The 60948-nt window shown below is 33.1% G+C and overlaps 8 protein-coding genes across 23 annotated transcripts; 4 read left to right on the plus strand and 4 right to left on the minus strand.

Annotated features, from left to right (window-relative positions):
- The first annotated feature begins 3417 nt into the window (after positions 1–3417).
- On the plus strand, positions 3418–7351 carry LOC113855836. The gene is made up of 7 exons (XM_027487465.1): positions 3418–3909; positions 4194–4296; positions 4391–5346; positions 5499–5601; positions 5750–6387; positions 7066–7164; positions 7237–7351. The coding sequence occupies exons 1-7, from the start codon at positions 3418–3420 to the stop codon at positions 7303–7305; spliced, it is 2460 nt and encodes an 819-aa protein (XP_027343266.1). The 3' UTR covers positions 7306–7351.
- Positions 7352–10514: 3163 nt separating this feature from the next.
- LOC113853758 (xyloglucan endotransglucosylase/hydrolase 2) lies at positions 10515–12549 on the minus strand. Its single transcript, XM_027484352.1, has 3 exons — positions 12265–12549; positions 11259–11452; positions 10515–10893 (listed from the first exon to the last, which is right to left on the minus strand). Exons 1-3 carry the CDS (start codon positions 12547–12549, stop codon positions 10515–10517), a joined length of 858 nt encoding a protein of 285 aa, XP_027340153.1.
- A 5067-nt stretch (positions 12550–17616) lies between these two features.
- On the minus strand, positions 17617–24181 carry LOC113854627 (protein TIC 22-like, chloroplastic). 7 transcript variants are annotated; one of them, XR_003502785.1, is made up of 9 exons: positions 23716–24179; positions 23565–23639; positions 22615–22671; positions 20006–20065; positions 19830–19910; positions 19720–19755; positions 19426–19546; positions 18117–19201; positions 17617–18034 (listed from the first exon to the last, which is right to left on the minus strand). XR_003502785.1 is itself a non-coding variant. In XM_027485752.1 (7 exons), the coding sequence occupies exons 1-7, from the start codon at positions 24076–24078 to the stop codon at positions 19466–19468; spliced, it is 753 nt and encodes a 250-aa protein (XP_027341553.1). In that variant the 5' UTR covers positions 24079–24181; the 3' UTR covers positions 19146–19465. The 7 variants fall into 7 exon arrangements, 4 of the variants coding, with proteins under 4 accessions (XP_027341553.1, XP_027341554.1, XP_027341552.1 ...); XR_003502786.1 differs by having other exon boundaries at positions 17713–18217; positions 19110–19201; XR_003502784.1 differs by lacking the exon at positions 17617–18034 and having other exon boundaries at positions 18840–19080; positions 19158–19546.
- Positions 24182–28424: 4243 nt separating this feature from the next.
- LOC113854859 lies at positions 28425–34971 on the plus strand. 3 transcript variants are annotated; one of them, XM_027486137.1, is made up of 5 exons: positions 28425–28742; positions 28986–29186; positions 29353–29607; positions 31108–33204; positions 33892–34971. In XM_027486137.1, exons 1-5 carry the CDS (start codon positions 28700–28702, stop codon positions 34569–34571), a joined length of 3276 nt encoding a protein of 1091 aa, XP_027341938.1. In that variant the 5' UTR covers positions 28425–28699; the 3' UTR covers positions 34572–34971. The 3 variants fall into 3 exon arrangements, with proteins under 3 accessions (XP_027341938.1, XP_027341937.1, XP_027341939.1); XM_027486138.1 differs by having other exon boundaries at positions 28502–28742; positions 31114–33204; positions 33892–34949; XM_027486136.1 differs by having other exon boundaries at positions 28488–29186; positions 33892–34949.
- A 2153-nt stretch (positions 34972–37124) lies between these two features.
- LOC113856489 (transcription termination factor MTERF5, chloroplastic) lies at positions 37125–39189 on the plus strand. Its single transcript, XM_027488320.1, has one exon. The coding sequence runs from the start codon at positions 37272–37274 to the stop codon at positions 38451–38453; it is 1182 nt and encodes a 393-aa protein (XP_027344121.1). The 5' UTR covers positions 37125–37271; the 3' UTR covers positions 38454–39189.
- A 3089-nt stretch (positions 39190–42278) lies between these two features.
- Positions 42279–48853, minus strand: LOC113853814 (protein transport protein SEC23-like). 3 transcript variants are annotated; one of them, XM_027484463.1, is made up of 13 exons: positions 47917–48776; positions 47650–47823; positions 46923–47084; positions 46464–46599; positions 45655–45661; positions 45394–45469; positions 45073–45245; positions 44871–44961; positions 44480–44557; positions 43795–43956; positions 43429–43692; positions 43133–43237; positions 42490–42951 (listed from the first exon to the last, which is right to left on the minus strand). In XM_027484463.1, exons 1-13 carry the CDS (start codon positions 48661–48663, stop codon positions 42805–42807), a joined length of 2322 nt encoding a protein of 773 aa, XP_027340264.1. In that variant the 5' UTR covers positions 48664–48776; the 3' UTR covers positions 42490–42804. The 3 variants fall into 3 exon arrangements, with proteins under 3 accessions (XP_027340262.1, XP_027340264.1, XP_027340263.1); XM_027484461.1 differs by lacking the exon at positions 45655–45661 and having other exon boundaries at positions 42279–42951; positions 44880–44961; positions 46457–46599; positions 47917–48853; XM_027484462.1 differs by lacking the exon at positions 45655–45661 and having other exon boundaries at positions 44877–44961; positions 46457–46599.
- Positions 48854–49959: 1106 nt separating this feature from the next.
- Positions 49960–52734, plus strand: LOC113855837 (70 kDa peptidyl-prolyl isomerase-like). Its single transcript, XM_027487466.1, has 11 exons — positions 49960–50236; positions 50405–50665; positions 50772–50846; positions 50935–51015; positions 51098–51292; positions 51404–51490; positions 51589–51764; positions 51844–51966; positions 52078–52224; positions 52347–52474; positions 52593–52734. The coding sequence occupies exons 1-11, from the start codon at positions 49960–49962 to the stop codon at positions 52732–52734; spliced, it is 1692 nt and encodes a 563-aa protein (XP_027343267.1).
- A 402-nt stretch (positions 52735–53136) lies between these two features.
- On the minus strand, positions 53137–60592 carry LOC113853810 (pentatricopeptide repeat-containing protein At5g27270). 6 transcript variants are annotated; one of them, XR_003502703.1, is made up of 9 exons: positions 60010–60577; positions 57939–59352; positions 57552–57863; positions 56286–56390; positions 56115–56202; positions 55896–56017; positions 55479–55607; positions 54062–55084; positions 53137–53376 (listed from the first exon to the last, which is right to left on the minus strand). XR_003502703.1 is itself a non-coding variant. In XM_027484453.1 (8 exons), exons 1-8 carry the CDS (start codon positions 60535–60537, stop codon positions 54521–54523), a joined length of 3198 nt encoding a protein of 1065 aa, XP_027340254.1. In that variant the 5' UTR covers positions 60538–60562; the 3' UTR covers positions 53826–54520. The 6 variants fall into 6 exon arrangements, 4 of the variants coding, with proteins under 4 accessions (XP_027340254.1, XP_027340257.1, XP_027340256.1 ...); XR_003502702.1 differs by having other exon boundaries at positions 53172–53376; positions 55543–55607; positions 60010–60592; XM_027484453.1 differs by lacking the exon at positions 53137–53376 and having other exon boundaries at positions 53826–55084; positions 55543–55607; positions 60010–60562.
- Positions 60593–60948: the final 356 nt, after the last annotated feature.

Here is a 60948-nt window from a genome sequence, read left to right on the forward strand (position 1 = left end):
TTTTAAATTTATATTTCTATTTTTTTATATTTTAAAAAAATCTCATTCTAAAAATTAATATTTTAAAAAATTATTTTTTAAAAATTGACATCAAACTTTTTTTATTCATTTAATAATTAATATAAAAATTATTTAATAAACTAAAAAAAACCTAAAAATTGAAGAACTTACAAAATCAAAGTTATAAGAATTTTAGAGTTTAAAAAAAATTCTCTAATTCTTCTCCTCCAAAATAATTAATTTCCAAACAACAATTAAATCCTTTTAACTCATTCATTCTTCTTCCCTTTTCTCTTAAACATAACTCTCAAATAAACCTAAAATTTCTAACGTGAATTATTATATTAAAATTAATTGATGGACCTTGTTATCCTACACGTTGAGTGTCTCATAAAACTCACCTAACATAACTCGGTTTGCTCATTTTTTAAAGAATAAAATTGAATAAATTCTAAAATATCTATTCTTCTTCAACTTCCTCAAATTACAATTTGAAAAACCTATAATCTTTAAAGTGCAATTGACAATAAAACTTTATAATTTTCAAAATTCATTTGCTAAAAGGTTGGTTAATGCTTCAGATGTTTCTCAGTCTATACTGTTTAAAAGTAATACCACGTTAAGTGACGATTTCACCTTTGACATCACCAAGGGATAAGCACTAATAATTGCTCCCATTATCAACTTAAAAGTATCAAAATAGACAAAAAGATATTTACAAAATAGCTCTAATAACAACATGATTTCGCACATGACTTGGTAAATGTTTTTCTGGTTTGGTAGGTGGCCATGAAGGTGTTGGGGTGAAGTGCATGACCCCTTTGCTTGTGCAATGGATGGTTAACTATATAGTCATTGCAGAACTGAAAAAGACATTGCCTGGGCTCGTTGGGGATTCAGAAGTCATCGGGGGTGGTCTCAACCAAACTAAGCGGCTTCTCAGCATAGTTTACTGTTTAACTTTAGCCTCTCAGCAAAAATTGGTATTTGACTTGTGGGTGAAGGTTTTAAATAACTAAACAAATGGTCCATTTGAATGGGAATTCACCATAAGAACTTGCACGTTGATAAATAGATAGACATTAATGAATATTGCCATAAATAAAAATTGTTTGTCAAAATTTTAAAATAACAATGATTTTTTTTATGAACATTAATAAGAACAACACTTTTTATATTAGTTGTTTTAAAAAATAATATAGAATATGTACATTTTTTTACATAAGTTAGTCGATGCAAAATATTCTTACTTGTTACATTGTTTTTATTTGTATCAATTTGCCAACAAATATCAACATTCATTTTTAATTGATGTAAAAAAATTTATTTTATGGGTAAAAATAATAATATTTTAGCTTTTAAATCCCTAAAATTTATTGTTTTTAATAATAAATTAAACATTGAGTTTAGACACCTTTCAAATTAAATTTATAAATTTTGAATGTCTCTTACAAATTATTTCTATAAAAAGGTTTAAATTTAAAGTTTAATTTCTCGTACCTTAAAATTAAAATTTTAAATATAGTTTACGTACAAAATTATTATACCAAATTAGTAAAGGATGAGAAAAAATTTTCGTACAAACTTGTCTCCAATGGCTTACATAATCTGAAATTCAACACAATATATTATTCAATAATAACATAATTCAGCGATTTAAAAAAATAGTAATGAAAAAGGTTATAAAAAATAAAAAATAAGTTAAAAATTTAAAATATCACATAATTAATACTTAATAAATATATAATCATGTTAATTAATTTAAAAATTTAAAAATATATAAATTTAATTGTAATTTTTAAATTATGAGGACTTAATTAAAAATTTATAAAAATTATAAAGATTAACAAATTAATTTAATTTATACAAATTTAATTAATGTCATTTATAAAATAATTAATAAATTTGATATATATATATATATATATATATATATATATAGTATTTTAAATATTTTAATAAGCAAGAGAATTCTTAGATTGCGTATATCCCGAGAAATTAAACTAGTATAAAGAAGCGAAAAAATGAAGTGCAGATCCCAAAAGAGCCCAAGTTTCCCGCCAAAAGGAACGCCTTGTTCCCGCCATAAAGAACCGCACATATATATATAACCATAGCGCCAAGTTTTACAGTTTGAGAGCGCAGCGACAATGGACTCGCGCAAACGTAAACACCCTTCTGCAACACTCACCCGCAGCAGATCACAACGCTTTCTTCACCTGAACCGCTACGGTCTCGCTCCGAGAATGGAGAAACCCTACACCGAACTCGTTCCCTTTCTTGGTAACGGCAACGGTTACAAGAAAACGAAGCGTGATGATGACGACCATCCTCGCATTCTCACTAAGGACCTTCGTGCCAGGCGAGTTTATTCACCTCCACAATCCAATGCCTCCGAATTCATCATTAGTGCGTTTCCCAAGGGGAGTACCGGCGATTCAGGTTGCACGGATCGGCAAATCGCTGAGTTAGGGTTTGGATCGTCACCGAGCGCGGGAAACAGTGATGCGAAGATCCAAGCTGCTGAGAGTCCTGATTTGGGGATTTCTAGCAAGGCTGGGAGTTTGGACCGGGGAACGTCTGATGCGTCAGGCGAGAGCATCAAATTGCTAGGTCGGAAGCGATGTGATGGAACAAGAGGTGGAGATTGTTCCGAGATAATTGATGATTTGGATGGAGAACTCGAGTTGACGACGACAACATCTGATGGTGAGATATGCTGTAATTTGAAGGTTAACGGATATAAGGTGAAGCGTGAAAACAAGGTTCGTGTCATTGACATGCCTTCAGCTGGAGATTCCGAGGAAAACGCAGGAGAGGGTTTCCCCCTGAAAGATGGGGAGAGGAATGATTCTGCTCTTAAGAGGAAATCTGTAAGGGCTTGTCACGCTTTTAATTTTTCTTTTCTGTATATTCGTGGATTAGGCATTTTGTCCTTAATTGTTTGCTCTAACTAGGGCGAATTGAGTAATTAGGTTGGATGAATTGTTGTAGAATTATAGTCTAGCGTTTGTTTGGTAATTGTTGTTGCTTTGATAGCATGGTTGTAGTATCGATGCCACTGTAAAGTTGACTGGGGTCTTTATGTAGGTACACGCGCCACGTTTCCAAGGGAAATTGTTCAAAGCCCCAGGTTCAGTCAATTACGGAAGGCTGTTTCCATTTCTAACGGATATCATGAGAGATGATTCTGGTAATATTTGCAGCTAATTCCTTATTCTCTACTAATTTGCATTAGATGATAATTAATTAGCATGTGATGAAGGAGTTAACTGGCCTAATAATTTTACAGGTACACCAAAATTGGGTTTTTGCCGAAAGGATGAGAAGGGTATCGATGGACAGGACTTCCAACTTCCTTTGCCATCTCAAAGTCAGGAGGCTTCTAAACAAGGACTTAAGACTGACAGTTGCTCCATGCGTGGTACTAATGGGTCAAAACTGACATCTTCCCACATCTTACTTGAATCACCAATGCAATTAGATTCTAAAGAAGTGACTAATGAGTGTTTGTCCATGCCACCTGTAGATGACCAATGCTTGAGTGAATCGAAGGCCGATGCCACTGCAGATTTTTGTGGTGTTAAAGATGTTGGAAGTGCTTTGCACAATAGTGACTTTATGCAATGTTTTAGCCCCGTTGATAATCTTGATTATGGAAAGTCTAGTAATCATAGTGGTTGTACCTCACAGCAGTTTGGTGTTTTGAACGAAGAATGTATGCTGACAACTCCTCCTGATGCTGAGATATATGGTAATTCAAAGGTGAATGTAGATCAATTAGAGAGCACGCCCCACGATGTGAATAATTGCAAGCCCATGGAATTGACCAAAAATACTCGGGAAAAAGCTGGTGAAGGGTTTTGTCTGAAAGCTGATAAGGGGAAAGATTCTCTTAATAGACAATCTGTAAGACTCTTCATTGTTTCAAATCTTGGTTTTCTATCAATTTGGGTTGGACATCTAGTTACCGGTTTTTACTAAACTAAAATTATGATTGTATTATCTAATCCAACTAGCTCTCAAAAACCTTGATGTTGAAAGATTTTACTAGGAGACTGTATATTGAGATTAAACTTTTGATGTTGTAGTTAGTGAGCTTTCTAGCCCCTTTTGTGTCTGTTTTAGGTAGTCTTGCCAATGTTGCTTTAAATTTAGTGGCAGTTCAGATATAATTTGGGACGTCTATGCAGGTGCGTGGACAACATTTGCACAGGAAACTTTTCAAAGCCCCAGGTTCAGTCAGCTATAAAAGGTTGCTCCCATTTTTAATGGATCTTACCAAAGATGATTCTGGTAACTACATTTGTGTTTTCAACCATTTTAATAAAAGAAATTGCATCAGACGTTAGTTAGATATGTATACTGAAGGAACTAATTGATTTTATAGGTACATCAAAATTTGGTCATCAGACCAATCATCAAAAAGATGAGGTGGGCATGAGTGCAAAGAGCTTTCAACTTCCTTTCTCATCTAAAAGTGAAGAAGCTTCGATAGATGAACCTAAGACAGACAGTAGTCCCATGCATGGAACAGTTGAGTCTAATGCAGTGGCAAACAATATATTAGTTAATTCTTCTAATGAGTTATGTCATGGCAGCCAGCCAAAATTGACGCCTTCTGAAGACTTACCTGAATTGCCTATGCAAATGGATGCAAAAGAAGCGGTTATTGAGGGTTTATCTGCCCCCGCTGTCAAAAAAGCTATTGAGAAATTTGTGATTGGTTCTAAAGATGGACGCTTGAGTGAATCCAAGTTTGACACATGTTCAGTAATGGTGGATAATTTTCATTGTGCTAAGAATGTTGCAAATGGTGAGCATAATGATGGCTTTAAGCAAGTACAAAATAGGATATCCGGACAACACAGAAGTGAGTCACCACCCAAAAATCAAAATATCCTTGATATCAACGGCGATGTCTCTGACCATACATTTGAACATCATGCAAGCCAAGAAAAAAAAATCACTATCAATTATGATCAAAGAAAGCAGTTTGTGAATCTGGAGGAGCGGGAATCTGTTCGAAGATCTTCTCCTGATTGTCAATGTCTTACTCTATTGAATCCTAAAATGCTAGATGCTGAGGAGAATGGAACTGGCAGTCACGCAATTAGCAGAAGTGATGATTCTGTGGTTCTAAATCATGTCCAGGTTTCAAATGAAGAACCTACATCACCATATGGGAAGAATATCCCAGAAAGTTCTGACATGGCTGGATACGGTGGTGATGAAACAGGAAATGTTCTAAATGCCATAGTTTTTGGTTCGAGGATGACTTCAAATGGCAGCGATGACAAAAATGCTAGTGATATCGAATATGGTTCTGAATCCAAGACTACGTCGGTGAGGACCGTAAAATTTTTACTGCTGATTTCCTTGAAACTTGCATGAATAAAATTATGATTCTACATTTCTCCTCCTCTCTCATTGATTTAACTAATACAATTACGAAATATATTTATTTGAAATATGCTTGATCATGTGGTTGAAAACAGGTTCTAAATGGCTGTTCGCGGGTTAAATTGTTGAAGCATTCTGGATCTTTCAACTACAAAAGATTACTTCCATTTCTCTTGAATATCGTGAAAGATAATTCTTGTAAGTATTATTGGATCAGTAAATGATCATTGCCAATACTTTCAGAAATTATTGGATCAAACACCTCTTCTGCCAATTTCAGCTTCAAACCTGCGAATAACTCCTACAAGTGATTCAAATGGCTGTGTTTTTATGAAACATTGTGCAGGTAATTCTGGTACCCAGCAGCAAACAGGGTTGCGTGCTTGTGATTTAAACAATGATAGTTCAAGTCCAAAATCTCAAATTCCTGAATTTCATTCATCTCATGGTTCATGCAAAGCGATTCAACTGCAAGATGAACAGGTTGTATTAAGTGGACAATGCCAGTCAGACAGCTATACTGATCCATCGATTTCTGTTCATGGAATGGATTTACCGATCACACTATCAGCAACTGTAATTAATGATGTTATCACCAGAGAAGAAAAGACTACACGTGCCTCGTCCAAGTCATCAGTTATCTCCGAAGTAAAAGGAAATAGTTCATTCCTGATATCTTCTAATGAGAAGCCAACTGAAACACGTGAATGTTGTCAGAGCTTGTCTCAACTTAGAGTCCCTGCCGTTAGTTTCAAAAAAGGAATTTTAAAAAGAAATCCAAGAGGATGCAGAGGCATTTGCGCGTGTTTGAACTGTGTTTCTTTTCGCCTTCACGCAGAAAGAGCATTTGAATTTTCTAGAAATCAGCTACTAGATGCCGAAGAGGTTGCTCGTGACCTTATGAAGGAACTATCTGATTTACGAAACATGTTAAAAAGATCTATGGATAGTGTCAAGAACAGCCCTGTCTTTTGTGGAAGCCAGGTGAGTGATACCAGATCTTAGCTCGTATCTACTGTGTTGGGTTGAAATTGACATGACTAATACTTACATTATACTTGTTCTGCTTTTCTTTCTTCTGCGTTCATTTCATTATTCTTAACGATGCCTATAAATGGCTACTTTTTATCCCCCGGCAATGTTATGAAATTGATGCTTTCAATTTAATAATCATTTCATCCCGCAAGTTTTTATGACTGGAAATCGTGTTTATCTATTAAGTAGTTGTATCAAGATTTGTAAAATTTAATCAAAAGGGAACTATGCACAAAATTTTATATTCTACGATTTGTAAAAGTAACAATTTAAAATGAAAATATTTATTCTTGACAAGTTTATACAATATTTTGCTTTAAGCCTTGGGAAGAAAGTTGTCAGTCAAGTTTTGGCCCTATACTATCATCTGGAACTTGCCTTTGTATTGGTAAATTCTCAGTAACCTTGCGTTCTTTTTTATTGCATTTGGAAAATATAGCTTCCTTCTCGCTACTCTTTGTTTTCTTTTTGTTGGAACATAATTTTTTTTAACTTAATCTAGTTCACCATTGAACTTATAATTCCAGCCATTTTACGCATCTGTATATGCAAAATAGTGACCGTTTAGCCTAAAGTAATGGGCAAATACTTACCAAACTAAGGCCTTTTCATCCCCATATATTTTAGGTGAAAGAAGCCTGCAGCAAAGCGTTTGCAGCAGAACAACTTGCAAAGGACCGTCTTATTCAGATGAATGACGATCTTAACATCCATTGCCGAATAACGGTATGTGCGTAGTTGTACTCAAGATTGGTTCCTTCAATTGAACAACAATTTTATTTCAGCTTGTTTGTACAGAGCTTGCAGCGACCAAGGGTTACGTTTGCAGATCACGTCGAAGAAAAAGTCATTCAACCTGGCGGATAATTGTGCATCTTAAACCAGCTGCTTCGAAGCAATTGTTCTAATGGACACGTCACTCGTCTTAGTGTCAAATATTCATGTTTATTGGATTGGTTTTGTTACATTTTAAGAGAAAAAATTGAATCAATAGAAAAAATAATATTTATATGAAAATATTACGCACTTTATCTTTATATATATATTGGATAGAATTTATTGACATTAAGGGTAAAGACTTGTATTAAATTTTAACGGTATAATTTAACATTTAAAAAGTTATTTTTTTTATTATTATTTTTACATACTTTTCAAGTAATTTTTTTAACTGTTAGATAATAATAATAATAATAATAATAATAATAATAATAATAATTTTAGAGTAAATTCAAAAAAATTATTATAAACATATAAAGTTAAATATGAATATTTTTGTTGTAACTTATTTGTTGTAAAACTCAATAGTTATGATAATCATTGAGGATGAAGAGAGACTTAGTTTACTTTTTTTTAAAGGTAAAAATATCATAAATTCTTTGATAAGAAATAAAGTAAAAATTAGCATTAATAAATAAAATTATTTTTTAAGGCATAAAACAAAAAAAATCTTAACTTACCTCATAATTAGTCGGTTCTTAAAAAGCATAATATATAATGATAAGTATGCAAGATGTGTCACATCATATTATTTTACATTTGGCTGTGGATATTTTAAATGTTGTTCAAGTGGGCTTTTCTTTTTTCAGTGAAACGGTAAAAAGGCCTGGTAGACATACATTTCATATATTACGTGAAGAGGCTGCAAAGGGGTCAAAATGCCATTTGCGAAGGATTTCTTAATTATACTATCATACAACAATGTTCTTTGAGAACGATTCTTGAAAGGCATTATGGATGACGTTTTAATTACTTGTGAGTATCTAGAATAATGTATGCTCATTGTTATATAATTCACTTGAACAAATTTTTACTCTATTATTGATTTATCATAAAATGTTGAATTCCTTGTATCATGAATAATTCCTTTCACTCCATCGTGTTTATTTAATTTCAGATTTTTTTAGAGTCTCATTCTCTCTCCTTTTAAAGAGAAGGAATCGCAAAGTGCAATCATTGACACAATAATATCAAATACAAACAAAAATGTTAGACTAATTTGTTTGGCTGAGGGGACAGCATTAGCACAAGATATGATGATCGCTTTTCTCGTAAGATAAAACATACTCACCCCTGATTTATGTTGCCTAAATTCTTATAACGTTGACTAAAAGGCAAGAGGAGGATTAGGTTATTCCCATAGCTTCTCCAGCCATATGCATGCATTTATCTTACCCTAAAATTAAGGGAGCCCGCATCAAGCATTTATTTATTTTTTCATTTTTTACGGCGATTTTTAGTCATATGTTGATATAATTTGGATTTGGATTTGAATTTTTTTAGCACATGATACGTTATGTTTCCTCTTGTTTTATTTACATTTTTTTTCTATAAATCATAGATATTCTCATAATACTTAAATTAGATAAAATTATTATAGGAAAAAAAATCTATTTTTTAAAATATTTAATGCAACTGCATTATTAATGATTTAATCTTTAGATCACATAGTGAATTAGAGTAATTCTATGTTAATTAATACATGTGTTTAATGATCATCTTATTTAATAATTTTTTTGTCGTTCTCTTTTTATAAAAAAATTAATTAATTTAAGAAATTAAAATTGATCAATCTCATACTTCTACAAAATTTAAAATTATATCAAACAATGCAAAATTTCTAATGGAGAGCTGTTCAAGAAGATTTGAAATATGAAACAGGGATGGTGAAAAAAGTCCAAAATTACAATTGGAGGAAAAATTCTCTTTGGACCCATCTTATTAATACATTAACCGATAAATGCGACAAAAGGGAATATATGTATAACGCAAATGTAAATAGTTCAAATATAGGCCACCCATTTGAATTCCATCTTTTTAGATCTCTTACTAATAATGCACATACATTGTTTTTGGGTGCATCATGTTGATTTTTCGATACCTCATTCTGAATCCTCAATTTTACTGTTTGCTTATTTTGAATTTGGTTAATTTATAATTTTTTTGTTTTCTATGTTTAAATAAAATTTTAATTTAGTCTTTAACTTTTTTTAATCCTTTAATTTTAGTTTAAGTTTTACTTCAATTCTTTAGTTTTTAAATTTAATTTAGTCTTCTAAGTTATTATTTCAAGATAAAATAATACTTTAACCTTGTTTGGTCTTTTAAGTTAACTAAATTTATTAAATAACATTTTTATAAGAAAATTGTTCTTATTTTATATTTTTTTGCATTTTATGATTTCGTCATCATCCAAGACTTTCAAATATTACTAAAAACTTTTTTAATTGTTCGTAAATTATTTCTAAACAGAAACTCATTTATACTTTTTCTCCATTGCAAATACATAATGATCACTTTCAACTCATTGCCATTTATCAAATATCATAAATTTATAAATTTTTATTGTTTACCTTTTTTATTATAAGCTTATGTGTATTAAATACCATAACATCCTCTGAACCAAAATGAAGACGATTAAATTTCATTAAAAAAGATTAGAGTAAATTTTATGTTAAATTTAAAGGATCAAATTGAATAAAAAAATTTGAAGGATCAAATCAAAATATTTTACTTAAACATAGAAGAGAAAAGTATAATTTATCCTTTTAAATTTAAATCATTTTAAATTATCAATTTACATTAAAATGTTATTCTTTATTAAGAAATAGGATAATTATATTTCCGGCGCAAAACAAAGAAGGGCCTAATCTTGTTTCTTGCAGTTATCATACTAATTTTGAATGATTAAGGTCTACGTTTCTATATGGTCTTTGTGATAATTGATTGTTAATTTTTATATTTATTTTTCCTTATATGTATTTTTTTCTCCTTTTTTCCCTTCTAATCTCTCTTTTATACATTTTGTACCCCAAAATAGTGTGAATTTTTTTTTCCGATCAATTACTGACATTTTCGATGACCAAGTATGAATTGCAGCCCATACTCGTAGGAAAATTGGTACAAAGAATTTGATTTATTATTATGAGTCATGACCCCTTAATATACATTAGCAAATATAAAATAGAAACTTAAGAAAAAAAAGACAGAAGTCATTAAAGAATAAAAGACATAACATAACATATATTATACAAAGATCTTGGAAATCCAACTCAAAATATGATCATTTTCTTAATTTCTTAGAACCTTGAGCGCCTGCACTCAGCAGGAAGACCTTGTGGGAATCGCTTAAGATCATTGCAGTAGTTATAGATCATGAAATACCTCTGAACCCATCTCAGTCTTCTTCTGCCATAAGCATCAAGTTCATTTGCACCCCATTCAGCACCAGAATTTGAAATGGAAGACTTGGATGAGTACTCAGTGGCTTTGAAATTACGGTAGTATGCTGTAAAAGGTGCTTTGGACCAATCAGTTTTCACCAATCCACCTCTGGTGGCCCAGTCATCAGCATTCCACAGGCTAGAATATATTCTCATGGGCTGGTTCTTTGGAAAAGGAACACCAAGAGATTCAGCATTCTTGAATACCCTAATGGGTATGTTGTCAACCGAGAATCTGCAGTTAACCCAATTGATCGACGATTGTTAATGGTTATTGATGAAAAGTATAGAAAACAACAATATTCTTCTGTCTCATGAAAAACTCTATCAAGCGAGTGTCGTTCCTAAGTTAACATGCATTACTCATAACTTATATTTTAAAAAAATTAATCAATAATAAAAAATGTCATAAAGAGTTAATCTTCTTGATTTATTTTATACGTCACTTTAAAACTTTCTAGTATTTTAATTTAAAACTTTATTTATTGTTTTAAAATATTAAAAGTATTAATTATTTTTTAATAATATCTTAGTTTATTAAAAGTAGCAAGAGATGTAAACAAAACATGTTTCCTTTGATGTTTATTTATTATCACTTACATGATGTGCTGGGGGTTCCAAATGATAGAGTAAGTGTGGAAGTTTCTGGTGGGGTCGAACCAGAGGTAGAACTGTTGTTCTCTGTTACCTTTGCCTTGGGTGAAGATGTTTGTGTGGAGAATGTAAGGGTCCCCACTTAGGTTTCCCAAAAACTCAAAATCAATCTCATCGTGTGTTGGCCCTTGGGATGACAACTGCACCGCAGCAAATGGAAATAATTGATATGGCCTTTGTGTTATGTGGTAGAAGCACAAGGCAACACACAAAATAAAAGGAATATAACTTTGTGGAATAGTGAGTTTTGCTTGATAATAAGAATTTTTAATTTGGTGCATGCAATGCATAGTAGGAGTTTAACAACTTTAAATTCACAAAGACCCTTTTGATTTTTTCTTATCAATTAAAAATTAGACAATCATCCATTTTGATAAAAGTGATTTTATATGAAGATTTTTGTTTTGGACAAAGCTAATTAATGCATACGTCAATATTTGAAAGCACCGTTGAGTGAATAAATAAAGCATTAGTTGTTGAAAAATAAAATTCTGTAGTCTAACTTGTTTTTGTGGGTTTGCTACAATAGCACTTCTCGTGAATGTACAGTTGAGTTTGACAAAGGTTGATGTTTAAAGTGTAAAAGCGGTCAATAATGGTCGTATTTGAAGACAGGATAAATCATGTCCCTTCATGAAGAATCAATGCTGAAGTTACGTAAAAGAAAAGACACAGACACACATACAAAATTCTACAGTATTATACTGTATTAGCTGGTATGTGAGGAAGGATAATCAAAATTAACGAGCATAGCTTTTAATGGTAATTAAAAACAAGGGTAATGACTATACCCAAAAAAAAAAGAGAAAAAAGATGATCATGATGATATTTGCACACCATAAATTTTATACCATTTATACTATATATTAATATATGTTTTTATTTAAGCAAAAAGTAGTATAATGTGATGAAAATAATGTAGAAACATCATTATCGTTAAAATAGAACATACATAGTAAGCAGTGACAGTGCCAGCAGAGTTGCCGGCAACAAGCTTGAGCTGCATATCAATCCTGCCAAATAGGTACTCTTTCTTTGATTGGAAGCCAGAGCCAGAGACTTGGTCAAGTGATAGAGAGAGAAGCTGACCCTTATTGAATATCTTAGCACGGTTACCACCCCATGTTAGTTCAAAGTCTTGGTAAAAGCTACCAGCACAGGTAGCCACCATAGTGCTAGCCACTATACCAATTAGCATAAGTACATAAAACCCATTATGAGTGGAAGTAGAAGCCATTTTAGAAAGAGAGAGAGAGAGAGAGAGAAATTGTGCTTCTTGTGATGTGAGGAATGTGTTTAAAAGAAGTGGATATATATATGTGTGTGTGTGTGAGAGAGAGAGAGAGAGAGATGAAGGGGTAATTGGGTATGGGAGAGTGGTGGGACGCGTGAAGGGGCAATAACTTGGGGTTGGAGGGGTCAAAAGCTGGTGCCAGCTTAGCAAATTTTGAAAGCTGGAAGCTTTTTTGTTTGGGTATTGGTTAAAAAACTTAAATGGATTTTTTGAGTTACGTTTTTTGTGTTTGTGCACAGGATACAATTTAGTATGAGCAATGATTGTGTTCCTGATATTGTTCAAATAAAAAATAATAATTGTATCCCTAACATATAGGGGTAGACCCCATTTTTGTATGATTTGGAACAAAAATTCTTTAAAAAAAAGAGAAAATTGGGTGATGGATGCCAACTGGGTGTAATATGGAAGGAGAATAAAGCCATGGAGGTATTTAAACTTCATAGGACCACCAATCATGAATTATGGATCCAATTAGACGATGCCATGTGGCACGGTTCATTCCTGAGTCATTGCCATTGCCCTTGTACTATTGCCACTCCCCTTATTCTTAATAATTTTCATCTGTGACATTTAGATATTATTTGATGTTGGGGTTAAAATTTAAAAGTATAGTCACGAGACTGCCAATGATATGGCATAGTTATCCACTTGGCTATGCTGATAACTTCTGCTTGCTTTATCTCTGGCTGTTACACAGCTTTGAGTTTCATTTTGTCTTTTCCAATGGTGACAACAACAACTTTGGATATGAATGACAGAACAAGTAAAAAATTTCAAACCAATATGCATTTATTTCTCACGAGTACGGTGCATAAGCAATTATTTATAAATCTACTTGTATGAAGGTTATTAATGAGAAAAATTAGTAGTGCATGAACTAGCTTCCTGCCTACACCCACCTTCAATTTTACAATAGCCAAATGGTTCCAGCATTGAATAAGGATGTTCTCCAAAATCAACCTTGGAAAGAGGGTGAGTATATCCATAATTACTCCCTTACCAAAGAGTATGGCAGTGATCACTTCATCACTAAAGCACTGCTACCTGTTACAAATTATTATTATTATTTAGGAAATTTGAAACAAGAGTTAATAAATAATAAATTTTTTTTTTAAGAAATGTGAATGTATTTCTTTATTTTTCAACAAACATTTTATAATTTTGATTTGTTAACCATAAACTATGAATTCGTGCGAATCATCATTGAAAAGTAGTCTTCCATCCATCCAATGTTAATTAACCATCACTAACTAGTTATTGAAAGAGAAGTGCAAATTTATTGGTTATAAGGAAATGGTCAGTGGGAATCAACTTATGGCAACCAGCTAGCAGAATCTCCAACCTTTCCTTGCAAAAAGTCACTAAAATGATGGTGCCTTATTTAAAAAGTTTTTAAATTAATGAGTGTGAGAATGTGTATAGATGGACCTGATTTTTATGTGAATATATAGATTGTTGAGAATTCAATTAATGCACATTCATTTCTTTCTACTGATTTCTTTATTATCAAACATAAAGCATATGTTTTCTTTTGCAAACAAAATAATAGCATATCAGTACAAATCGACTGCATATGGTTGATGCTTTCGGCAATTATGTTATGCTTCCTTTTAGATAAAGAAATTTGTGGGGTTGAAGATGCCTATAGAGTAGATTTGAGAAAGCCAAGAGCACAGGTGTTGCAAGTGTCTTGAAAGTTCAAATGAAACAAAAGAGTAAATAACGAGATGAATGTGAGTATAGAATTCATAGACAGTGAAATTGCTCAATGCAACTAAATTGGTTGCTCACTATTGTTGATGGTTGATATTGTCACAAATATAGATCCATCAATTAATCAAAACTACTTATTCCTCATCAAATCATAGCCTTCATGAAAAGCAAGGGAAAGATCATAAAAAAAGTGTGAATTCATCCCCTTAGCTGAATGATGAAACTCCCTCACAATCTTTTTTTAGCATATGCTTTTGGTGAAGATTAAAGTAGGCATATGCCTTTCATCAGTGACAATAATTAATTAGAATAATTGTGGAATTAAATATCATGGACGTATCATAATAGTATTTAGTTTGTAACCACAATATTCCCTTTGAAGAAGGACACATTCCAGAACTAATTGAGCCATTGCAATCATTGTTGCTGTTTTTGAATTTTGAGCTAAGAGTCTCCATAATGGAAGATGCTTTAATCCGTAGTTTCATGTTGATCGTAGAACAGCAGAGACTGGGCTGGCAGACACGGTGAGTTGAACGTTTCAAAACCAGAAACGGTGGGAAATCTCTACATATGCAATGTTTAATTCATAGTTTCATACCGCATGAAGCTTCAGTTAAATTAGGGAAATACTAAAATACAAAAATTGATGGAATAAAAAGTTGCATATTTTTTTTATATAAATTATTTTATTAAAAAAATATTAATATTATAGTTAAATATGTAATATTAAATTATATATTTAGTTTTTATACTCAACATTTGTTTACGAAATAGTCTCTTTACTATAAAAAGTTATATTTTAATTTTCATTTAAGTGCTTTATTACATAGTCTCTATTATTTACATTTCAGTTCCCACTGATAAAGCTGTTAACAATAATGTTATAATGTCAAAAGACTAAAACTTAACATAATATTTATATAAAGACTAAAATATAAATTTTCTTAAATATATGAATTAATTTGTAAATAAATGTTAACTATAGAAATTAAATATATATTTTAACTAAAAAAAGTAAATTTGTTTGGAAAAAATTAAAAATAAGCCACTAGATAAAATAATCATGAATAGTTTAAGATCATATATGTTTATTGATAGAATTTATTTATTTGATATATATATATATTAATAAAATAATAATAATTATGGTTAATAAAATATTAATAATTATTCACACATTATAAAAATATTTTAATATGGTTAAAAAAATATCTAAGTATATATAGTCTTTTTGAGTTGATAAAAAATGACAAAAAAAGAAGAAGAAGGTATGTCTAGATATTTTTTATCTAATTGACAGAGTAAGTAACAAAAAAAGCTAACTAATGACATTTTGAGTCAATATAATAAGAATTGCTTACTAATATCATAATAAAAATTTAACAAATTCATCTATGTAATGAAGTTGATCTTCTAAAATTTTGAGTAATATTGTATTTTTTATATCTTAAAATATAATAAATATTTTATTTTTATATTAAAAATATTTTTTAAAGATATTATATTAAAATATAGACTTAATTAACTGTTTGATCTTTAAAAAAGTTGCACAAATACTTAATTAGAATACTTAAAACTAAACTGTACTACTTTCTTGAAGGCCAAATGCTTAATTAAGACAAAAAAATATATTATATATAAATTAACATAATTATATTTATAAAATTATTAAAAAAATATTAACATTGATATCTTATTCATTCTTCTAAAATTATGATAAAAGATAATATACAATGAAGTAAAATTCTTCATTAGTCACGAATAAAATGTTATGAAGATAAAATTATGTTATAATACATGTATATTTCAATTCAATGTGGTGTGTTATATTCTTTTAAAATTATAATTGATTAAAATATATATTTAGTTCTTATATTTGATATGTTTATGAATTATTCTTTATAATTAAATTTTAGTTTTTATACTTAAAAAAAAACTTGTGTGTTAGTTATTATACTTAAAACAATTAACATTTTAATATTTACACAAATATTTTATTGTGGTTGCGGTTTGATCCTTCCATTGTTAATATGGTTTAGTGGCACAAACTAAACATAAACGATAAATATCAAAATGTAACAAAACATTAATATAAAGATTAAAACATAATTTTTTTAATTATAGAAACTAATTTATAGATGTGTCAAATGTATAATTTAATCAAATAAAATTTTTATTGGGTTTTATATTTAATTACATGTCAAAATAATAAATTAGATACATTACTTTATCTCCAATGGATGTTTAAAAAAATATTTAAGAAAAGGTTGTTTTACTATAAGTAAACAATATAAAATAAAATATAAAAGCATAAAAACTTTAAATTTTAAATTTTTAAAAGTTAACAAATAAAGTATTATTTTATTGTTGATTTATAAGTATTTTATGACATTTAATATTGATAAAAGAAATTTAAACTTTGGTTTTAAAAAATACATAAATTAAATCCCTGTCTAATTAATTCAATAACTATTAAAGATATTTAAGAAAATTATACTATTGCCAACTCAAGCATAGGGCTAATAAACCCTTTACTATTTTGATCCTTGCACTTTCATTCGCCCTTAATATTTAGATCAACCGACACATAGGCATTTTACACCAACTTCTCTCTCAATGTCTGAAGTCTCATTTGCCCTCATGATAATTTTGTTCAGAACAATGTTAAGTAAAAAAGTACTCTGGTTTAAGAGCTTATTACTCTAAGCCTTTATTCATTGCAGAATGATCTAATAGGTTCTACCTCAATGATTAAGTCCACGTTTGAAGAAATAATTGTCTATATTTTGTAAAGCCTACTTATTAGATTGTAAAAATATTTTTTAAAAAATAAATTAAATATACATAAAACATGCATTTAAATTAACTTATTTTATATTAGAAACATGTAATAAACAAAATTTTATTGGAATAGCTTTTAGAAAATAAGTTATCTAAGTTAATTCGGATAGTAAATGGGTGGTTTGTTTAAGAGTTATATGCTTAATTTCAGTGACGAAAGTAATAAATGGTAGAAAACGAAAATCGACAAAAACAGTATAATCAAAATCCACTTTGATTTTCATAACCACTATTGTTTATTATTATTTTTTAATTTAACTTTAGACTAATCATAAAAGAATGTGTGGCTACATCAAAATTTATATAGAAAAACTTTGCGCCAAATAGAAGATCTCTTTCAGTAATGTATTAAACTTGAATTTTTTGTGCAAAAAAGTATTTAAAAATTTAGTCCAACTTTCCATAAAAGATATTTGCTTTTTTAAAAAATAAAAAGAGACGTTATTTAGGACACAGAGAAAAAATGTTTTTAATATATGCCAATATATATACAGCACATACAGTGATAATAAAGGGTACGAAATGAGAAGTTGAATCGCTCAAATCAAAAACCATGCATGCATGTTGTTGCTATTATTAATATTAATGGGTGGATGCATGCATGTCATAATTGTATTAGTAATTGATGAGCAAATTTTTGTTTGATCTGAATAGAAAGAGACCTCTACACAGGATATTGCAACCAAACCAAATGAAAATCCATCAATCATGCAAGCGCAGCGTCACGTCGTGCATGGCTGAGGTGGGTCCAAGATATGAATGAATGGTACTATGTAAATGTAAGAGGTAATCCTTTGGGATGGATGGGGACTCTCTCTCTCTCTCCAGTTCTTCTCACATCAAACGCGTGATTTCAATGATTTTTCCCCTTAATATGTAATCAGAACGTTAATAATCATAAAAAACAAAACTAATTTAATGTTATTTTCCTCCATTAATGGTGGACTAACCTAGCTCGTCTTTTCGCCATTGACTTGTAGCCCACTTCCCTGTTCCGTAAGGCTATTGTCGATTTGAAGTTATTGATGGTACCAAGGAAGATTGTGTTTTCCTGAAATTTTAGGGTAAAATATCTTTTTTCCTGCAGCAAACAATTCCACGACAACTGTACTCTATAGGAATTCCCTTGACAGTTTTGAATTAATAAAATATCGTTTCTAATTGTGCTTTGCGGTTAAGTTACACTAGAGAAGTTCAAAATTACAATGAGACAGACCACTTGAAAGATTAAGCGAAATAGCAGAAACTTGACCGAAAATTAAATGAGACCACATTCAGACAAAATACGGTAAAAGATTTTCAATATTTGCCATTTAGTAAACTACGTTTTACCTTCCTAAAATATGACCTTTTCTTAACGTATCCCTTTAAGTTATCAATTTAAAACTTCAACATTTTTTTTTCAAATGTTAATCTTAATCGTTGATTTTAATTGATTAAAAAGTAACTTTTTCTAGAAAAAATTATATTACATCAAGTATAATTTTTTTTATCTTTTTCAATAAAAATATTTTTTTAGATAGTTAAAATTAACTCAAAATTAACAAAGTCACTTTTAATGAAAATATTACTTTTTATTTAAATCAGACATATCATATGGCATGTTCGCACCAAGAGACCTCAGCACAACAACTTTTTTAATCACTTGGCCTTTGAAATTAGTCGTGTCTCGAAGTTAATTTCCATTTAATTGAAAAGAGATCATTTCACTATGAACCAAATTAAAGATGTGACAATATTTCCTTCTCATGAGTCAAGTTGAGAAGGGTAACATCTGGCAAAAGAATTCTTAGCAGAACTACCTGCAACCTTTGCACTAAAAAGTGAAGTCACAATGTGGGAAATTCAACAGGGTTTGTTCATTGTCAAACGCAATCTAATGTTGAGAGTTCAAACTTGGTGAAGAACAATTTTCTGAAATAAACAAGGTCAGAGATAATTACCATGTGAGATCTTACCGCTGCCCCAAATTCAATCAATAGCAAACTCACCATCACTTGATGCATCTCAGAGTGGTTCGTGACAATTCAGATTTCTGTAGTGTACATATGCTTGACATTACACAAATTTCATGAACCGATAAAGACTGTGAAGTCCACTCAAACCTATTTCATAATAAAAAGCAAAGCAAGAAATGCAACATCTAATCCTCCCAATAAAATTTAATATTGCAGACAGTAACGAGTTTGGAGTCAGAAGTTTGTCATATGCACAAAATCTAAATTAACGTTTGCCATGTGCTGTGGATTAAGCTAATACCAGAAGAATAAAAGTTGACATGAATGATCATCATCCCGCCCTATTGCTGATTGGCGTCAGCTGAAACATCAAATCCAGGAGGTATAAAAATAACATCATCCCAGTTCGATGTAGAACTTTCCTGCAAAATTATTTTATAGTCAATTTCTATTTCCAAAATAGATTCATTGCATGTAAAAGGAATATAGAAATAGAAAACAACCCCTTCCCCCAAAAGAAGAGGAATAACAAACACAAAGGATTAATGAATCTGTTCCCTTCTATTTCATCTTCTGCCGTAACTTTGACACTCACCTTCATTTCTTTTATTACATCCTCTAGAGTGGCAACCTGAAAATAAATAAAGGTAAGTTCACTAACACAACAGGTCATATACATTTGAGGGGAGCCGCTGCAGTCTATACCTGGATATCCCCCTGTCTAAAAGCAGGATTTAATTTGTTCTGCTCGCGGGCTGTCAATTGAAGTGTATTTTCTAGGTCCTCCTGCGAAAAATTCAAAGGTGAGAACCGAAAATAATCTAATCTTTGTTTGCAACTACCTAAACTCAGGTAGATAAAAGCAGGCAAACTAACAACACCTTTCTGAAGAAAAGTGGACGATATCTCTTATCCTGGTTCTTCAGTAATAGACTCCTGGACTGAAAATCACCAATACAGCAATTCAAAATACTAGTTAAGGGATTCAAGCATGAAAATAAATGAGTTAACATAACATCAATAGAAATGAAGTGAATTACAAATTATGATAACATTATAAGAATCAATATTCCAAATAGAGTATTGGTGCGTAGTACAAAATCTTTTGCCGAATATTGAACAAATGATCCTGGCCATTGTGATTTCTATTAATTCCTAATTTTTGTTATTTTTTGACTTAATATTTAACTGTTGATATATACCCCCTTCATTTCCTTCCGTTTCATACCCATTTTTTTAGTACTTTTATATAGCATTACTCTTCCGAATAAATTTGTAGAGTAGTGGAACACGTTTCAATCATTTTTCTTCATAATGCAATATAATAAAATAAGGCTGTAATTGGATAACTACTTATTTAATCATTAATTTAATAATTTTTTAAACAATGATTTATATCATAAATTTAATGATGAAACTTTTTAAGATAAGCTGTAAATAATTTATTTTGATAAGTTATACAAAAAAACTTAATTCAAATGAGTTGGAAATAACTTATGGGAATCATAAGATGATTTTCATAAGCTCTTCCAAATAGATCCCAAATCCATTAAAAAAAATATGGTTCCTCAAAACAAGGACGCACGGATACTTCAAAATAGAAACTTATGTCAAATATGTATTTGTATTAGAAACTTCCAATACTTATAGTTACATTTTTACATTTTTAGTATTTTTTTACTTTTTTATTTTATTTTATACCAATACAGATGAGAATGCCACAATAATTATATACAGTGTAGTATTTTGCTATGGCTCAATTTGAGTGAACTTATGCAAAAGTACTTCTTGAAGAAAAAAATAAGATACAAATAAAATCTTTTTCATAAATTAAAATCAACTTATGCACTACATGTTTTGTAGAAGTTAATTGAGAAAACTTATGAAAAAAAATTCTATTTGTTTTATCTATATTATTTCTTCCTACAAGTACTTTTGGAATAGTGGCGTGTAGCGGACAACCCTCAAAATTTATAGTGGAATCACGCATAACAGGATTAACATTATTTTAAATTTTTTTATATGGATATAAAATATATACATATGCAGATAATTAAGTATGTAATGCTAAAAAAATGTGCATAAATAGCATATGAATAATTATCATCAAAAGACATTAAGAGAAGAAAGAAAATACATTTTTGGGGAGAACATAACATAGGCAGGACCATAGAATTATAAATAGAGAGAAGAAAGGAATTCGATTTTGCCAGAGAGGTCATCCAAGATGAGTGACTTTGCTGGATTGGAGATTGTTGGAAAGCAGAACAGAGACAAAGATTAGAGGAGGGAATGTCCAACAGGGAAGGGGAGAAGTGCCAAAAAAGTGGGGTTTCGTCATGTGTCTCCGGTTGCAAAGCAGCACAACAATAGAGATGTCTCGGAAGGGGTGTCGAAGAGAGAAAGGAAGAAGAAAAACATAGGGAAAAGTGAGGTTAAGTCTAAAAATTGAGAAGACTATTTGACCCTCAAAAAACCTAAAGATTATGCATCACAAGGGCAAAAAGAAAAAAATCAGCTTATTTCTAAAAGATTAAAAATCTTTTTTACCCTTTAAAAAACATAAAATTCCTTTGTTTTGAGGGTAGAAAAGGAAAGTTAATATATTTCCCTATGGCACTATTGCGCTGTGAAAGGCCATGATGGTCATGATAGCTGTGATAGAAGAAACACTCCGCTTGCCAGATTTGTAGCGGCCAAACGCACCACTTCTATCACATGCTGTTGACAACTATGACAAAAACATACCCGAACTGAGCCTTCTCTACAATGACTCACTCTAACTTTTAAAACACTGATTATCTCTATTGATCAAAGATTCGAGTCTTTATATTCATTGTGTTGTATGCCTATAATTTTTTAACTTTGTTACATCTGCATATCCATGTTTTATAGTATCGATGCTCCGAGTCAAATTCATGCTTTCTAGCCTCTAAAATGAGTTTATCTCTATGAGAAAATAAGCATATATTCACCCTTGATTTAACTTAAAGTACCTCATCAAATAAATAGAACTTAAGGTGTAAATGGATGTACACTCACCAGTCTTATCTCAGCATAAAGGGGCAAGGAAAGGAGGTTTAGCAAAGTTTAGGTTCACATCTTATACTTGAAAGCAAAGATGCCAGAATGAACTAAGAGATTTGCAGACAGATGGTTAGTGATGGGTGCAAAGCATCCGTGATTGCAAAGTCCCAGGTTGGAAGAAAGGAACTGTGGTTTATGAATTTGCGAAACAAGAAGCAGGAGTGCAGGCATGCACTAACCTTACAAAGGTGGGATGATGTTATTTTAAGAAGAGTATATACTATGAGAGGACTGAAAAAAATATTGTCACTAGGTGAGAACCTTGTTTATTGGTTCCTTAAAATTTATGTAATATTAAAATGTTACAAAGCATTACTTGAATCCCCTATTATCAGATAGGTCACAACATACAAACCAAGACACAGATGACATATATCAAGACTTAAAAAGCTCAGAGAAGAACCTGGAAAACTGGAACACCAGAAAAGCCACTGGAAGGAAGACCAGAATTTTCCCTCTCCTGTAAAGCACAAGCATACATAATCATTACGATGTAACTCAATGACAAGTAGCGAGCTACAAACGTTGTAGAGTCAAATTTCCAAACTTACAAATAAACAATTTTTCAGCATGCATGACCAATTTCTAAAAAGTTGTATCAAATAAGCCAGTTGGACCAACATAATGGAAAAATGATTAGTACACCAGAGCAGTCAATCTCTAATTCTGGTAATTGGTGAGAACAAATCCAAATTCATAGTAAAATGTTGTTAAGAAGATTTCTATCCACAAAATAATTTTGTCCCAAATAAAGACTTGTTATCATATATTGCACAAAAAGGATTAAAAAGGAAACTAACTCAGAGAGAATCTTCTTCCACCATCCTCCATATGAAAGCATTATAATCAATCAGAAATACAAGACTACACAGTGGACGTAGGCTAAATGAATCAATAAAAACACCAAAGAGGGAACAATAAGATCTATTTATCTGTTGGAGGTGGAAAGCAAAAAAGTTAAGTGAAGTGATTCAAGTTATCACGTTTGAAACGTCAACACCATAAATTAATAGTTTGATTGGTTGTTTGCCATGTATCCAAGACACTTCACAGAAGTGGTCGATATTTGGATCCTTATTTTGCCTTCCATTCTAAAAATCATATAGTATATCAACAACTAACAGCAGCATTCGTTTTGTTCAATCTTCAACCTCGAGGCAATTTCGAAAGAGAAATATAAACCATAAAAGAATCTCAACAACTAGGTTCGGTTTACATAATGGAGGTAAAATAGCATCATCCTTTAGGCTTTACTCAATCAGAAATTTGTAGGGTTTTAACTTTAATAGTAAGAGCGTGTCTAGACACAAGCCAACAGAAACGAGTAAGGAAAGGGCATTGATTATGACTCACTCGAAGGGCATTCTTTACTTGAGAGAACTCGGGAATCAATCTAAAGGCAACGCCATTCACCTTGAGTTGAAATACCTGCAGAATTAACGTAACGTAAACAAACGATGAAAAGATAAAGCGAAAGCGGTGAACGAGAAGGAAGAAAGAGGACCTTGTTCAAGGCAACAGGAACGACTTTGGAACCCTGACGCGCTTGGGGATCGATAAGAGTAACCTGTTGAAGAAGAGCCTCAGCGTCGTCTTTGTTGAAGCAGAAGAGGCCAAGGTTCTTGCTGGTGGAAGCACCCGAAACCAACAAGAACTCATCGGAAGCATTGCTCAGCGCGTAAACGGGTATGCCCTCCAACCGTTCCTCGATTGCCTCCACCGACATGGGCCGGGCCCCCGCCGTTTGCGCTATGCGGGCCCAGGGTGGGCTTGGCTTGTGAAGGGATGGGTGGGGATGGGTGAGGTTTTGAAGCAGCGTAGAGAAGCCCCGCTGAATGTCCGCTAAAGCTTTGTGGAAGTTGTTCATGTTTCTGTGTAGAGACGAACCCAACACTCAACTCGCGATTGCGCAGAGACCTTCACCTCACCGGTGAGTGGTGAATGCTGAATCTTCCCCGCTTTGTTTGCAAGGAAATGGAATATGATAATTTATTCTATTTATAAGCAACCGAGTAGAATGGGCTTATTTAATTAATTAATTAATAATAATAATTATTATTCAATTACATGATATTTAAATAATGAAATGAAATAGTAATTTTGTTTTGTCTTTTTCTGTTTTATATAATATTAATTATTTTAAATATGACCTTGATACCTAAACAAATAAAATAAGGAGATATAAATGCATTTGCACGCGCTAAAGTTTTTATATGATACCAACAATTTTTTGTAGATCGAATCAGTGCTATTAAATTCAAATGAATTTTTAAATGAAAATATATTATATCAAAATTTTAATGAATTAAAAAAATATTTTTATCAATAATAAATGTTTTATTATATGTTAATATTATATTTCTAGTCTATATGAAAAAATAGAAAATGTATGTGTAGTTTTTTTTAAAATAATGTGTATTATTTTATAAGAATAATAAATTAAATAAAAAGGTAAATATAATTTTTTCAAACAAAATATTATTTTTAGGCATAATAAGTACAGCTAATTTTAGGAGGTGTTTCAGTAATTATTTCTTTCTCGTAACTAGTTTTATTTCTTTCATGTAAAGCACGAGTGATATTAAATAAAATATTTTGAATTAAAAAATGAAAAAATGTTAAACTATTTTAAAATTTAATATTTTTTTATAATTTTTAAAAATAATCAGTTGTAAATAATGATAAACATTTTATAATGCTAAAAAAGTACAGAGATTAATTTTAAATTATACAAATTTTAAAAATTAAAAATATGTGCTTAATATAAAAATATTTTTCATGATAAAAATGATTTTTAAAAATACTATCATTTAAAAATTTATATTTATAAATTAAATATATAGTCAACTCATAATTAAATACAGAAGTTAAACATCTCCCTCGGGCTGGTGTAGGACGCTTTAGGCAAGGATTACAAATTTAAAAAGTGGTGCCATAATGAAGAGAAGAAGAAAAAAGGCCCAAAATACTCAGCCCACTGCCAAAACCCATCAAGCAAAGCTAAATAGTTTTTTTGGGCTGCCTTTGTTGAATAATGTGCCTTGTTTAGGGATTTATGCCGATTGACAAAAAGAAAAAAAATAGTGGATTATGATTTTTTCATTGTAAATAAATGTAAATTATTTAAATTTAAGTTATTAAATATTTAATTAAAAAATAAGGTTAAAATTAAAATTATATTTTATTATTTTGATAAATTAAGCTCAAATTTTATAAGTTTAACGCTAATAACTCTTAAATATTCAGGCACGCTAATATAAATATAACATTATTTATTATATTTTTTTATTTTATATTTTCTATGGTTATTATTTTACACACATGCTTAATTTTAATATTTTAAAGTTATATTTTACACAAGTGACTGTAATTTTTTTAAATGTTATTTTTATTATTTTTTAAAGTTTTAAATATTTTTATGTAGATAAAATTATAATTTATTAGTGTTCTACTTTGCAATATAAAAATATTTATTAAATATTAAATTAATTAAAAATTATTCAAAGGTTGTGAAAATAAAAAACAAAATATTCAAGTTATAAAATTTTTAATCCAACATTTTAGATTATTAAGCCTTAAATTTGAGTCATTTAAATAATTAAGTCCATTTTAATTTTTTTACCAGTTCAGTTTAAATTTTAAGTAATAAGCTCGTGTATATCCTTTCATCTCTCTTTCTTTTTATTGCTTATTTTTTTAATGTAAGTTTAAGAATATATAATAGATTTCAAGATTGTTAACTTTTACTTGAATTTAGTATAAAATTAATAAGTTTGAGACATTAATTCATAAGTTTGTTAAATTTTATATTTTTTCTAAATGGAAAAATAAACATGTGACAAACGTTATAGAAAAAAGTGGCAACATGTAATTCAATCCAACCGACATCCATCAATGTCCAACCCACAGTTTTAATAACATTTAACTTAAAAAAAAATTTTAGTGAAAAATTAAAATCAACCACGTAACACACAAATTTAATTAAATTGTCTTTCATAAGTCTCCTCTTGAACGAAGAGGTTTTAAAATTTTAAAAATAAAATTAACTCTTGAATTTATTTTAACAATATGATTTAGAATAATATTAATAATTTATAGACACACTTTAAATTAACTATCTATAACTTTTATAGTATCATAAGAGTTGTGTTTTAAAAAATAACTGAATGTAACAAGAAAAAAAAACTTAACGTAATGACAAATCATGATAAGGAATATCATCAATATTTAATACTGAACTGTGCCTTGAGTAATACTATATCGTATAAACTAAGAAATAAGCAATCAATTTAAAACTTCAATTAACATTTTAAAAATGGTTGTGAATGTTTATTATTTTAAGGTGCAACATTAGATTATAAAATTATTATATTTTTATTAAATCTCAAATTTAGTTTGATTTTTAAAATTCTAACACACTGATGTCATATTAATAGATGAATAGATAACTAATAAAGTTTGTCTTGTATAAATTTAAATAAGAAATATAAAACTTTTTTTTCATTATTAATAATGGACGTGTTATTATAATAAATAGAACAAATGAAATAAATAGTTCTTTCAAAACTGAGAAAAGTGGGAAACTTATTTTAATCAGCAGATATAATATTTATCGAAATGATGTGCTAAAATTTAAACATGCAATTATCTTAAAATGAATATAAAAAATCACAAAGAAAAGCATTGATGGTTAAAAGTGTATTTTATTGTATTTTTAGGATGATATTTGAATGCATTTGTAACTTTGTTAGTAATAAGACAAGTGTCCATCCCCTAATAATTTGATCATCTCACGCAATTAAAGCACCAATATTTGTTGTTATGTGACATTATAGTTCTTTATTATCTTCTAAGGCACGCTGCTCCGACACTAACCACCTAAACTAAAATTTCTTAGATCAGCCAGTGAGGCAAATATGATTCTATCCACACCATCTTCCTGATGCTGAGGGTCCTACTGCACCACTTAACTCACCAAATTATTGTCACCCTCACCCTCCATTCCTAGGTTGGAATCTCTTTAACTTTACGCACCAATATATTGCCTCCTTAAAGAGATTAAACAATTTATTATCATTTTCCTTTTTTAAGATATATTGAAGTATTCAACTGTCCTTAGAAAAAAACTTTTTATTTTTTGTACAATGAATATTATTTATAATTAGTTTTGAGGATTAATATTATCATTAATGTTGTCACTGTTTAAACAAAAACTTTACATTTAAAAAAGCACGACAATGACCTGTGAACTGCGTATCAATCCAAACTGAACTATATGCAGTAGTAGTATATTGTTTGTTTGATAACTGGACGAATGAGTGGTCAACAGCAGAAACGGACGAAGCCAAACCCAACGTAGAAAATAATTGATTAATGCTCCACAACAGCAATCATATGTTGGAGTTGGGAGCAACGTCCCCTGCATAAATACAAAAATTACACTGCCCACAAAACATTACTTACAGGGAATAGCGAAGCGGATTTTCCCTAACCTTAATTAATCTTCACAGTTTATTAGTAATTAAAAATATACAAGTATGATAAATAGTTTCAATAGATAGATAAACAGTAACAAATTTTTTTCTTAATTTTACTGTTTTGGTCGATATAATCGTGCCTGGTATAAAGTATTCCATGTTGCCATTTTGCACGAGCACACAATAACTCCTGTTACCTAATGGGATTGCGAGTTTATCCTCAAAGAAAGAACAAAAGAAGTGATAGACAGTGAATGAAACATTAACTACTTGACCTAACTGAAACGCAAGTGTAATGACCAGTGTTTCTCAGATACAAACAAAAATAATAGAAAATAGAAACGGGTGCAGCGTACGCGGGGGACATACTTTGTCACAGTAGCACGTAGGATCCCTTTGCCTTTGGACGCTTACATGCTTTGACCGTACGTACATGTCAAGACGTGACACATCACAAACATTTTACTTCAACCATCAATCTTATTGGCTGTCATTCTACTCACCCTCACAGCCGTGTAACTATTTCTCTATCCGCAGCGGTGGAAGGGTCATCACGGGCACAAGGCACGTGCAACGCATGTGGCCAAACCCCTACATAATAGCGTTGTACGTTAACGACAGTTATACCCTCAATAACCCGGGAAAGACTCAAATACCCTTTTCACACGTACAAGTGTTTGAAGCGGACGAGAGCAAAATAGAGATGGAAAAAGCAGCAGCGTGTTCCATGAACAGTATCCTAAGTTGTCACATGGGTTAGGGCCCTTTTGTTTTGTTTTGTGTTGTGTTGTTCCAAACCAGTGAACCACTCCACTTCTGCTCTCATACCCTCTTCTCGTGTTCTTTCTCTACAGCTTCCGTGTTTTTTTCTCACTCTAACATCAACCCTTTCTTCTGCTTCTGTTCCACTTAAGTTTTGGTTTTTCTTGCACCCCCCATTCTTCTTCTTGCTTTGATTTTTCACTTCTTGGGTTTTTCTTGCTCTCTTTCGTTGACTTTTTAGTCTTGGAAATGGATAACCAAGATCAAAGAAGAACTCAAGCTCACACTGCAGGTTTCTTTTTCTTGTGCATTTTCTCCTTAAAGGGCTGGTCTCAACTTCCCTTTTCTGCCTTTCCATTTTTTTATTGTTTCTCTTTCTGGGTTTTGTTGGTTTGGTGTTTTCTTGTGAAAAGTCTTTGTCTTTCTGGTGGGTTTTCTTGGGTGTCTGGTTTTGGGAATTGTGTCTGCTTTTTTTTTTCTTTGAAGTTTCTCGAGGTGGAGGTTTTTATTTATCTGTTTTTTCTTCTTGTTGAAGGACAAGAGAGTCATGGAGTTCATCTATGTCACAAATGTGGATGGCCCTTTCCGAATCCACATCCAAGCGCCAAACACAGGCGTGCTCACAAGAAGATCTGTGGAACCGTGGAAGGTTACAAACTGTTTCTCTCCGAGGGGCAAACCCATTTGAATGGTTCAGATGATGAACATGTTTCTGATGATGATCACAAAACACCAGGTGAATTTTCTTATGGAGATCGTGTTATGCAGTATTTTAACTTTGATACTGGGAAATGAAGCAAATCTAACTGATCTTGACATTGTGAGATTAATTTCTTTCCATCTTTAAAATTGGTACAACATTCCAAAACTGCAGGTTTGCTAATGTGTTGATATTTTATTAGGTTTGGTTGTGTCAGGTCCAAATTCCTTGGACACAGGCAAAAATGAGAAGGGCAATGATGGAGTTGGAGAAAAGTTAATTAGATCAGAGGATGATGTGTTTTCAGATGCAGTTGCAGACTTTTCGGATAGCGGATTAAGTCCAGAAATTAAGGAACGTTTGCAAGAAGATAGTTTGGACTCAGGTACTGATGTGGAAAGAGTTGACATAAAAGAACCAAAATTTTCAGGGTCTTCTGGGGACAAAGATTTTGATGGTAAGAATACAGGTTTTACAGATGTCCTTTTATTGAAGGGTCTTGCTAATAATTCCTGTTATGAATCAATTAATAGTAAGTCTTTATTGAAATTTACGTCCGAAATGCATTAAAATTCACTATGTAAGTGCATTGTTGTATTTTTTCAATTTTGTTTTTAATTTTTGATTTCTTAATTAGTGCCCTAAAGACAGTTAGCATTTTTCCTTAATAAATTGCCATGGTTTTAATTTCTATATAGGTACGGACTTGTGGTGCAGTAAAATACTTGAGCCTGATTAATTAAAAATTAGATAAAATATGTTTTGCATGATTTAGGGGCAGTAAGCTTGATGCTTGCAAGGATTCTGTGAAGCAGTTTATTGACTTTATCTGTGCATGTTTACTGGATTTCTGAGTAAAATTTAACATTGGGATCTGGATCCGTTCATACAGCTGCGGCCTGATAAGCAACTAATACAGATATGGATGCAACTAAAAGCGCACAATTTGGTCTTGCCTACTTTTGTTCTATGAAACTCACCTTTTATGAGTGTTTTTTGATATAAAACTTTGGAATGAAATTGTCACCTGAGGGAAAGGGTGGGTTGCACATTTTCTGGGTTGAATACAAATTCGTAGAGTCTGTCAAGCAGTGGTTGATATAGCAATATCCCTTTCATTTTTTCAAATGAACAGTGGATTTTCACTATCAATAAGTAAGAACTAAAGACTGAATGAGAATGGTATTTCATTTTTTCAAATTGACAGGAAAGTTGCTTGAACTTATGATGCTGTTAGATTGTGTAATTTTTGTTTCTGTATAGTTGCATTGAAATTATGAATTCATAATGGGTAATGTATTGTTAAACTGTAGATTTATGCTTAATGTAAAACATTCAGTGGCTATTTGGGGCCAAATATAACTTTTGTATTCTTATCTTCTTTGCATTGGCCTTAAAAAGTTCTTTTGTGTTATGTCCTGTATTTCTTTTGCTGCTGTCAAATTTTTAAAACGAATATATCAGATAGTTGCAATAGTGAAGACTACCCATTGAGGCCAACATTTTAACTGCTGTAGTAAAATTACATTAAAGAATAAAAAGACTGAGATATGTTGTTTGATGTTATTGAACTGAGACAATTTCTGAACAAGCTAGGACCTTTGGATAGTCAATCCAGAATGACTTTTCTGTACCTTTTTGAAATGATAGTTATATTGAACCTATGTTTGCATTCTATATGTCTATGCAATTAGTTTTTTCGTAACTTTCCTACATTTTGGTTGCTGGCACATTAAAATTGAAACAAGAAAAGAGAAGTTTTATAGATTAAAATTTTTTAAAAAGTTTTGATGCAAATATCCAGGATAGTGCTAGTGTATTGATGCTATCATGACTGCACTTTCTTTTTCCAAAATGAAATCCACTAGTTTGAATAGGAATTTCTTATGTATATCTATCTTGCTCTAAGTATTGTTTCTTCTTTGTGGTTCTATCATGCCTGAAATTCATTTCACAGCTGGAGATGTAAGCCAGTTAATTGTCAAGTCAACTGAAGACTGCCAAACTCAAAATCCTAATATTTTGCGAAGTGAAAGTGATGACGAAAGAAACACAGTGGAGTTGCAAGGTCAGTTGTCAGGCCCTATTGTGGATTCATTATCAAATACCATTTCAGACTTGAGGTCTGAAGATTTGATTATCGTGGATAGTGATGAGTCAAGTGACTCACCTCCCATCAAAGCTGAAGCCATGCCCGATACATTGCCAGTAAAAAATATCTATTCTGGTCAAAATGTGGTAGATTGGAGTTTGATATCTGATGCAAAGGAGACTAATTTGAAAGAAAAGGATGAGATCAATTCCAACAGAGGCATGGTTGAATCTGTGGAATCATTTGATAATGTTGTCGGTGAAAAATGTGAAGGAGTGTCTGAAATAGCAGTTAGTGATGTAGTTTCCTGGGATCATCAAGTGGGTGATAGATCTGTTCATCTAAAGGAAAAAGATGGTGCCGAGATTAATTCCAGCAGAGATGTAGTTGAAATTGTGGAATCGTCTTATAATGCTGTAGGTGTAACGTTTGAAGGAGTGTCTGAAATAGCAGTTAGTGATTTAGCTTCCTTGGATCATCAATTCAGTGATGGAGCTGTTAATCTAAAGGAAAAGAATGATGCTGAGCTCCTTTCTTTATTGCCCCAAGGTCTTCTGGAGTCAAAGTCAGTAGTAATCACAACTCATGATGGTCAGGGAGACTTTGCACATGTGGTACAGTTTGCTACTTCTGTAGATGACAAGATTTCACAGGGAAAAGAAGAGGGAAATGTTAATGTTGATCCACTTCTCACATGCGATGATAGAACTGATGTAGCACATCATCAGAGTGAATATGGTGATTTTGATCACAAAGGAGTTGTATCCCAAAATCCTTTCATATACTCATCTGAGTCATCAAAACATGAGGAAGATGACTTTAAGGATGCAGTTACTGAAGAAAATAATTTTCATTTCAACACAAGCAAATTGAGTGAAAAAAGTGACGTCCTTTCTCCAGATATGCATGTTGTAGATAGAAGTAGCATGAAGATGGAGCCCAACAGTGAGCTTTTGCCTGAAATGCATGCTGAGGAGTGCATCACAGTTGAAAGTTATCAAAGATCAGATGAAATTGATGCATCTACTAATGCTATGAAAACTGAGATTAATGAGAATCATCATATGGTTCATTTCTCTGAAGTGCACAGACCTGACAATGTTTGTGAAGATTCCCAACAGATAAGTTTACCAGAAGGTAGTTTAATGGCCTTATCAAATGAGAGTCAGAGGGATGCATTCTTTGGGTCTGCAATCAGTGAAACAACTAATGTAATAAACAGAGACAACATCAATTCTCATGAGAAAAACAGAATTGAAATAAATGATGTAGCTGTAGATGGCAAAGTTGTAGATGTTACTGTAGAGAATGTTGATATTATTTTGAAAGATGTCCAACCTGGTGAAATCATGCAATCAGAAGTCAAGCAATCAGATTACTTATTTAAAAGTGATGATGCTGGTGAAATTGGTAAAACTGAAAGAGATATTTCTGATGCTCAATATACAGAAATGGCTGCTGTGAAAGATACTTCATCGCCTAAATCTTCTAGCAGTCATTTGGAAGTCCCAGCTATTTCAGAGGTTGGAAATGATGGGCTTGTAAGAAAGTCGAATGTTACTGAGTGCACAATTATAAATCCACTGTCAGGTGCCCAGGAAGACATAAAAGAAGATGAAATCAGTGTTAATATCAAACTAAATGAAGAATATAACAAATTTGTTGATACATCTGCTGACTTGCATCAAGCACAAGATGCAGAACTATCAGTGAAGGCTGCAGAACATGTTACACGGAGTTATACATCATCTCCTTTAAATACCGTGCCTTCTACTCAACATGATTCTGCTGTGGATAATCCTGGTGGAGAGCCTGGCAGGGAAGTGTCTGGAATTACTGCTGTGCCTGTCCAAGGTCAAACTGGTAATAACTTGGATAAACTTAGTTCATCTGGAGTTGATGTTTCAATTGACTCTGGTAGCCGGTGTGACAGTTTGGAAGGCAACTGGGGTTCTGTTTCAGGTATATAGACTTTTATTGTTTGTAACAGAAAGCATGGTTACTGTATTTATTCATTGTTTATCAGGGCTGTTACAATATGCTAGGCTAGTCAACGAAACCAGGCAATATGATGTGGTTATCGTTAATATAGATCCAGGTGCTATACTGAAATATTACTCCTTTTCGTGCTTTTCTTTTCTTGTTCTGTTCTTAATTAGAGATTTATGATTCCAACACCATAGCCATGTCTCTAGAACTGCTACATCTCTAATTGATCCAGGTGCAGATATATTGTTGCATAATTGATTAGAATGGCTCATTTTGCGGACACTTATACACCCCGAAGACACATACATGCTAGCTATTATATATGTATGCAATTGTGCATTCCTGAAGCTTACCTGATGTTGCTAAAATTTCCAAATAAATTTCATTGGTGATGGTTTTTTAGTACTTGCAAATATACTTGCCTAGACCTTGTCACATGCAATAATTGACATGCTTTTCCCCATTATATATACCTATTGGTTTGGTGTGACCCGTGTAGTTTTTTTTTCCACTCATTCGTTCTAGGAGTTTTTTCCTTGTGAGTCGGTGGAGGGGAAAGAACACCCATCTCTTTTGTCCTTGATCCCTTGCATTATTTGTATAAAGCACTGATTTGGAGAAAAAATTCGGTTCTTACTTATTTCATTATCCATTAAACAGTTCTCTCAATGCAATCCGATGCACCAGCTGTTATTGAAGCTGAAACTTTACCATCAAATGGGTTGCTGGCATCAACAGAAGAAGGGAAATCAAACTTGAACAACCCAAAATCCGCTGCACCTGAGAGACAGCCGTCTGGAAAATCAGAAATGTTTGAACCACCATCTTTCATGACATTGGTTGAACCTAGGCAGGTTAGTCCAAAAGCTTCTGAAATCGAGAAGGGACAAAGTCCACAACAGCCAGATCCCACTTCACAGGCTGGTTGGTTTCCTACTCTGACTCAGGTTGTTAACGAGTCTCAAGGGAGAAAGAAAAATGAAGAAATAATAGCCAAGGTGACGAACTGGAGCACCAGTAAGGAACACACTAATCTGAAGAGCCTCTTGGGTGAGGCTGCTCATAGCAACAAGCCAAAATCTCCAAAGGGGGAAGAAAAATCAATGAATCAGAAGAATAGTAAAGTTCCTGAAAACAATGGTTCTGGATTGACAACTGTTAACTCCATTCTTGGTCCTGAATCCCCGGCAGCACAAACGGTAAAAGGAGATGCCGCGAAAGAATGGAACTCTCCAGCAAGATATCCTGCAGACATCAAGAGAGAAAAAAGGAAAGTCAAGAGTAGACCATATTGGATACAATTGGTGTGCTGCACATCAGTGGATCATCAGCGAAGGTAGAAAATTTCTAGGTGGTGATAGTGTTCTTCCCTTCCACTGCTCTCCACTATGATGGTTATTGACATGCTATTTGCAGTATTGTCTGTTTTTAGTTTGTCTTTAGGTGCATATTTTGATCACGTGTCTTCTGTTACATGTTCCTAGGAGTTTGGTTGTATATGTTGACCGTCTTCAGTTATTATTTTACCTGTGCAATCTTTCTAATGTCACGTGTCATTATTTTGTCCAAAGGGCATGTGGCTGTTAAGTTCAGAAAATATTGTCATTGCCTAAAGATTGTCTCAGAATAACTACCAAGTTTCTGTCTGGTGGAATACTACTTACTGGCGAGTGGGAGTTTATATTCGCTGCTAACTATTTCTTTATTTGTTGCAATCTCTTAAATACACTTTGCTTCTGTGACATTGGATTTTCGTTGCAATCTCTTAAAATGCCAATATAATAGAGTTCACTCAATCAAGCAATTGGGCTTTTTTATTTAATTAATACATATTTAAAAACTATTTCTCAAAATAATATTTGTTTGAAACTAATTTTCTGTCTGATGTAATTTCTGATATAAATTTTTGTCATGTTAGCAGGAATATCGATCATTTATTTTTTAATACTCTATCTACCACATTAAGTCGATATACGTGAAAAATAAAAATTAAAAAAAATATAACAGTAATTTTTTATTATTATTTAACATTTTATCGTTTACATTTGGTCGATACCGATTGCCTGGGTCTAATGAAATTTTACAGATTTCTACATAGCATAATACAGAAACCAAGTCTAGTCTTGGCTAGTCAAGTGATGATGGACAACTGCAAATGTTCACACCATGAACAAGATTGAGTAATTTTTGTCAAGCATCACAATATCTTTGAGCTTAAGTAAGAAACTAATTACATTTATTGGTAGGAATTGAAATTTAAATAGATGATTCCTATATACAGCATTACAGCTACATACTAAAGCTTCTCAACTTGTTCAGGATAATGTAATTGTAATTTCAACTAAAACACTGTTCTAATCAACATATCCCCACCATGGTACCATAAATATATTACCTGCATCTGCACCAGAAGTTCAGTTTTAATTCGTCTTGCAGCTTCACTCTCATTACCTTCTCCACGCTGACCACAGAGAGAATCTATTTCATCAATAAATATGATAGAAGGTGCACTTTCACGGGCCATTTGGAAAAGATTTGAAACCAGCTTTTCACTTTCACCCATCCACTTTGAAATCAGGTCTGATGAAGAAACATTGGTGAAGAATTCAAAGGTTAAAACATGCTGAAAAGAAAAGCCCACCTAAGCACTTACATTCATAACAGGGTAAACCTTTTTCCGAAGCAAAATCATTGTTAAGCCAGAACTGGGAAATTTGCATGCCAACAACACGTGTAGGAAAGCAACTCATAATCATGCAAATAACAAAATACTAGATAAAAAGCTCACACACCTAACCTTTTGTCCATACAAGAAAGACGATCAATATCAACCAAATGTTGCCGATATGGTGTCAAATAATAATAAAAAAAATAGCTATCCTCCCTTTACGTCTAATATTATTATTAATTTTTTTTGTTGAATTTTTATTTTTCACGTATTACATACTATAGTAATATCGACTTAGTATAGCCGATAGAGTATTAAAAAATAAAATAAAAAAAAATATTTATCGTCAGTGTATGACCGATACTCTTGTTGACATGAAAAAATTATATCAGATGAAAAATTAATTTTAAACAAATATCATTTTAGAAATTAATTTTAAATATGTATTAATTAAATAAAAAAGCTAAGGAAGTGAGCATGAAGAAAAAAATTTCTTTCAGAAATAACTGCAAAAGAGGGGGAAACAAATGACTCTTGAAAATCATTCACGCAGAAAACCACTTTAAGTCTTGATTAATGTTAAATCAAGTTCATCTCTATTAAGAATAGTATGTTAATTATTAGTTTTTCAGAATTGATCTTTTTTGTTAATGAATATGGATATGGGTGTTAAACACATTTTTCTCTTAATTCTGATCAGTGAATGTGTAAGTTTATATATATATATATATATATATATATATATATATATATATTACTATTTAATGATAAATAATATTATAATGTTTATGAAATAAGATGTATAGTTGATAAAAAAATGTTTTATTAATTTTTGTATAAAATTTTATTATGGGATCACCCCTTTTTTCTTAGCCATTTTTTTTTTTGCTAATTTAAATAAATTTTCCATGTTCATTTTCATTGTTTTTTTTTTCCCTTATTTGTATATCTTTTTCACTAATTTGAATTAGAAAAATGTTAACTCATCCTAATATTTCAGCTAGTAAATCCTTCTATTTACAAAAAAAGTGGCATACGTTCTCTAAAAAAATATTAATTAGCTTTTTTCATTTTAAAAAGCATATGTCTCCTATCCTATGGTTTAGTATTATTATTTTTATGAAAAAATGGTAGACATTCTCAATTTATTAATAAACTATGTGTGGGACAGTACATTGCTATTGCTAACATTTATCAATCTTATTTTTTTTTATCAAATATTTATCAATTTTTCAGGTTAGATGCTGTATGAATAACAAGTATCAAGAGGGGTAGGCCTAGCTCAGGATCGTAGGTTTGGCGCTTAGGGTTTTCCTTCATCAGCTGCAAAGACAAACTTAAAACCCCTTCTTTAGTGTTTGATTTCTTATTGATGCAAAACCGAACATTCGAGTTCAGACACTTAATGCAATTCCTCAAGTTACACCCTCCTCTTTTATGTCCTTTAAATAATTTGTTTTCTTACTCTTGTTTGAATCACTTGTTTCTTTCGCCATTTTCTACTAGCTCTTTATCAACCCAACGCCGAAGATCAAAGGTGGACACTCTCTTAATTGATTACCTAAATGCCAAGTTCAAATTCTCAAGAAATCAATCCATTTTTATTTCAAAACATGTTTCAGGACACAGTTTCCCTCAAAAGCCCTTGTCTGTGCTCAGTTTTTTCGAACAAATTGGGTTTTCTGAAACTCAGATTCTGTCTATGATTCGTCAGAAACCCCAGATACTGTTTTCAGATGTTGATAAAACCTTGAGACCCAAAATTAAGCACCTTCAACTTTTGGGTTTCGAGGCTTCTGACTTATGCAACTTCATTTCCAACAATTCAACCCTTTTGACTTCTAGTCTGAAGAAATCACTGGTCCCATCTGTGGAAGCTATTAGGAAAATTGTGTGCAACGAGAACGATTTTATTCATGTTTTGCACAGATGTGGATGGATACTCCCAAAGTACCAAAAGTTTATGGACAATGTTATCTTCTTGCAGAGTTGTGGCATTGTTGGGTCTCAGCTTTCAATGCTTCTCAAACAGCAGTCAAGGCTTTTCGTTGCACCACAATCTACTATTAGAAAGCATGTTTCACGTGCTGTGGACATGGGTTTTGATGAAAATTCAAGAATGTTAGTACATGCAATTCATACAATATCTGGTTTGAGCTATAAAACCTTTGGGAGAAAGCTAGAGCTAATTAACTGTTTTGGGTTTTCTAAGGATGAGAGCTTGCAAATGTTCAAAAGATCTCCAAGTTTGCTTAGAACATCAGAGAAGAAATTAAAGGTTGGATTGGAATTCTTCTTGCATACAGTTATGTTGCCAAAGTTGGTGTTGGTTCGTAGGCCTATGATTTTAATGTATAGCATGGAGGATCGGATTCTTCCTCGATATAGAGTCTGGCAGCTCATAATATCAAGAAAACTGTGTAAGAAGGTCCCTAGTTATATTAATGTGTTATATTTGTCTGAAGAGGAGTTCTTGTACAAGTATATAACAAGGTTCAGAGAAAATGCAGTGGAATTATTAGTAGCTTACAAGGGTCATCATTTAGAAACATAGTCATCTCTTAAAATTTTGCTTTTCATTAGTCTCTTCAGGAAGCCTTAGGCAATTTGGGAATCACAACCTTGTTGGTGCTTATGGTTTGTACCTCCTTCAGTTCTCTCCTCGCCCTTTGAATTGCGATGAGATATGGATTTTGATGGTAACAGTTTCTTCCTCCCTAGCTTTTTTCTGTTTCTCCGTTTTAAATAACTGTACCTGTTTTATTAAAAGCAACACTTATATGCATTGTAGACTGTTTTTACATATATTGTCATTTTCAAATTTCCCTTTTCCATGAATACCAAACCATAAATATTTATAAGCATTAATCAAAATGTTATTATCTGCTGAAGCTGCTTACTGATGATCTCTGAAAATTTAGTTTTTGATAGAACAACATTGTGTGGTCCATGTAAGTAATTCCATTTAATGGGATAGAACTTCTGTTGTTTTTTTAAGTTAGCGTTGATCCTTTTAGCCCGAACCTATATTTCAATTCAACATTTTTTAACATTGAAGGGTTCAAATCTTATTGCTGTCACGGGGTAAAAAACAATTTCATTGTGACCTTTGTGTGGCGTGTAAAGATCACAAATCTCTACGCAGATTTTTTAATAAAATTCGATTAATGATTATGAAACTGAATTAAAACTAACATGAATAAATAATATGCAACACATATAAAAGAGAATGGCTTCTGTAAAATTTCAACTTGAGCTCGTAAATACATAAAGAAATCGCTTAGGCAAAAACCAATGATAAAATGAAACAAAAAATGTTCCATCAAATAGAATAAAGAATGATGTCAACGCTCCTAGCTGCTGCAGCCTCTTTGACTCCGCCGCTGCCGGTGGCTCCACCGTGAGGGTGGTGGCCGTTGTTGTCAGAGAGGGACGGAGGGTGGTAGTACTTTCTTCCTGTTTGGGGGCAATTGGAGTGAAACCTTGCGGCAATTCTGACCCCTTGGTCAAGAATCTCCACAAGCCTCCCCATGCAGTTACCCTCTCCTTATATCACAAAACCCACACACCCTTTTCTTTTTCTTTTCTCTCAGATTTTGTTGGAGAAAAAGAGAAGGGTGTGTTATAAGAAGACAAGAGACATGGGAATAGTAGAGACAACAAGGTTTTTGTTAACGTTTGGTGTTGGAATTGTGTTGAGGAAAAACAGAGTGGCTTTGACATGTATATAGCTGTTTCTTTGGGCGACTTCCACCCACTTTCTGGAGCACTTCGTTTCTTGGTTTCTTCACTTTTAAATGCTGTATTAGTTGTAATTGTTGACTTCTTCGGTTAGAACCGCGTTTTGGATCTGTCTCTGTTTCCTATATTTGACTATTTGTCTTTCTAGATTTCTCTTTCTTTCAAACACTCTTTCCCTTTTGACTGTGCATAGCAATGCCTTGTTTTTCCCTAATAAATTCTCTTCACTAATTATCTTATCGTTACTCAGCCTTTTTCAAAATGATTAATAGATTTTAAATTATGTTAGAGATGCATTGAATTTTTTTAATAAAAATATAATAATAATATTTTTACTTCTTTTAATTAGTACTCTAAAAATGCTTATTAGCATGTCTATTTTTTTAGTGTTCGATCTTATAAAGATTGTTTAGATATTAAATGTGTATTTATTTGAAAAAAGATTAATTATGTAAGTTTTTAAAAAATTCTCTAATAAAATTGTAGAAACATATTTTTCTTGAAGTGAATTAATTTAAACACACAGATTTTGAATTTAATAATTAGAAGATCTTTGCATATTAGGGGTTAAGTTCATTTAGAATAAATTGTGGAGTTGTTAGCCTTTGATACCTAAGTGAAAATTAATCCATAAGTCAAAAAGCACGGGAAATTTTAAAGTTTATTAAAAAAATTTAGTTTCTGAAAGTTATCATTGAAAGGTAAAAGAGCATTTTTTTTTACCGTCATTTAATTTAAAATTTTGATATAAACATCATCAACCTTTTAAAAAAAGTCAAAATATGACATTAATGCTTGATGGAAAAAAAACTAATTAATCCTCTCATAAGTTTAATTAGATACAGTAAAAAAATTAAGTCAAAGTAGACGCAATTTTTTTTTTTTGGTTATAATTAAATGCTTGAAACATAGGTATGACATATAATTGGAATTTAAAAAAAATAAAAATTCTTTAAGGTATTCAATTTTCTAATTAGATTATGACCTTATTATCTATAAATGTGTTTTACAGAATTTCCATTCACATGCTTTCAAATGAAAGATCATTTCTTTCTTTCTTTTCTCATGATCACACATAGTTTTATTCCTTTTTTCTTTTGGAGACATTTCTTTGATTCTAAACAATTTATAACAATGAAAATGTTTAATGATGTTTTAATTAAGATATTCTCTCATCTACTAACAAAATCAATTTACAAGTTATTCTTAAAGCTTTCAAAGAAAACAAATTTTACATTGAAACAAGTACACAATGCATTATTAAGAGATGACACATGTTTTTTCATTCAACAAAACATTAGTCTGAGGCAAAAAAACAGTTAAATTAAGTTACAACATTTTCTTGAAAATGAGCTATTATTTGAAGTATCAAATGAATTTTGAGTTAAAGTAATGACTTATTATTTGTCATGCTATAAATCCTCATAATAGCATAATAGAATTATTTATTAGCAATTGAACAACAAATTTATTTCTCATTCCAACTCCTAATCACTTGCAAAATCGTAACTATTTTAAATATTTCAAGATTGGCTTTTAAATGTGACTTAGATGATTGGATGATGTTTCTTTTTCAAGTGACTGGTTGGCCATATTTGGATTGCAAAGTTTACAAATTGAAGGAAGGTGTGTGGAAAATAAAAGAATAACTTTTTTTTTGTCAAGATAGTAAGTTGATATTTGACATACTAATGTATCACAAGAGAGTCATTCACTGTCTCAAATTGTTGTTCAAGTAATGTTAAAAGAAAAGATCATTTAATTTTAAGCTATATATTAAGTCATACAATTTAAAGAATGAAAAATCAAAGATGTCAAGAATGCTCAAAGAAGTAAGAAATAATTCTTGTAACTATATTTATAATACGAGAATTTATAAATGGGACAAATTCACTAATTCAAACAATCTATTTGTTTGATGAGAATGAGAAAACATATTTTTACCATATGTGTTTTGACCAATTATGAATCCAGTGTGTGAAAAAGAATTTTGAAAATAAAGGTGAAAGCAATGAGATTGGTGGAGAAAGATTCTATTATCATGGATTTTAATATTTTAAATGGTGATGTTTTGGTTCTTACTACAAAGAAAAAGTCTATATCTATGGTTTTACTAATGAAAAATATGAGAATTGAAGAAATTTGTGAACATGAATCATATTTTCGTGTTTGCTTCACATCCTACTCCACCACTTTACGCCTATGTGATACTAGAGTTGAAACTTTGTTGCTTTCAAAAGCCATGTTTCACTTAAAAGAAGCTCTTTTGACTAGGAACAACCACACATAACTCACTTTCTTGTTGGTAATTAAGTTTAAATATGTTTTTATCCTTTAAAATATACTAAATTTTAATTTTGATTTTTATAATTTTTAGTTTCTATATTTTAAAAATTGTTTATTTTGGCCCTTTTTTCTGATTTAACTTAATAAAAAAGCGAAGTCTGACACAGAAATTCACAGTAACAATTTTTTAGTTATATATCAATTTTTTTTTGTCATGAAAATCATGGGTGCATTAGTTGATCATAGCCTAAAAATAGCTCAGTAAGTAGTGCATTGCACCCATTAAATAATCTTACATAAAAAAATCGCATGCTGAGGCCGACAGGAGACATCGGGAAGAAAAAAAAAATTAACCATAAAAAAGTATTAATTGCACCAGGTTATGTCCTATAATCCTAAATGTACAAGATTGCAAAGTGTAAATAGTACCGAAACCCAATATGACAAAATGACATCAATTACTTGCAACCTAGGGAGCATGGTAAAAGTAAATCACTGAATAAATGGAACCAGATCTGGGCCAAAACAAATAAGGAAAAAAAGTGATCAAATTATCTACTCATTTGCATTGCTGTTGTCACAGAAGCAGCTCTTAAATTTCATTATCCTTTCTTTCCGCAATACCCAAACTCAATACATATATACTTTCGAGCCCTTTATTTTCTCCATGAACAAAATCCGACCATAGCCCTAAAAGAATAACATATCAGAACTTTCTTTATTCCTCAATCGATATGGGCTACGACCTACTCTCCTTTAAGAACAAAGAAAAGAAAGGAAAATAACAGAATGGAACAGCAAAACGTAGGAAACATCATTGGTGCATTGTCTGAACCAAAGTCCAAAACCCATAAACCCATAACTGTCAGTCACTATTATCAAGATTGGACAGCCAGCCTCTGCAGATGCTCAAAGAAAACTTGAAGGCTCACGTCGTCAGTGAAGATTACATCTGAACCAGCAGCCATCTCATGTGCATTATTGTATGTTGCTGAGGGATTCAGCTTTGCTAATAAAAATCTAGCCTGTTCAGCATCAACGAAACCCAACTAAGGTTCCCATCAAGAAAAATCTAAACTTAACAAGCAAATGGATAACTGAAACAATTTTCCACCAATATATTGTTAAAGTGGTATTTCATATATTAGCAACTCATGGCACTATAGAATTCCAGGAAAAGGAAACGACCGCAATACATATACTTACTTGGGAACCATGTTGATCACACACTACCAATCTAGGAACAGGGAAACGGTCTCTAATTATGATTTGGGCATCATCATGTGGAGCTTGTAATAGTTGTGCAAAAGCCTGTGCAATGATGCAAGACTAAACCTTAATTATAAAGAAGGCTTTGAATAAAATAACTTCCATTATGAAGAAGTCTATACATATTGTACTAAACAATCTAATTAATCAACAATCATTTTGAGAGAAGAATTAACGTGTGACAACTGACAATAACTTGTTTATTAGGACATCTATGAGCAGGGAATACATGCCTGGTGTTCTGGCCGGTTCTGGTATCCCATGTTGCGCCATTGAGCTATTGTCATTCCATGAAAAATAACTACGCTAAAATATGCATCAAGCAACAAAATCCGGTCCGCAGAAATGGAAGCCACATCTAACAATGCTGGTGCAGGCAGTGAATTAAATGAATATGATATAAGAGATGGCTGAATCATGACAGCTGCATTACTTATATTTTCCCTGTTTAACAACATGCGGAAGTATGCGGTCTCATCTGGACTGTTATTAAAAACCTGCCAATAAATTTCACCACCAATACACCACAAATTTAAATAAAGAAGTTTGAAAAGCAATAGCAATACATTTAAAAAAAAAAAAAAAAACCAAAAACGCACCTGTACAAACTGTGATCTTCGGAGATTGAACATAAATTGGGGAAACAATGAGAATGAAGGGTTTAATGTAAAAGAAGATGGATCATCTTTGCGGTAGTCACCAAATTTAGAGCAGAGGCGAATGAGTAGGCGGTCCAACCATCGTGTGGCATCAAATGCTTCCTGATTGAACAAAAAATTATGCTAAATAAGTCAAAAGTTACATAAAAAAACAAAAAAAAATCCATAGGTAACACATCCACAAAGAAAGCAATGACAACAGTTATTTGCAGCAGGTTGTTAGCAAAAGAATATCAAATTGAAAAAAGCTGCTCTTGAACAAAGAAAAGCTATGTGCATCGCAAAATATTAATAAGATGGGAAAGAAGTTCACAGTTAAATCTGAAAAGATATTAACTATTAAACAAACCAAAATAAAGAAATTAGAACTAAAATCTTAGATACAACAACAACCAAGTCATTCTGTGAACTTGGTACATGATTAAAAAAAGTGAGAAGTTAATAAAAAATTGCACTATCATTATCAAAGACATTGGCTTAACTATATATTTTTGTGAAACTCCCCAGTTCACCTTTTTTGAACTAAGAAAATTCGTAGCATCTTGAGCAAATAAATCCAGCAGTGGTAAAATACATTTTACAAAACAATAGAGAATAGCAAAATATAACACAACTTGAGATATACCTCTGTCTCCATTTTCAGAGAAGCAAGTCTGGCCATTACCACTGCAGCGGTTTCTTGGTCAAATCCTTGGATCAATTCCTGAAGATAAAATGCTTTGTCTTTTTAGTAAGTGTATTCTTCTTAAATGATGGTAATGAAATGGTGGAGACACATCCCAACAATAAATATAGAAAAGCATAGCCATAAAAAGTTCAGTTGATATTGTATATGCACATAGAAGTAAAGCAGTCAGAGTGTCAGACATCTATCTATGCCAAAGGCTAGTATCAGAATTGACAGCAAGAAATTTAGAATACCTAGAATTATCATAAGTACTTCATAAATGTAGAAGCTACAACTTTGATATTGACAAATGAACAAACATCCAGCCACAAATGTTATAGTAAACAACTGAAACTACCTCAGAGCCAACAGCAACGTCTACCCATTGTCTGGTTACTGTGGTGACCAGAAGCACTGATTGACCATCGGGGCTCTGGTAACTGCAATAAGAACATGACCAATAAATTCAATGATCAACAAGGAAGGGGAGAGGCGCATCACCGTATGTCAGTATGTATGTGGTCCTATAAAGGAAAGTTTTCCAACATAACCTTGTAAGGAACTGCAGGTACAACTGTGGGTTAGCAGCAGCTGGAGTGTTTGACCGATCACTTGATGAAAGATCAAACATCACAGTCAAGCACGTACTCTTGTCAAGGCCACACAATTTCCAAGCTGTTGTATTTCCCTCTCCTATCACAGTATCAGCAACAGAAGGCCCTTTCTGCAGTATGTGATTGAAACCATCAAACTCCAAAATGTATAAGGTTTTAGTTCATTTTTATTTTTGCTGACCCCACATAAGCTCCAATTCCAGTGTCAATAAGCAACAGAAAATTAAGGTTTGATGCATAAAATGATCCAAATCCAACCTTTTCCAATGATGTGCAAGGTCCAATTATACCCTGAATTTTGATTTCCTTGGAGCAATTAATCTCTAGTGTCCCACTGTGACATAAATTAAGTTGGCAGACAGCATGTTTATTAGAGAATAAGGGCAAGATATCATACAGAGAACGAGACAAGAGAAAAGAAATAAAAAATGTAAAAGAACTAATTAGAAAATATTTTTCAGTAACCTGATATAAACTGAAAGATTGTGTGAATAATGATACATATAAATACACAAAAACCAAAAAGCTGTTAAAATCTATTATAAGAAAACTTTAAATCTCAGGCAATTGACTGATTCAAACCTAAAAACCCAAAGTCTTTCCAAACCCAAATTTACACGAAATGAATTGATTAAAACATTCCCAAAAATGCACCTTAAACTCTAGATCCTCATACATGGACTATGAAACTAAATATTTATTCAGGGGAGGGGGAGGAGGGAAAGAGTAGTATAGCCCTCTTTAAGTAAGTATATAATCATATAATAGAAGGAATCTTTTACTTTTTTTATTCCCTCCTTTTCTTTTCCTTTAATGAGTCTTATTTTTGACATCTACAGAAAAATCATTGTTTTCTCCACAGTATTCCTTGTTCTTTTACAAAGTTACTAGCATCTTTTTTGGTTTTCCAAAGTGTCCTCCACCCAGTAGGTGAAAACCCAAACTCTTTCTTATGGTATTACCAGACACCAAAGCAAGAACCTTTAGAGCAGTATTTTATATATGTATAAATGAATCCCAAGATCAAACTAAACACCACAAAGGACCCTTCCACTAGGACAAAGAGATGTTGGTACAATGTTACCAGTTTCTAATAAAAATAAAAAATAACTACTTGACAGCAGACACAAAACACACTGCAGATACACTATATGCTAAAGAACAAAGAACTAGAAACCTAGCAATGCAAAATCTCCCAGCAGAATTCCATGCATCCGCTGTTAGAACTAATGAGCATATAAACAAGCCAAATTATTTAATTTTATAGGGGTGAATTGAATTAAAATTTCAAGTCAGTCATAAAATTGAAATAAAGACTCACTTGAAACAAAGACCAAGAGATTGCTCTCCATCCTCAAAAACACGCTTAAAAGAGTCCTTGAAGACTGAATGACCAAAACTTTCAGACAGGACAACAAGGCCACCAGTTTTTTCAACTGCAACTTTCATTTCTGCAACTCCAACCTATATTCAAATTTCAAAACATCCATCAAACGGCAGAAGGTGAAAAGTGAGACCAATTTGATCCTAAATCTCATCAAATGCAACATTCTGATAACAATAACAACTCTATTCTAATGATTCTCACTGCATAATATAAACAAGAACTTGTATATTTGAAAGAAAGTCCCAAGACAAGAATTAAGATTGCTATAGCTTGAGCTTATCATCTCAAGCAGGTTAAAAATGACAATTATAACGATATTAATATTATTATCACCTAAAGGTACTAACATGATTAATGACATATCTATAAGAAAAATAAATGTTGTCAGTTTGTCACATACCTGATCAAGGGCTGATGCAAATAGATCTAAAACATGGCCCTGGCTAACCAGCTGTTTTGCCAGACCCTCGTAAAACTTGACTGCTTTCTTGAAGTATGGTGCTGCATCTTTATCAAGATCTTTATGAGAACGCACTGGATCAGATAGATCTTTGGACACAATCTGCCGACAAATTCTAAAATCAATATCTGCAGCATAAAAAAATTTCTGTACAAAAATGTAGATGGATCCAGGAAATGTCAATATAAGCAAGAACAAGCACAGCATTGCTCATATCTCCTTTAAAATCAATGGCACAGAAGAAATAGAGTCTTACAACTTAATGTTGATTAATCCTAACAATGGCAGTACATTTATTTCTTTTAAATAACAAATAAAAGTAGTTTAACACCCCTTCAAATATCCCTCTGCCCACATAGTTGCAACTGCATACTATTGCTATTCACTCTGACACCATCTCAGACTAACCAAAAACAAATATTTAAACTAAACTGCTTGCACAATAAAATAATTTCCTGGAAGTATAAACGCCAAAATGCCACACATTTTCTGTTAAATGATAGTCAGTAACTCAGTCTCCAATTGCGAGACATGCCTAATGACAAATTTCCATGAAAACCCTTCCTAAACAATCCCTTATGACGCATCAAAATTAAAAAGGTCCCCATTGTCACAAAAATCTACCAATCATCAAAATTGTACAGCAAAGAACAGAAAAATCATTTACCGAGCCCGGTCCTTCTGTACACGGACCCCCAACCAATGCTATGATTCTAGCCCCAGTCCCAGGATTACAAGCAGAAAGCAACCCGACCGCAACACTCAAAGCCACCCCAGTGCACCGTGCAGGACGACTTCCCGGCGAAACAGGCCACTGGTTCGTCTGCAATTCATCCAATAGCTGGAAAACACACACACACAAGAATCACAAAACACAACAGTCAATAACAAATCAATCAACAGTACATACATTGCAACCTTTCAAGAAACCCACCGAATTGAGAGTGTATTCACAATCAGAAGCAGGCAGCAAGAACCTGGTCACAGCAGCAGCAGCAGGAAGAGGCTGAGCCTGCATCCCAATCCCCTTCTGATAAGGCCTCCTAACGGAAACGCCGGCGAGACCCAACTGCTCCAAAACCTGCTCCTTAGAAATCTCCTTACTCCCGCGGAACACGTAAACCTTCGACATATCGGAGAATCCCAACTCGTAAACCTGAACCTGCGTGCCGAACGAGACGAAACCGACGAGGGCATTGTCGGGGAGAAGACCGATCGCTTGTCTAAGAGCCGATTTAACGAATTCGAGCTCCTCGTGGATAATGGAGGTGTCGAGGAGGAAGAGGAAAACGGGTGAAAGAGAGAGATTATGGTTAGGGTTAGGGTTGGGGAGGGAGTATTGTAGAGTGGTGTATTGAGGATAGAGTTCGCCGGGGAGGTTCGTTTCGGAGATTTGGGCGTAATGAGGGGGGAAGTGATTGCGGCTGTAGCAGAAGGGGCAGATCCAGATCTTGGCGGAGAAGTCGACGCGCGAGAAGGGGTTGAGGATTGAGGAACATGTTTTGCAGCGGAGAGGGGCGTAGGGGAGTGTGGGGATGTCAGGGTGGGGACGAATGAGGGAGATGGTGGCGGCGAGTGGAATCACGCTCTTGCTGGCGTCAACTTTGGTGCGTGGCCAGAGATTCCACGTCATGCGGACTCCGTCAATGCCTTCGGGATCGGTGTTGGCCATCTCCGACATGGAGAGAATAAGAGAGAGAAAGTGTTTATTTGTGTTTGTTTGAGTCTGAGTAGCTATGGCTCTAATGGAGGTGCACCACCGCCGCCGGGGTTTCTACTCACTGGGCCCACCTAGGTGGGGCTACCTACGTTTCTTCCACCCCCACCTCCCCTTTCTCGTTATAATATTCCGCACATGTTGCAAAAACTATTCTTTATAAAATATTTTTGTTTCTATTTATATCTTTATAAATTTACTTACGACTGTATCTGTGTGTTGGACTTTGGGCATGGGATTGGGATCAGGTCCACATATGGCCCCAACACGAATAAAGAAAAAAAATTAAGTTCAAATATCTTGTTTAGTATATGTGTCACATACGTATAATTAAAATGTAAATAAAAAAATTAGAACCGAATTAATACTCAGTTTTATTAATCGGTACGAATTATTTTGGTACAAAACTACTACAAAATAATCTCTCTTTACATTAATGGATAAAATAATAAAATAGCATTAAAATTAGACCAAAAAAATCAAAATAAACGTTTTTGTGGTAGTTTTATGAGATAAGTTCAGTCCGTACTATGTATAGTTTTGTATTAATAATAGTGATTCTTCTGCATCAATCAATAAAGGAAGAAAATGTTTAATTTTGTGATTTAATGTGTGTATACACACATATAATTAAAATATAAATAAAATAAATAGAAAAAATTAAAATATTTTTGTACCATCATTACAAAAAAAATATGAATCTTAAAAATATAAACACATGACAAATGAATGTGTTATCGATCGATAAAAATGTAGAAGAAAAACTTGAGTTTAAACGAGTTATATTTTTTATTATTTCTTAATACTTTTTCAATATATTTTTTTTATATGAGTTACATTTTTCTCTTTTATAGTTTTATTTTCATTCTCCTCTGGAAAATTCGGATATTCAAATAAAAACGAAAAATAACGAAATAAAGGAAGTGTTCAAGGTTCAGTTACATTCACATCTGGCAAATAACGAACAAACCGCTATACGGATCACAAGATCCGAAAAAACTTGTTCTTCTAAAAGGGTAGCGGTTGGACTCCATAATCACATTTATTAAATTAAATTAAATGGAACAAAGATGATAATTCTGGAACCATCTTGACACCATGGGATCATAGAACTCTCTAGACACACCTTTCTTTTTTTTTTCTCTCTCCCACCTATAAATACATACAACTATAAACCGTATCATGTGACTTTCGTTGCTGAGTTCTAATTCCTAGCACTTGTCTGTTTCGTACGCATTCGTGTTCTCACGTTGGGAAGGCATGGAGGACGATTTCGAGTTCCCAAGTGCTGGCAACATGGAAATGGGTGAGGCTGATGAAATGGAGATGGAGAGTTCGGTTCTGAAGGTTGGTGAGGAGAAGGAGATTGGGAAGAAGGGATTGAAGAAGAAGCTGTTGAAGGAAGGTGAAGAAGGGTGGGACACCCCTGACATTGGCGATCAAGTTGAAGTGCATTATACAGGAACCTTGCTTGATGGAACCCAATTTGATTCTAGCCGTGACAAGGGTACCCCTTTCAAGTTCAAGCTTGGCCAAGGTAAATTCTTTCATTAATCATTCACTTTTTGTGTCTCTGTTTTTTTGTGTAGCACGATTGAAGATCTTAATTTTAAAATTTAGAAGCCATGTATCATTATGTTCTATTCTAATAATAATGATTACTGATCAGTGGGTTTTTTATTATTATTATTATTGATCGATGCAGGGCAAGTGATCAAAGGATGGGATGAAGGTATCAAAACCATGAAGAAGGGTGAAAATGCCCTTTTCACAATACCTCCAGAATTGGCTTATGGAGAGTCTGGGTCTCCTCCCACTATTCCCCCTAATGCTACTCTTCAGTTTGATGTGGAGTTGCTGTCTTGGACTAGTGTCAAGGACATTTGCAAGGATGGAGGAATATTAAAGAACATAATCACTGAAGGGGAGAAATGGGATAATCCTAAGGAGCTGGATGAAGTGTTTGGTAAGAAATTCTTTCCTTTTTATTGCCTTCGAGATTTACTTGTTGGTTAACATTGTTCATTACAATTTGCAATTTTAAATCTTCCTTCTTTGTGGATTTTCTGCAGTTAAGTATGAAGCTAGGCTTGAAGACGGGACAATCATTTCAAAATCTGATGGAGTGGAATTCACTGTGGAAGAGGGTCCGTCTCGCTTCCAGAATTTTAAAATTGTTTTCCATGTAGTAGGATTCTGATTGCATAATGACATTTTTCTTCTCCTTTAAAACAGGGTATTTCTGTCCTGCTTTGGCAAAGGCTGTGAAAACAATGAAAAAGGGAGAGAAAGTTCTATTGAATGTGAAGCCACAATGTGAGTTAGACTCTTGTTATCAAGTTTAATATATGTGTATTCTTTTGCTTGTGTAAGTTTATTGACATTCAAAGTTTTGCAGATGCATTTGGTGACAGTGGAAGGCCAGCATCAGCAGATGCAGGTGCTGTACCTCCAAACGCTTCACTCCGGATTGATCTTGAGTTAGTTTCGTGGAAGACAGTGTCTGACATTACCAAGGATAGGAAGGTTCTCAAGAAGACGTTGAAGGAAGGAGAGGGATATGAACGACCGAATGATGGAGCTGTAGTTCAAGGTACAGTTTGCAGGATAAAATGTTTACAAAATTTTCTGTCCCTTTCTCCTTGAACATGCTTTATACATTGGATGGGAGTGTTGAAAAGCTGCGTTATTTTCTTTGTTTCAGTGAAACTGATTGGCAAGCTGCAAGATGGAACTGTTTTCCTTAAGAAGGGTTACGATGATGAATCATTCGAGTTCAAAATTGATGAAGGTACATTGCTTGAACAATTTAAGCGGGTTATCACAGTAACTCCCACCCCTTCCCCGTCTTTCTCCAATACTTAGTTAAATGTTTGCTGTGCCATGTAGAGCAAGTAATTGAGGGACTTGATAAGGCGGTAAAGAACATGAAGAAAGGGGAAATTGCATTGGTGATCATACAGCCTGAATATGCTTTTGGTCGATCTGGCTCCACTCAGGAATTGGCTAATGTTCCTCCGAATTCCACTGTGTGCTATGAAATTGAGCTGCTTTCCTTCGTAAAGGTAAGAGAATTGTGGCTTCCTTCCTAAGGAATTTTGGGTTTATAATTTGACAGATTAAATACTGAAAAATGGGATGCAGGAAAAAGAATCATGGGATTTGAATACACAAGAGAAAATTGAAGCAGCTGGGAAGAAAAAGGAAGAAGGAAATGCTTTGTTCAAGGCTGGTAAATATGAAAGAGCATCTATGAGATATGAAAAGGTATCCCAGTAAGAGCCAAAAATATTTCCATTTAATTAGTTGGTCACTGAAAGTTATACTGTGGTAAGAATGAACTAACAAGAGCTGCTCCTTTTGTCTGGGTGATGAAAGGCCATAAAGTTTATCGAGTACGATTCCTCCTTCAATGATGAGGAGAAACAACAAACTAAGGCATTGAAAATCACATGCAATCTAAATAATGCAGCCTGCAAATTGAAACTCAAGGACTACAAACAGGCAGAGAAGTTGTGCACAAAGGTTCGTTTATCGAACTTCTGAATCGACCCATCTTTGTCTTATTTCCTTTGTTGAATTCAAGGGGGAATAGAGTGAAAATCATAGACACCCTGAGTGTTTTTTTTTTTTTTTTAACCATGCAGGTGTTGGAACTTGATAGTAGGAATGTGAAAGCCCTATACCGGAGGGCGCAAGCATATATTCAACTTGTGGACTTGGACCTAGCTGAGTTTGATATTAAGAAAGCCCTTGAGATTGAACCAGACAATAGGTATGCTTATGTATGATCATAACTTTCATATGTAGTTATATACCTTGTTTCTTTCCAAAGAGAACGCTGAATTTCTTTTGTTTGCATGCATTAACAACCTCCATTGGATTGTTATCAGGGATGTGAGGATTGAGTACAAAATTTTGAAGGAGAAAGTGAGAGAATGCAACAAGAAGGACGCACAGTTTTACGGCAGCATATTCGCAAAAATGAATAAATTAGAACAAGCAAGAACTACGACAGTTGATAGTAAAGCTTAATTTATAGGAGCTACCTCTGTATGTGGCCGTCTCTGCATTAGTATGTTGTTTCAATTGCTGTGTGGTCATTAGTCTTTGTCAATTAATAGCTTTGTTTCATACCTTGTGTGATTTTCATATGAGGAATGCTTATGGTATCAGTTATCAATTGTCACCTCAAGCATTGTACACTGATGGCTAATAAGAAATGAAGTAAAGCAAGTTTTGGTGATTTAGATGTGTTCGTTTACCCTAAGAGAATCATTGCGAAGTCACAAGCACGGGTTTTTCTTTACGGCACTTTTCTGTACTGAAAATGAATCCCTTTAACCTCTGGTTTTCTGATTTCATTTTTATTGTTTGTGTTGGATAATTGCAATCCCAATCTAACGTTAATTAAAATCAACTTTCTATGTAGTAACCCACTAAACTGGCTGACCCAGCTAAAAATGCATAAACAATAAATAATTGTTTTATTTACAAAAAATGAATTTAAAGTTGTTGACGTATAAATTTGTGTGTTACCATATAATATTTAATAAAAACTTATAGACAACCCATGTAAATCCTGGATACATAGCAAGCAGAAAATCTACTTCAGTGATTCACTTTCACACGTCCTCCTCTGCTATCTGATGTAATTCGAACCCAATGCAGTAATTTCTGAGAATTGAATAAAGGAAGAAAATTTTGTTTAGTGGAGGAGGAATGATCCTCTTCTAGCTTTTCCTATTTAAGAGGAACACCTTCTGCAAATAAAATACCGCATAAGACAGAGAAGCTACGAAAGATTTCAGCGATGCATATGGGACTCTCTTTAGCACGTACATCTTGGCCAACGGGCATCGAACCCCTTTTCTCAAATTTATGTTTTCCTTATCATTGTTTGGTTCAAATTTAATGTATAGAAAGAAAGGAAAATTATACACACTTTTCCTTCTCTTTCTCACCAAACTTTTGCTTAAAAAGGAATCATGTACAATAATCTTATTCATTTCCTACAAACTAAACATTACGTTACTATCTCAATGAATATCATCTCTAAATTCGTTAGTATTTCAACTCGAGTTTTATCCTGAATTATTGGAAAATTAGAGTTTTCCTTAAGTATTGTATAAATCACATGATCATTTAATTAATTCAGGAAATTTAAATGAAATTATGTCACTCCGGTGAAGGTCTATCTTCTGTGTCCAGAGGATTTTCAGTTTCTGTTACATGATGCATTCGAAATGTACCCCTCCCCCAAATTACAGAAACAAATAATTGATATACTAGGTTAATTCATTTATGATTCAATACATTACTTGAAGCAGCGTAAAATGCAATATGGCGGAAAATCCGGTACCTGTGGCTTTTATGGTCCAGCCCTTCTAGGTAGACACAAGAAAATCTGTGGCCAGTCAATCAGTCATGAACAAATGTTGTCACTAAATGTACCTGCGAAACACTTCAGTCATTTGATCCGTTTTCCAGGTACTTCGATAATTGCACGTTTATCATTGATTCGACTTCTTTAATGAGGTGGTAGTAAGTGTAGAGATTTTTTTGGCACATCTAGATTCAATTGGTTGAGATGCACTGCAATCATACGCAGATCAGGTCATCCCACTCACTGGTAACAGGATTTCTGAAACCAAGATTCCAATTATCATTGCCAGCAAACTTAAAACACAGCTTGCGGTCTTCCACCATCAGCATTACCAGATTGATTAGATCTGTATGTTGTATGGTCATAACTATCTGTTACTTTTCCATCATCATATTGCTTCTCAAGAACACAAGTATTTCTAAAGTAGTTCATATGTCATGGTGTTTTCACTCTCTCTCTTGATCCAACTTCAAGTTTCTTGAGGAATGGGATCCCCATGTTGTTCATCAAGCTTAATATTTCATTTGCTTTGCTTTCCTTTCCGGCCGATTTGTAAAAATGCACAGCTGCACTCATGATGAACCTGTCATATTTTGTTGACTCGCATATACTTTCAAAAAAGTTAATTCCTTCTTCAACATATCCACATTTCAGGTAACCATTCAACATTGTTCGGTAACATACAGGATCGGGAATTAAACCAAAAGTTGATAGTTCCTCATAAACCCTCTTGGCTTCATCAATCAACCCAGCTTTTGTGAATGCATGGAGTAAAATATTAAAATGGACACAAGATGGTGGTACACCTTTGCTATGCATAGCACGTATAGCATCCTCAGCTTTAGAATAATTCAGGCTCCTAGAATATGCTTGGACAAGGGAAAGAAATGTTGAAGAGTCAGGCAAACAACCTTGTTGCTGCATTTCCTGGAAAAGTTTCTCTACTTCATGAAGAATTCCAGCACTAGCATATACATTGATCATAATGTTGTAGCTGACCTGCATTCCCCATCAAAGGCAAGGAATTAACACTAAGATCTAACAAGAACAACAACAATCAAATCTTATCTCACTAGGTAAGATCGGCTACATGGATTACACGACGCTATTAAGTTCAGTCAAAGACTAAATTTTCAGAAATTTAAATTAGACAATATTCTACTATTGCAACATATAAATATTCTTGCAGTTCAATGCTGGAAATATAAAATATGTGAACTACTAATAACCATTAACTGCATCAAATATAATTTACAAGTAGATCATACAATTGGATACAGATATAATATATTGGGCAGAGTGATCGTAAACATGAAAATAAATGGACAACTGCTGGAGATATTTTGAGAGTGCAGTACAACTTAAGCTTTTGAGTAAAGTAATTCAATCATACCTGTAAGAACGAACAATTACATACTCTTGACTCTTGAGAATCTTGCCAAAAAAATTAACTTTACCTTTCCAGGTTTTATCCCTTCTTCCTGCATTTTACTGAACAACTGTGAAGCTTCAAGCATCATACCTACAAAATTTTTTAAAAAAAGTACAAGTTTGATTGCAACATTGTAGGACACACCAATCTTGAGAAAGTAAACAAACTAATCATGGTTCACCAATTATCACAGATTCTAGAATATTTATAAGCCCTGATCTCATCACGTTTGCACTCTCCATTTTATATGAATCATATTATATATTAAAGCTAAGAAAAATTATGCACACAAAATCCAGGTATAATGGATTTCTCAAATACAATGTTGCAATCATAATCATCAAAATTCATCTAGGCTAAGGTAAGAAGGCTCAGTACCAGCTTTCCCATAATAGCCAATTAAATTCATGTATGTTTTTTCATCCAAAGAGACACCTGATGAGCTAGCTTTGTTGAAAATCTCCACTGCTCTATCCAACTTCTGATTTTGCCCATAAACACTGCATCAGCAGTTTAACATTAAGTCTAAAAAATAGTAACCAAAATGATAAATATGAAAACTTCTATCAGTAAAAGACAGCTTATCAAAACTATAACCTTATCATCGTGTTGAATGTTTCAATTGATGGAGCAACACCTGAGGAACACATATGCTCAAAAATGCTAGTTGCAAAACGCAATTTGCCTACAACAAAAAACAAACAAACTCTAAGCATGCCTCCTGTTTCATTTTATCTTTCTTATGCAAGCAGGATGTTTGAAATCAACCTGCTTCAAGCATGGCTTTGATAAAGGTATTGTAAGCTACAGTATCAAGCTCCATGCTTTCTTTAAGACTCCTGTGAATAAAATTCTCAGCCTCCTGATGTTTTCCTGATATGAATTAAGCTTAGAATTATCTACTAATGCTAAATAAATGATGCTAAAAAGAGCAGCAACAAGGAATAAATGATGCTCCAATCACTTCCTGATTTTCTGAAACAAAAAGAGCAACATGATATTTCAAACAATTCTACTCTGTCAAAATAGAAACTTCAAAAATAAAAACTAATTCTCATCCAGTGCACTAGAAGCAATAACAGGCCAAACATCTGCTTAATCTTTTGAAACAATTGGAATACTGTAGGAATAGCTAAAAGAAGCCATTTAAATTTGAAAACACAACTTCAACAGAGGGAGGAAGGGGAATCTGCATTTGTGGCACGCATAACATACATACTAGATGAAATAGCCTTGTGTGGCCTGTGCATCTGAAACATCTAGTTGAAATTAAATCTATTACAGGCAGTTGTCCAAGCATAGAAATTCCTCTTGGATGGAGCTTTGGATTTTCAAATAGGGGCATGAAGATGGAATGAAACTGCATCCAAAGAATGGATTAGGATTTGGACCAGAACACTAGGATTAAGAACTAAATCCTTTGATTTGGACTCGAGGACAAAAAAATAGAGTAAAAAAATACCCAAAAGAGACTCCAAGGCAGAATCTTGAACATTATAGAAATTGTGGATAGAAGATTTGTGTAAGGAAGAACAACGCTAAATCCATGGGAAAACCAAATTAAGAGAGCAATCTCACAACCAATGATACTCTAAAAAATTTACATGATAACACCATTACTGAGTGCTGACCTTCAAGGAGTGTAACCTCAGAAGATAAATAAAATTTCCAAGGACCAAATGAGAATCTTAAGCATCTGCAATATATTATTATGGACCCTAAGAAAACTGCCCAAGTGGAGTCAGAATAAAAGAAAGGCATATAAGAAGCGCATCAGAAGCAGTCAAAAATCCTACAGATAAAACTTTCAGAATTAACAAAACAGGGATCAATGCCTTTCTCCAAACCTGAACCCATGTAAAACCTTCACAGTATTGTACAGCACTTTCAAAACAAACAAGTTGTGGATTTGTGGAATGCAACAATTATTGTCTTTATGTTTTCCATCTTATTATTAGAATAATGAAGGACTCGTGTTGCATGAGTCAGGATGATGCATGGATTAGACTCTAGTTTGCTTTACCATGGTCATACCTCCACTGGTCAAAGAATTTACAGCAATGCTAATTCCAACAGCACCCAAATCACGCCCTTCCTCAGTTGCTTGCTTGTATAGCAAATATGCTTTCTCTTGTTTACCACATTTGGCATATGCATTGATCATGGAGTTATACAGTAGTTTACTAGTTGTAGGAGAATTTACATATTCTGCAAAGATATCTTCAGCTTGTTTCAGCATTTGTTGTTTTCCATAATGGTTAATTAAAGAAGCCACAGTGGATTCTTCCATTCTGCAGCCAAGCCCACTTAATTCATGGTTGAGCAATTGTGCTTTACTGATTTCTCCTAGAAAAAGCAACACATTTACATTGAAAATAGAATTTCAAAAAAAGATATCAAAGAACATGGTATGACACATACCATCTTTAGACAAGCTGATGATGAGCTGACTAACAATTTTTGAACCCCCGGCATTACCCAGCAAAAGCTTCAGTAATATTTTTGTCTCGCTGAAGTTGCCATTTGTCAGAAATAAACTGAGCATCAGCCCAAGAGCTGAAGTGTTAAATTTGTCAATAGGCTCAACGGCATCATCTTTATCAACAGATTGCCTATCCCCCATATGTTCACAAAGAATCCAATAAAATGTCATTAAGAATTTATCATTTTTAAAGCATTCATTCTTAACCATCTGATTTGTCAACTGCTCAGCTTCTGGCACCATTCCCTCCTTACAATATACCTTCATAACTGTCCTATAAAGCTCCTTGTCAAAACGTGTCTCATCATCCCTTATTCGGACAATGAACTCCTTGGCCTTTTCCATTAAATTAAGTCCTACATACAGATTGAGCATATCATTACAAGAACCAGCATCAGGCAGCCCTGTCTTACAGAGTGCTAAAAATGTTCCTTCAGCTGATACTACATCTTCTTTCATCACATAACACTGCAGCAGCACAATATAAGCAAATCGGGAGAACCATAGGTTGCTAGACTTCATGAGTTCGATAACTTCCAAGGCTTTGTCTACATTTCCTGAAGTAAGATGGACTTGAGCCATTGCCAAATATGTTTTCTCATTGGTGAGTAAGCCCTGCTGCTTTGTCTCTTCAAATGTTTTATGAGCATCCTCATATAAACCAAGTTTTCCATAAATTCTTATAAGCAAACCATATATGACTTCGTCAACTGAAATTTTGTTCCTTACCATTTCTGAAAAGAGGGAGAGGGCTCTAGGGTAGTCCTCATATTTGTAGTACAAAGCTAGAAGTGAAGCACAGGTGTAATTACTAGGAATTATCCCTCGAAACCTCATATCATCATACAGTCTTTGCACTTCATCTCTATTACCACTTTTAGCTTTTAAATTTATAAGCAGGCTATAAGTTACTTCCTCAGGAACATTTCCATTATTCCTCATGTCATCAAAAGTCCTGAAAGCATCTTCGTGCAGCCCTTCTTTGACAAGTGAGCTGATGACTACTGTATAAGTAAAATAATTAGGTACCACCCCTTTATCCACCATATCCTTCCACACCTCTACAACCTCTCTATGGAGTGATTTCTTTTGCAAAGAAGACAACATAAAGTTGAAGACAGCAACAGAGAGAATTGTTCCCCTTTCTTTTACAGCTGAATAAAAAGACAGCATAGCCTTATGGCGTCCCCATCTGGCATACGAACAAAGCATCGTACCACAAGCAACTTCATCTGGCTCACAACCTGCATCAAGCATCTCCAAGAAGATCTCTTCAGCCAGTTTCAGCTTTCCAACTTGCCCATATAGGCGCAATACTATAGTGTAGACAATGACACTTGGACGGTAGCTCAGCTGTTGAAGCACCAGACTATCAATACACAGTATCAATCTCTATACTTCATAACAAAACAACAATATAAAACAAAATAATCATTTTCATGCCACACACACCCATAATGTTCACAATGATTTTCCCAAAAAAAGGACCTTATTTTGAAGATTTTAAATTAGATGAACACAAAAACAATCAAAATTCAAACCAACTGACCCAGAAGCTATGATACGCATGGACAATTGAATATAGAAAAGAAATCAGCACTATGATGCATATAACTTACACAGTAGGGCAAACACTTTATATGGTGCAACACACATTATTAAATATTAACCAAACACTAAGCAGAATTACAATTTGTTCGGGTAAATAGCTTAATTAAATGTTTATTCAATAACCTCTTTTCATACAAGTGTTTATGGCATGAATTTTGATCGTAAAATATCTTGGAATAAAGCTAAAAGGGGCTTATAGGAGTCATAAGGTACTATAATAAGCTCTTCTAAACGCAGCCTAGGTCGCTTATTTATCAAATAAACTCTTTTCACATAAGAATTTGATTAAGTTATACCAAAAATTTTATTAAAATAAGCCGAAAAGAGCTTATGGGAATCATATGCTACATTCAAGCGCACCCTTAATGAGTTATGTACATAAGATAGAAGTGAAGGGACCTGCAATTTCATCCAAGCAAAGAAGTCTCTGACTTGCCTCCACCCCTTTTGCTCCTTGAGCACAACGCACATCTCCTTGAAGCTGAGCTTGCCAACAAATGAAGCCATTTCCATTCTCATGTCGTAGTCTCCGTGGACTCTCTGAGAGAGGGAACGAACCTTCTTGATTGCAGCCACCACGTGCTTACCATACAAGTGTCCGTCACGGTCATCCTGCAAGTACTGAACCATTTGTTCAGGGGTCCTCTTTATCCACTTCGGGGTCTGCGCCTGGGGACCCTGGTTCCGGCGCAGAACGCTAAGGTACGCAGCCTTCTTCTTTATGATGCGCCGAGCATTATCGTCCGAGAGAGGCTTCTTTGGGTTCTTTGACCTCGGCTTCGGTCTCGTTGGGTCCCCCGAACGCGGAGACCACGGGTCGCGGTGGACGCATGAGCGAATGCGAATGCGAATGGGAAGGGGTGGCTTCTTCTTTGGGTTGTGAACCAGTGGTGTGGATAAAAGGAATGGAGATTTCAGACACTCCATTCTTCGATTTCTTCACTGTGCTACTGCTCGTTTCGGTGGCATTCTGGATATTTAATACGACATTGGTCTTAAGATATTTCCCCTTTTTTTTTCAATAAGAAAAAAGGTGTCTAGCAAAAATTAAACAAATGTTGTTTAGACACCTAGAGTGATATTTGTAGGTGTTTTTTTTTTTCTAATGTGCTTATAATGTTAAGTTATAGAGATTTAAACGAAATTTATTAATAATATAAATAATATTTACTTTGATTTCATTTATCTATCCTTTTTAACTTTGTTATTAAAAAAATATTAATTTTGTGAATGTGCACTCTATTTTAGAAAAAAATATTCAACTTTTATATTTATTTAACTAACATAATAAGTATAATTTATAATTTTATTTTATTATAAAAAATATATAAACTTATT

The sequence above is a fragment of the Abrus precatorius genome, unplaced genomic scaffold (assembly GCF_003935025.1).
Source record: "Abrus precatorius isolate BTA unplaced genomic scaffold, Abrus_2018 Scaffold11, whole genome shotgun sequence".
Lineage (NCBI taxonomy): Eukaryota > Viridiplantae > Streptophyta > Magnoliopsida > Fabales > Fabaceae > Abrus > Abrus precatorius.

Excerpts from the sequence above, each read along its gene's own strand:
- LOC113856489 (XM_027488320.1), top strand. The coding sequence starts at position 37,272 with ATGCAAAACCGAACATTCGAGTTCAGACACTTAATGCAATTCCTCAAG.
- LOC113854627 (XM_027485750.1), bottom strand. The coding sequence starts at position 24,078 with ATGAACAACTTCCACAAAGCTTTAGCGGACATTCAGCGGGGCTTCTCT. Across the intron at positions 23,640-23,715 it reads TTCCTGTTGCCTTGAACAAG|GTATTTCAACTCAAGGTGAA; the intron begins GTCCTCTTTCTT and ends TTAATTCTGCAG. Across the intron at positions 20,066-22,614 it reads CTGGTGTTCCAGTTTTCCAG|TCCAGGAGTCTATTACTGAA; the intron begins GTTCTTCTCTGA and ends GGTGATTTTCAG.
- LOC113853814 (XM_027484463.1), bottom strand. The coding sequence starts at position 48,663 with ATGTCGGAGATGGCCAACACCGATCCCGAAGGCATTGACGGAGTCCGC. Across the intron at positions 43,238-43,428 it reads AGAACCGGCCAGAACACCAG|GCTTTTGCACAACTATTACA; the intron begins GCATGTATTCCC and ends ATCATTGCACAG. Across the intron at positions 42,952-43,132 it reads GTGATCAACATGGTTCCCAA|GCTAGATTTTTATTAGCAAA; the intron begins GTAAGTATATGT and ends GATGCTGAACAG.
- LOC113855836 (XM_027487465.1), top strand. The coding sequence starts at position 3,418 with ATGCGTGGTACTAATGGGTCAAAACTGACATCTTCCCACATCTTACTT. Across the intron at positions 5,347-5,498 it reads CTGAATCCAAGACTACGTCG|GTTCTAAATGGCTGTTCGCG; the intron begins GTGAGGACCGTA and ends GGTTGAAAACAG. Across the intron at positions 7,165-7,236 it reads ACATCCATTGCCGAATAACG|AGCTTGCAGCGACCAAGGGT; the intron begins GTATGTGCGTAG and ends TTGTTTGTACAG.
- LOC113853758 (XM_027484352.1), bottom strand. The coding sequence starts at position 12,549 with ATGGCTTCTACTTCCACTCATAATGGGTTTTATGTACTTATGCTAATT. Across the intron at positions 11,453-12,264 it reads GCACTGTCACTGCTTACTAT|TTGTCATCCCAAGGGCCAAC; the intron begins GTATGTTCTATT and ends GCTGCGGTGCAG. Across the intron at positions 10,894-11,258 it reads TGGAACCCCCAGCACATCAT|ATTCTCGGTTGACAACATAC; the intron begins GTAAGTGATAAT and ends GGTTAACTGCAG.
- LOC113853810 (XM_027484453.1), bottom strand. The coding sequence starts at position 60,537 with ATGGAGTGTCTGAAATCTCCATTCCTTTTATCCACACCACTGGTTCAC. Across the intron at positions 56,391-57,551 it reads AAATTCTTTGACCAGTGGAG|GAAAACATCAGGAGGCTGAG; the intron begins GTATGACCATGG and ends AATTCATATCAG. Across the intron at positions 55,085-55,542 it reads AAGGGATAAAACCTGGAAAG|GTCAGCTACAACATTATGAT; the intron begins GTAAAGTTAATT and ends TGGGGAATGCAG.
- LOC113855837 (XM_027487466.1), top strand. The coding sequence starts at position 49,960 with ATGGAGGACGATTTCGAGTTCCCAAGTGCTGGCAACATGGAAATGGGT. Across the intron at positions 51,016-51,097 it reads ATTGAATGTGAAGCCACAAT|ATGCATTTGGTGACAGTGGA; the intron begins GTGAGTTAGACT and ends AAAGTTTTGCAG. Across the intron at positions 51,967-52,077 it reads CATCTATGAGATATGAAAAG|GCCATAAAGTTTATCGAGTA; the intron begins GTATCCCAGTAA and ends GGGTGATGAAAG.
- LOC113854859 (XM_027486136.1), top strand. The coding sequence starts at position 28,700 with ATGGATAACCAAGATCAAAGAAGAACTCAAGCTCACACTGCAGGTTTC. Across the intron at positions 29,187-29,352 it reads TGATGATCACAAAACACCAG|GTTTGGTTGTGTCAGGTCCA; the intron begins GTGAATTTTCTT and ends ATATTTTATTAG. Across the intron at positions 33,205-33,891 it reads CAACTGGGGTTCTGTTTCAG|TTCTCTCAATGCAATCCGAT; the intron begins GTATATAGACTT and ends TCCATTAAACAG.